Consider the following 67,353-nt stretch of genomic DNA (forward strand, 5'->3'; position numbering starts at 1 on the left):
TCTTTTCACAACCAACTGATTTCCAGTCAACACCCTTCCACCCAATCAATTTGCACATAATCGATCCAATATATTTTTGCCACTATAAACATCATATAATGTTACTATATATCAAAACATATCGAATCCATATATTCTTGCTACTATAAACAACATACAATGTTACTATATATCAAAACATATAACCTAATATGATGATTTGTTAAATGTAACTTTCTTGACATCAAATCCATTAAACCCATTTTAACTGTATCTGATTAGAAGTTCAAGAGAACGATTCATAAATTATAAAAAAAATACCTGTAAACATCATTAGCCATTTTACATGTTCTTCTACTAATAACATTTTTCTAAATATCTCATTTGTGAATAATTTCCAAAAGAAAGAAAAATTTCTTTGAAGATGATAGACCGAAAGAGTTTATTTGAAGATGGCCAGAAAAAATAAAAACTAAATTTTGATTTGGATGTTATGAAACAACTAAATATACAAGATATTTTTCCATAATTCATGGAAAAATATAAATTTTACAGAATAGTCATAAAAATACCATAAGATTAATGTAAGAAAATACAATTCGTAGAACAATAATATTATAAAAATGTTTATTTTTAAAAGAAAAAAATTGTTTTCACAATAGATATTATTTGATGAGACAAAGAAAATACTATAAGAATAATATAAGATAATACAATCCGTTAGACAAAATATTATAAAAAAATTATTTTTAGAAGAAAAAAAGATATTAGAAATATATTCTCAATAATTATTTTTGTAGCCATCATTTTTAAGGATAAAATCAACATTTAATATTAATTAATGATAATCTTTAATAACATTAAAACCTCAGTTCTTAGTCTCATATTAATGACTTGATTTGTTATTATAATATGGATTTTGTGTAATTTACACATAAAATCAACATATCAAACTCAAAAAATATCACACAATCTTTAAAAAAAAAATCCAGATTATTCATCCATTTCAAAAGTGCTTTCTCCTAAACCTAACAATTATTTTGTATAATTTGGTGAAGAACCCATATTTTAGATGTTTTACGGATGATTAAGGTAATGATAACATGATATTGCCATATGGGACTATGGGAGTCCCACTGCAAAGGGAGTCTACTTTTTGCCAGCTATCCTTTTATCTTTGTCATGTAGTCAATTAGCACCCTAATATAACCATTTCCCATTTGTCTTTTCCCCGAACTCTGAAAACATTACCCTACAACCGACCCCATCAATCTTTATGTTGATTGAATATTACCCTACAATCTCTACACAGTCCAATTCTTCTTCTTCTTCTTTTTCTTGATCTTGGTCTTCTTCTTCCCTTCAACAATGGCAGAAGCTTTCCATTAAATGCTTCACCAGTGTCTTCTTCGGTGCTTCCAACCACCCTCCATTATTTGCACCTCCTTCCTTCCTTTCTTTTCTGCCTTTTATTTACAACAGTCACGATCCCATTTTGCATAAAACACGGTGCCTTAATTGCCCACAACCAAACCCTATTGTCTTTGGTTGTCTCCTTTGTACTCTTCCCTTTAACTTCCCCTCTAAAACCAGCTTCCCCAAACATTCTTTTTTTAACTAACTTTATCTTTCTTTTTATCTCGATTCAATCCAAGCATTCATTACACAAATCTCTATCACCCAGTTGGATGTTGATTTGGTTTCTATATTTTATAATGATTTATCTCAGATTCATGCTTTTAATGCTCTGACTACTTCCTTTAAGTAGTTTTGAATGATAAAGTTGGAAACTTTAATCTCATGCCTTGTCTTTATCTCATTTTTTTATGCTAATTTGCTCTATTGTTGAGAATCTTGAATGGGGATCCATTGGTTTCATGTTCAATTCAAGGAGATAGTTTTAGGGTTTCATTAAACAAACTTTTGGAGTCAAATTTCGTTACCAGATGGGGTGCTACTGCTCAAATTTGGTGTTCTTCATGCTGTTTCTTTCATGGGGTTTCTTCATCTCAAGCACCCATCAATTACAATCAACTCAAACTCAGATTCTTCTCCAACTCAGAAAACATTTGGAGTACCCACTGCAATTAAGCAATTGGGAAAATTACAATGGTGATTTTTGTAATTTGGTTTCAAACCCACAAGTGAGCATCAAATGTGAAGGTAATTCAATCTCCGAGCTCAAAATCATGGGAGACAAGCTTAAAAAGGTTAGTGATTTTCATGGGTATGCAGTTCAAAATCAAACTTTATCTGAAACTTTCTCCATTGATTCCTTAGTAGTCACATTAGCAAGATTGAATACCTTAAGGGTGCTTAGCTTAGTGTCGTTAGGAATTTGGGGCCCACTTCCTGAAAAAATCCATCGGCTTTCCTCTCTCGAACTTCTAGACATGAGCTCAAATTTCATATTCGGTTCTATTCCAAATGAGATTTCAAAGCTCGTAAAGCTTCGTACTTTGACATTAGATGGAAATTTCTTCAATGAATCCATCCCCAATTGGTTCGATTCATTATCAAACCTCACCATTCTGAGCCTGAGAAACAACAAATTCAACGGTCAGTTCCCTTCTTCAATTTGCAAAATCACATCTCTCACTGAAATTGCTCTTTCTCACAACAACCTCAACGGTAAATTACCCGATCTGACCCCTTTATCTAGTTTAAACTTATTGGATTTGAGAGACAATCATTTCGATTCTGAACTCCCGTTGTTACCCAAAGGAGTTACTACAGTTCTTTTGAGCAATAGTTCATTCAAGGGCCAAATCCCTGAAGAATTTGGCAAACTTAATCGACTGCAACACCTTGATCTATCATCCAATTCCTTGGTGGGCACGCCACCATCCAATCTATTCTCCTTGCCAAACATAAGTTATCTGAATCTTGGATCCAATATGTTAAGTGGGTCCCTTCATAACATCATAAAATGTGGCGACAATCTAGGGTTTGTTGATATTTCAATCAATAGGTTAACCGGTAATCTTCCTCCTTGTTTGGATACGAATTCTAGCAACAAAAGAGTTGTGAAGTTCAATGGGAATTGCTTGTCTGGGGTTAACAACCAGAAGCATTCAGATTCAATCTGTAAAGAAGATAATGTGAAGAAGAAACAATCTTGGGGTAGTGCAGCCATATGGGTTACAATTGGTGTGATTGGTTTGATGGTGATCTTTTTGGTTATAGTTGCCTTTATTCGGTTATTCTTTCATAAAAGGTATAATCGAAGAGAGACTGTTACACTACAGCACACAGTGCCAAAGTTTATCCAGGAAAGTTTACCTTCAGGGATTTCTTCTGAAGTTCTTGCAAATGCCAGTAAGTTATGTTAACTATTCTTATTTCTGGTTCATATAGAGATCTAGCATATAAACCATACATATGTGGAAAATAAATTGTAGTTTAAAATAATAAAAAAGGGCTAAATGCACACACCATTTTGGTCTCAGGGATCATATCGGAAGCATCTAAGTTAGGGACTCAAGTTGCACCATCATGTCGTGTGTTTTCTATAGAAGAGTTAGCAGAAGCCACAGATAATTTCTCTTCATCAATGTTTCTAGGGGAAGGTTCAATTGGAAAGGTATCATTAGAATAGTTTCTGCTTTTCTTTAAATCGAATGTTTAAATCCAAGTTTTGACTTTTGAGGTCAAATCACCCAAAATTCCAACTTAAATTTGGTTTGCCTTTTCAAAATTTGGAGCAACACTTCACAATCCCATTAATTTTATAATACCATACTTTACTTTAAAAAAGCACACATATGAAATCCATGATCAAATTTGCTTCATTTCGTTTCTTTAAAGTATCAGGTTTGACCTCAAAAGTCAGAATCATGTTAAAAACAACTTAAAAAACTAGTTGCTTGCTTTTTGCAGCTTTACAAGGGAAGATTGGAAAATGGAGGCTATATTGTCATACGATCTCTCTCATTATATAAAAAATATTCAATCAGAAATCTGAAAGTTAGGTTGGATTTGCTCTCAAAGCTTAGACACCCCCATCTTGTTAACTTTTTGGGTTATTGCATTAATGATGTGGGTTTAGAAGATACCACTTCAAGCAGAGTCTTCTTAGTGCATGAATATATATCAAATGGAAATTTCCGGACTCATCTCTCAGGTTATTATTATATTTTTTTTTTGAGACATGACTTAATCTGATAAGCTGTATCTTTAATGCAGAAAGACCGACTTAATACAGAAAGTCAGTCCCTTTAAGTCATAAGTAACTTTTACAAATTTGTTTTCAAATATTTTTTAAACATCATTTATCCAAACAACATTTGCAGAGTGTTCTCCACATCAGATTCTCAAATGGTCTGATCGGTTGGCTGTTCTGATTGGGATTGCTAAGGCTGTTCATTTTCTGCATACTGGTGTAATTCCTGCTTCTTCTAGCAATCGATTAAGAACAAATAATATATTGCTTGATGAGCATCGTATTGCAAAGCTAAGTGACTATGGAATGTCCATCATTACAGAAGAATTAGAACAGTTTGAGGTTTTTCTTTCCCTCTTTCTCTGATTTTTTACTCAAAAATTTGTGTCCTAACATGGAATTATTTTGATGTAGGCAAAGGGAGACGCTCCAAAATCATGGTAACAAACCCTATAATATTAATTCTTCATAAACATTTGATAGGATACTCATGTGTCAATGGGACAAAAGACATGAATGCCCTTCTCATCCCATCCAATCTTGTCCAATGTAACAAAAAAGAATAATTTCTTAACTCAAATGTTTCAGGCATATGAAGAAGTTGGCAGATGACGTGTATGACTTTGGGTTCATTTTGCTCGAAGCACTTGTGGGGCCGATTGTAACAGGAAAAGGCGAAACATTTCTGCTGAATGAAATGGTTTGTGATATCTCATTTTTAAGATTTTCTTGAAAAAGATTTATAAATATCAAATCTTTTTTTTCTTGTGTTATGCAACAGAAATCGTTTGGAAGCCAGGATGGTAGGCAAAGAATTGTGGATCCAGTGGTGTTAACAACATGCTCACAAGAATCGTTATCAATTGTGATATCAATCACCAATAAATGCATATCAATAGAACCAGAAAATCGGCCTTCATTTGAAGATGTGTTGTGGAACTTGCAGTATGCAGCTCAAGTACAGACCACAGCTGATTATGAACAGAAATCAGAGGGTGCACTTTAATGACATGTAGCAGCAGTAGATACAACTTGAATTCAAGATTCATTCATATTTTAGGCTAATAATAATTAGATGTTTAATGCAGCTTTGAGTCTCTCTGATCATCGTGTTTTCTATAAGATTCTTGTATCAAATCTGTAAATTCCAAGTTGTCTACTAATTCTTTGGTATGCTTTAGCAATAACGACAAATTCAGAATGAACACTCATGGATCAAAAGAATACATTATTAACTTGCTATGATTTATTACTTTATAGTTTATAAAATATCAAGCATTATAAAATTTTTAATTGTGAAAACAAATGAAACTACAAGAATTATAACACTCACAAACATCCGTTAATGTAAGTACAAAGAAAAATCAAGATTATCCGGTCTAAAAAACTGAATGAACCCTTGACATATACCTATCAAATATGATTGCACATATGTTATATGTATAATAGAAAATATATAACCAAGTACTATTAACGAGCTGATTATTTACATATTCGTTATTGAAAAGGTGAAGGAGCTGATTATTTGTTAATCGCTAATGTTCTTGATAACAAGAGGTTTACAAGAGCTTTCACTGATGGCGATTTGCTCTTCTTCCTCCCCTAATTCTGGTAAGAACTCCGCCGCAAGTTTAGACAACTTCTGCACAATTTCTCCGGCATTGGGCCTCAACATCGGATCATCCTCTACACACGCTGTAGCAAGATTCACTAACGTGATCGCTGCATCAAACGAATACTTCTCCCCTAACATGTTATCCATAAATTCATTCAGTTCTTCAGAAGAACCAATAGTACTTGATCGTAATATAAACTTGATTTTCTCAGATAGCAAAACAGTAACACCCCCTTCTTCTTCGCTCTCGGATTTATTGCTGCTGACTGGTGGTTTTCCTGATAAAATCTCAAGTAAAACCACCCCAAAAGCATAGATATCAGTGCTCGGAGTCGGATCGATTGCACTTGAACCTAAAAGTTCAGGTGCGATGTACCCTCTATCCCACGAAGAAGATGAAGAAGATTCTACTTCTTTGGGAAAGTGATCGTTTTTAACGCATTCTTCCATGCCAAAATTCCCAATCTTGGCATTGAAGTCTTCATCTAGAAAAATATTCCGACTCTTGATGTCTTTATGAACGTAACTTGGATTCATTATCTGATGCATGTACTGTAACGCAGTGGCGATATCCAAACAGATCCTTAGCCTCTGGTTCCATGTCAAGAAACAGTCGCATGAAGCAATGAAATGACTCTTTATTGCTAATCCACCATGAATCCAGTCTTTTAAAGACCCGTTTTTCGCATACTCGAACACCAAAAACCCACCTCCGGCCACCACACCGCCGCTTTCTTCATCGCCTGTACAACTCCCCAACAGCCTGATCATATTGGGATGGAAATGTGTTGCATCGTGAAGGAGCTCAAAGTTGATCTTGGAGATGGTGAAATGATCTGTGCGCTTGATCGCCAAGTTCTTGCCGTTCAGGCGGCCGTGATACACGCTGCCCTTGATGAGGTTGCTGGAGCAGAAGCCTGCGGTAGCTGCAGTTAGCTCCTCCACCGTGAAGCTTTCCATAACCACCACCACCTTCTGTGAAGAAGATTCAAACGAGACTTTGTTTTCGCTAACCGTGCGTATACTTAAACTCAACTGTTGAAGCTCCAAATCGACGCTCTTGTTGCATAAAGAACCATGATGCAGCTTTGTCTTCTTCCTCCGTAGGATCATGTAAATGGTGAATGCTGCAATGGCTACACATACAGTGAATATTGCAACAACAATTACGGGGATATAAACTTGAGGTTCCCACATTTTTCGACTATGATTACTGTATGCAAGTACTAATATTATAGGTCATATAAAGAAATCCACAGTTCAGTAACATACCCAACAAATGAACAAAATATAGATCTGGTCTTTTAAAAAAGAAACCATGTTAAATACCATCATTTAACGATAATCCCAAGAAGGCCAAAAAAAGGGATCATCATTTTTAAAAAGCTGACTCGATGAACATGTCAATTTGCCCAGGACGACAGAGAACACATGTAGATTTTTTTTTTTTTTATTTTTTTTTTTTTTTAATTTATAAATTTCCTAGCAAAATAGCGTTAATTAATAAAACTTTGCAAAAATAGGGTATTTTGAGATAGTAAAGTCATCATAAAACCATATTTTTCCAGACTTTAAAAAAATAAACACAACTCCTACTGGAGCTCTCATACTCAAATATAGGTCAAAGACCAACATGTTATGGTGCAATGTAGAGGTCATTAGTAAAAGAGCATCTTCCTTAATAAATGAAGGTTTTTTTGCCACGTGTCAGTGTCAATCTCTCGTGAGTTTTGACACTTGTCATTTTGTAGTAATTTTGAAATAAATATTATCCACTTGTCAATTTTTGGTTTGTTTCAATTTTTAAATTAAAGTCATATATTTATATATGTAAAGTATTAAATATCATATATATGATATTAAATTACAATAAATACATTTATTCCTTTCTTATTTTAAAGTTATACATTAAAAAATATTTTATGTTTACATTTTAATGTTTAATTTTTTTTTAAATCAACCCGTATAATATACGGGTCTCACACCTAGTTTTTTATCTTACCAAATATACCTTGCAATCTCTATCACCCTGCTCTCGAGTTCATTAAAGGAAAGAAAAGAAAAGAAAGGAAGAACAAGGAGAGAAAAGAAAATGAAGGGAACGGAAATAATAAAGTATTCAGTGCTCCCAAGTTCGAAAGAAAGGAAAAGAAAGTATTCATTTTAGGTGCTCCCGAGTTCATTAAAGGAAAGAAAAGAAAGTAAAAAAAGATAATTATACCCTTTTATGTTTTTGAGTAAATATTAAGTCTTTACATCCCCACATTCATTCTACCGTACCCCCTACCCCCCACCCCCCAAAAAAACCAACAAACAATAAGTACTTAAGTATGTACAGAAAAAATTAATTTTTAATATTGAATTTAAGACTTATTTGTTAACTGAACTTTTTGAAAAACCAACTTATAGTTTCTTAATTGCTTAAAAAAGGGTATATCTGGGAAAACCACAAAAGATCACAGGAATGAAATGAAAATATATAAAAAGTTTGTTATCATTAGTTCTATATATTTCTGCCCATTTGCTGATATATATTTACTGTGAGCAGAAAGGAAAAACAAATTTGCTATATAGTCATTTGCTGATATCTATTTCCAATTTGATTTTATTTCCAATTTTACCCTTTTTACTTGAAATATGAAAACAGGTTGTTGTTTATAAGAAGAAATTACATACAAAGAAATTATGTACAGAAGAATAACCAAAAACAAAACACAAGGAAGACGATCAAGAATAGAATATCTCCCAAAAAACTAGTTTGAAGCTGTATATATGAAGAAATTGTGCTGTATATAAGAAGCTGTACAAAAAAAAGAAAAAAAAACAGTATATAAGAAGAAATTGTGCGTACCAGTTGGAGAAGGCAGAAGGCTAGATGATGAAGAAGGTAGAATAGAAGACAGGGGCGTATCCTTTTATCATCAGGCTAAGGGTATTTTCGTCATAAGGTAACTTTTTATCTTCCATGCGTTTCTTTCTCTCCAATTCCTCCCGATTTGGGAGGAAAGTTTGGAGCGATACAATTCCTCTATAATCCGTTCTGTTCTTCTCTTCTCTTCTCAAAAAAAACTAGGGAGCAACCAAAATTCTCTGTTTTCCTTCCAAATCCTCTCAATTCCGTTCTGTTCTTTCGTTAAGTGATACTCAGGAGCGGGGCGTATATGACAAATCATCGTTTTGTTCTTTAGAAAATCTAACAAAATTTGTCTACAATGTCAATGGCGGAACCAGAAACATTTAAAAGAGGTAGCACAAAAAAAAAATCCGATAAAAGATAGTAAAGTAAAGTTTTTAATTACGATTTCAATAGAAATAACAAACTAGCGCAAAAGTTTTACATAACATTTCAAAGTTAACCTCTACGATTGCCCATTTTCCGAAAGCGTTCTATCACTCGTTCAATCTTAACATCCATAAGTGCTTCTTTTTCTACACTACAAATCAAAACATCATTCAAAAAATTATCACCGATTTTATTACATAAGTCAGTCTTCAAGAGCTTTATTGCGGAAAAACATCTTTCAACGGTTGCGGTTGCTACGGGCAAAACCAAAGTCAACTTTAATAACCTATAAACCAAAGGAAAAGAACGATGTTTCCCTGTTTCCACCATCAAACGAGAAAGTTCTGCAATTCCCTTCAAATTAGCAAATCTATCATCATCAATCAAAGAGTGATAATATGTTTCAAGTTAACCATCAAGATACACTCTTTCCAAATCATTAAAATCATTTTGGTATAATTCACTTAGCTTCACCAACTTTGATTTTTCAAACATAGAAAATGTATTACAAGGACTCAAAGCCGCCATGTATTCTAGTAAATCGGTGCTCACTTCACTAAAACGGTCACCAAATTCTTGAATTTGCATATCCAAAACCATGTTGAAAATATCAACTTCAAAGTGATGTTGATTAGTAACCTTGGTTCTACGGTTTCTTGGAGTAACATAAAATTCGGACATTTCCACAATTTCAATTTCATGTTTACGACAAAAAGAAAATACCAGTATTGAAGGAAACCCATTATTTCTTAAAGCTTTCAACGTTTTCATCGTTACTTTCACCAAAGAAGCCGCTTCCAAAATATTTTGATCCTTTCTTTGAAGATGTTTTGATAGAGTATTCGTGAAACCAAAAATGTCCAACATCAAGTGTAAATAAAACACAAAATCAAGCGTCTTAAAATACGACACAAAATACCGTACGCTTGATTTTAGTTATTTAAACTAGATCCTAACATTGTATTGAACTTTGTAAAGTTCAATGAAAGATATATTTAAAAATTTAAAAAGATTCATTTTTTTCTTTAAAGAATTCAATAAACATTGAAGAATTAGGAGTTCATTGATTAACGAAATCCATGTTCATTAAATGTCATTATAACACAATTTAATCATTTGAATGTCAATTAGTAGGTGTAACCGAGCCGAGTCAACTCGATTCAAGTTGAGCTCGAGCTCGAGCTCAAGCTACTTGAGTATATTATCGATTCGAGCTCGAGTATTGAAATACTCAGCCCGTGAAAGCTCGTGAGCTTAACCGAGCATAACTATATTTATACTTTTATCCTTTATTTTATTCATATTTTACATAATTGAGCTGAGTTGAGTCGAGCTCACGAGCTTAATCTTATTTTCATTTCAATCTAATGCAGTTATATATTTTTTGTAAATAGTTGAGTCGAGTCGAACCGAACTCGAGATTGTCGATTACTTTATTGAGCTCAAGCCCAAGTTTGAAATTTAGGCTCGAGTCGAGTTTTGATCCCGAGTTTTTTAGTCGATTCGATTTCCAAACTTGACAATACTTGACTCGACTCGACTTGATTACACCCCTATCAATTAGGTATATCACCTTATTCAACTCTTCCAACATGACATCTCATAATAGTAAAGTTTAATCAATTGAATGTTAATTACGCATACCACCACATTCAACTAAATCTCCGACATTATGAATGTAAAGGACAAAAAATAGGTTGTGTATCTTTATATTTGTCCTATTTAATTTAACAAACATACCACTTTATGTAACTATAACATCCATAAAATTTAAACTTTTCCAAACAACCATTTTTCTATGGAAGTGATTACAAAACCCATTGTTTCAATAACATTATTTAAAATCATGATCGTTCTCAACATAGTTTTCAAAACTTTGTCACTATCAGAGTATCCCAGAAATCATAAATCCAAAAACGCGAGGATGTGTACGGTTACGCCTTCACCATGACAATATCTTCTGAAGTACCTGAAACCATAAACCAAAACTGTAAGCACGAAGCTTAATGAGTTCCCCCAAAATACCAACACACAAACATATAACATATACCAAGACCAGCATACATACAGGGCCTTCAGCATGACTGAAATGCCCTACCGGCCTACAATCCATCTGGTACGCTCACAGAGCCTTCAGTCTGACAGGAACGCCCCACCGGCTTGTAGTCTATCTGGTACGCTCACAGAACCTTCAACACGATTAGTACGCCTCACCGTACCTTCAACCTATATGGAACGTTCTCCGGGCCTTCGGCCTGATTGGTACGCCCCATTGGCCTTCAGTATATCCGGAACACCCTGGGTCTGTAGGCCTTTAGCACAAAGCTGGATCGTCTCAACCAAACCACACATAAACCATGTCGAAATATACATAACAAATAAGCATACATATAACATACCGATATAAATATTATCGGGTTTGTTTTTTGGCTGCACAAAGCAGTATAGTCTTAACCCAACCACACTACATAAACACATGCAACAGGTAAACATATAGCCAGAACATATAATAGACAGATCTAACAGATCACTAAGCATAACATCATCCTATCTACCATGATACATATCTAACATATCACTGCAACACTTAATCATATGATAAAACAAGATAACAATCCAAAGGGCCGACCTTCGTGCCTTCGACCCATATGTACAATGAGGAAGACTCACCTCAAATACTGAAGTTCACTGCAAGAACCCTTAGCTGCTGCCCCGACAACACTTTCGATCTATTCGATCAAAATAACACCCAATTAGCAATTGGGTTTCATTCTAAGGCCCACCACCCATACTTAGTGTAAAATGACCATTTTACCCCTGACCCAACATGAACCAAAACTGAGGCCCAATTCCATCAACCAAAAGGTCCAAAACCAAAAGATCCACAAAGGCCCACTAGTGGCCTAATTTTCCAAATTGGGCCCTACCTAATATGAGTCTTATCCTAAGCCCATAATTTCCTTTATTACAATTTAGGTTACATCAAGTACCCCCCTTAGGACAACTTGGTCAAAGACAAAAAGTCAAAAGTCAAGGTCAACGGCCCGAGTTGGCCTAACTCGCCGAGATGTTCCCTCAACTCGCCGTGTTTTTCCATTTAACTGCAAAACCGATCCAACTCGTCGAGTCCGCTCAAAAGCCAACAACTTAATACAATAAGCACAAAAGTCGGGAAAAACTGATCCAACTCGCTGAGTTTTTCAATAAACTCGCCGAGTCCGCTCAAAACCCAACAACATAGTACAATAAGCACTTAATCCGTAAGGACATGGCCCCAAAACCTAGATCTGACGTCCCTGAGTTGGAAAATCACGTAAAGTTGCCAACTTTATGTTCATGCATGTCTAAATGAAGCTCTTAAGCTTAAAATGGACTTAAGAATTGACTTAATGAATGCATGACACCAAAATTCTCATAAAGCTTGCAACTTTAAGCCAAATGAGGTCACAAAATGGCCAGATCTAAAATGACAACCCATTGAAACACTCAAATCCTTGGAGAATCCATCAAAGAAACCAATAATCAAGATAAAACTCCAAAAGAAAAGATCTAATCAACGAAGAAGAAAAGTACAAGCTTTATACCTCAAAGAGACTACAATAAGTGGGGAGGTTCTGGATCTAAAGCCTTTCCACCAAGCTAGACACTTTCACTTCAAGGCTTATTCAAAAGTGTACCAAAAATCAACACTCAAAGCTCTCCACAAGCTCACACACTCTACTATGGAAGATGATACTTGAATTTAAGGTTTATGGACATAGGAGGCTGATAAGGAGGCCAACCAAAGGACTTAAGGCCTTTAAATAGGGTGCAATACCTTAAAAATTAGTGTTTCCTTCCCAGCTGTCAATTTGCCGAGTTGAGGCTCCTCAACTCGCCGAGTGGCTTCATTAAATCCCGCGGCCAAAACATTCCTCAACACGCCGAGTTGAGGCTACCCAACTCGCTGAGTTCGACTGGAAAATCATACAAAAGATAATTCTTGTGCCTAGAAGTCGGGATGTTACAACTCTCCCCCGCTTAAAACCCAAACAGAAACTACCAACCTGAAGAAGAACAACCCATAATCCCATGCAAGTACCCAACCTTATGATGGGTTTTATGCATATGAAACAATCATATATGCTCATACAAACCCTAATGCTTGGATCTAGGTTTCTCTATTGTACATGCTTTGAATCCAAAGCCATAAACCCTAGATCTAACATATAATAAACTGAATTAGGGTTTAGAGAATTACCTTAGATTGTTATATAGCAATAACAATCAATTCCTTGCTTGGATTGGCTTCAAAAGCTTAGTGCCTCAAGTGTTGCACCTCTAATGGAGTCACAAACACCACTAAACAACTTGATGAAGAAGGAGAAGAGAGGAGGCACCCAAAAATGTCTAGAAACCCTAAGGATTCAGTTACCCATGTTTTTGGGGCCTAAGGGGTCCTTTATATACTTGTGTGGGCTGCTAGGGTTTCAGTCAAAACCCTAATGGACAGCTTAAACTTTAAGCAGCCCATGGAACCTTCTGGATAAGGCCATGGACGAAAATATGATGGGCTCCCATCATAATTTCGTTAACCCCTTGTTCCTTTAGCATTCCTTAGCCCAATAACTCAATTATCCAATAATTGCAGTCCAGTCTGTGACATCCCCAAAATCTCGGCCAGAAAAGACTGATTTTCATTTATGCTTTTAAATATTTTCAGAGTAAATCCTTTTGATTTGAAAGAGTTGCGGAATTTGTTCCCAAAAACAAAACATGATAAAACAATGTTTACCGAAACATTTCATAAAAGAAATGTATTTTCATTATAATCAAAACTCGGGGTGTCATGTTCCGATATAGACCAATAAGCATAAACGAATACATTACAAGTCATTTATCAAATATAAACATATGCAAACTTGTAAACAAAACAACTTGATGGATCATCCATCTCATGCCCTTCCGCCACTTCCTGTAATACAATTTAAAACTGAGTGGGTCAGGCTTGGGAGCCTGGTGAGCATATAGGGTTTTCAACCCACAATAAATATCATATTTAATTTTCACCAACCAACAATAACCCAATTACCCATTCCCGTTATTCTCACTTTAATGTCCCTAAAACAACTAACATAAGGGACCTAGTCTAAGAATATTTCATCGGGGCGACAACACATGCTTCGGGGGTACCTCAGCAATATAAGTCAAATAAGGCAACCATGAGGGGGATGGAGTACAGCGAATGAACACCCAAGTTCATTAACACCTACAGGTGGCGAACCTGCTAATGTTTCCACAAGACTGTCTAGAATAGCCAGTGGTCGTCATCTAAACTCCGCTAGATGACTCAATCAAACAACAACGAGGCCTCTCATCTGTTTATTACACACCAACTTTCTACCCGTGTTCTACCCAACATATTAGTAGATAAAAATATACATTTGTATACATAGTTTAAAGAAAACCTGTATAACATGCTTTAATCAACACATATATCACATAACAGATGAGGCACACACACACATAACACATATCTCATAAAGAAATAAGCAGATCTATAAGATAGAAGAGAGTGAATACACGTTCACACGTAACACAACCAAATATATACACATAGCACGTATTTCATATAAAATACTTCGTATTATTGTATTAGAAAGAAAATAACTACACACTCACTTGATCAGAAGATGATCCGACAGCACTACGGCTTATAGAAGTAGTATTCCTCAGCAGATCTGGAAGATCTCCTCGAAAATCGAACTTCTCGCGGGCAGAGCTTCGACTCGGGAACCGCACTTCTCGGGATCTTCGGGGTCTCGGGACTTGCCTCGGGGCTAGAGTATGATACCGGGGCTTCGGGGTGGAATCGGCACGCAAAACGATGCAAAAGACTAGAGAGAAGAGAAGAAATGAACAAGAATTTTGGCTGCCTTCGGATCCCCTTTTATAGTGCTGGACCCTCGCACGAACGCGGGGCGTACGCCTGTACGCAGGGCGTACAGGGCTCCGATGCGTCACTGCATGCGTCATCTGAAATGTCGACACTCTTCGGAGTACGTGGGGCGTACTCGAGTACGCAGCGCGTACCTCGGATCAGATCAATGACTCGCTTCGGATAAGGCTTTCGATTTTTGATTTAAATTTAAATACAAAATGATTAATAAACTTCGGAAATTCATAACTTCTTCATACGAACTCCGTTTTCGACGTTCTTTATATCCACGGAAAGGTGAGACCACGCTCTACGACTTTCGTTTAGACTCCGTCGGCTAATTTTGACTTTATTTTTATTAATTATTTTTAATAGGCCGGGACAGAAACTTTCGTTATAAATTCATAACTTCTTCGTTTGACGTCCGTTCTTGCCTAACTTTTTATCGCTTCGATACCAACAATGAGATCTTCGATTCTCATTTAGATTGCTTCGGCTAAAAAACCGCTCGATCTCAAATCGAGTAAAACAGGCTGTATACCGCTAAGCCGGAACTTCGATAAATCATAACTTCCTCATACGAAGTCAGATTTGGGCGTTCTATATATATTCGGAAACCTCGTTCAATTACTACAACATTAATTAAAGATATTAAGTTTATTTTACACTTAAATTTTGACGCTTATTTTTATTCTTAATTAATCAAACCACATAATTAAGCAATTAAGCACAAAACACATAATACTCAAATAATACAATCTTATTATTTTAAAACGGGTTACAAAGGTTAACCTAGACTATTATATTGCTACAAATGGCAAGCCCGGAAACACAGGCGTTACAATTCTCTCGACCTTAGAATGATTCCGTCCCCGGAATCACACATCAACAAACAAATGCGGATAGCGACTCAACATGTCACTCTCCGTCTCCCAGGTGAGATTCGGCCCATTCGCGTGTTTCCATCGGACAAGCACTAACCCAACCATTTTGCGTCGCAACTTCTTAGTCTTTCGGTCAACAATTGCCTCTGGTTCTTCAATCAACCTTTTGTTCTCATCAATTCTCAATTCAGAAATTGGAATTATATCGGGAACTTCTCCCGTGAACTTCCTCAAATAACACACATGAAAAGTGTTGTGAATTCCATTCAGTTCTTCGGGTAATTCGAGCTTGTAAGCTTGGTTCCCAATCCTCTGAAGGACTTTAAACGGTCCAATAAACCTTGGACTCAACTTTCCCCTTTTACCAAATCTTATAAGCCCCTTCCACGACGAGACTTTAAGCAAAACCGAATCTCTAACCTCAAAAGTCATCGGTCTTCGCTTCTTGTCAGCATAGCTCTTTTGACGATCTTGAGCTGCTAACATTCTTTCCCTAATTATTTTCAACTTTTCAGCAGTTTGATGAAGCGTCTCCGGTCCCATAAACTGCTTTTCCCCAGCCTCAAGCCAACAAGACGGTGTACGACACTTCTTTCCATACAAAGCTTGATAAGGTGCCATCTTAATGCTCGAGTGAAAACTATTATTATAGGAAAATTCTACCAACGGTAAATGTTCATCCCAATTACCTAGGAATTCCAAGGTACATGCTCTCAGCATATCTTCAAGTGTTTGTATTGTTCTTTCACTCTGGCCATCAGTCTGCGGATGGTAAGCTGTGCTTAAACATAACTTGGTACCCATTTCCTCTTGTAGACTTTTCCAAAACCTTGAGGTGAAACGGCTATCACGATCCGATACAATCGTTAACGGAACACCGTGAAGCCTCACAATTTCCTTCACGTAAGAATTCGCAAGCTTTTCCATAGACCATTTCTCCCTGGCCGCTATGAAATGCGCACTCTTAGTGAATCGATCAACGACCACCCAAATCATGTCGTGACCATTCTTTGTTCTGGGCAGTTTAGTGACAAAATCCATAGCAATGTCATCCCACTTACCCATAGGCACAGGCAATGGTTCTAAACTCCCGTACGGTTTCTGATGTTGTGTCTTGACTCTCGCACAAGTCACACACTCGGCCACATACTTTGCAACATCAAGCTTCATCGTCGGCCACCAGTAGTAGGGTTTCAGGTCCCTATACATTTTAGTGCTACCCGGATGAATTGAGTAGATGGTTTTATGAGCTTCTTCCATCAGAAGATCCCTAATTCCTCCTGACTTAGGTACCCAAATACGATCTTGGAATACCTTCAGTCCATGACCGTTAGTACCAAACACCAACGTTTTACCCAAACGTTCCTCCTTTTGGTCATTTTTCTCAGAAGCTTCCTCTTGAGCTTTCTTTATACTTTCCACAATGGTCGAGACAACTTCAATTCTCAACGCTCTTGGCCTCTTCCTTTCAAGATTGACCTTCCGACTGAGAGCATCAGCAACAACATTAGCTTTACCGGGGTGGTAAAGTATCTCGCAGTCGTAGTCTTTAAGTAATTCTAGCCAGCGTCGTTGCCTCATATTCAATTCTTTCTGATTAAAGAGGTATTGGAGACTCTTATGATCAGTGAAAAGTTTGCACTTCGTGCCATAGAGGTAATGCCTCCATATTTTCAGAGCGAAAACTACCGCTGCCAACTCCAAATCATGAGTCGGGTAATTCTTTTCATGCTCTTTCAGCTGTCGAGACACATATGCTATCACCTTTTCTCTTTGGGTCAAAACACAACCCAATCCAACACCAGACGCATCGCTATAAACAGCGAAGTCTTCAACTCCATCGGGTAGAGAAAGTATCGGTGCCTCGCATAGCTTCTTCTTTAACTTCTCGAATGCTTCTTTATGCTTCTCACTCCAAGCATAAGTAGCTCCTTTGTGGGTCAAAGCTGTCAATGGAGTAGCAATCGAAGAAAAGCCTTGGATAAACCTGCGGTAATATCCGGCTAATCCCAAAAAGCTTCGAATCTCCGTAGGACTTTTTGGTTGTTCCCACTTCGTCACAGCTTCGATCTTCGCTGGATCAACCATTATCCCTTCTTGGTTGACCACGTGACCCAAGAATTGGACTTCACGAATCCAAAAATCACATTTGGAGAACTTTGCATAAAGCTTCTCCTTCTTCAAAACTTCTAACATTCCTCGCAAGTGTTTGCCATGCTCCTCCTGGCTTTTCGATTAGATCAGAATGTCGTCTATGAACACTATCACGGATTTATCAAGGAAAGGATTACAAACCCTATTCATCAAATCCATGAACGCTGCTGGAGCATTGGTTAGTCCAAACAACATAACCAAGAACTCGTAGTGTCCATATCTAGTTCTGAATGCAGTCTTCTCGATATCTTGCTCTCTTACTTTCAGCTGATGATATCCTGACCTTAGATCAATCTTCGAGAAATAGCTTGAACCTTGCAATTGATCAAACAGGTCATCAATCCTCGGCAACGGATATCTATTCTTTATTGTTTCCTTGTTCAGCTCTCTGTAATCGATGCACATTCTCATACTTCCATCTTTCTTCTTCACAAATAACACCGGAGCTCCCCAGGGCGATGAACTAGGTCTAATGAAACCTTTGTCCAATAACTCCTGAAGTTGCATCATCAGCTCCTTCATCTCCGTCGGTGCTAATCGATAAGGTGCTTTTGCTATTGGCGTGGTTCCTGGCAACAAGTCAATACGGAATTCCACTTGTCGATCAGGCGGTAATCCAGGAAGGTCTTCGGAAAATACTTCCGGATAATCACACACAACTGGAATATTCTGCATCACCTTCTTTTCCTTCTTAGCATCAATCACAAATGCTAAATATGATGTACATCCCTTGGTCAAACACTTTCTGGCTTTCATTAGAGAAATGATCCCAGAATTCACTCGCCGTTTGTCCCCATACACCATAAACGAATCTTTTCCAGGCGGGTTTACTTTCACTATCTTTTTCTTGCATAAAATTTCGGTATCATTGGCGCTAAGCCAATCCATTCCCAAGACGATGTCGAAACCATTAAGTTCGATAGGCAATAACGCCTCGTGAAACTTATTCCCATTAAGGTCGATCAAGACGTTTTTCATACGATGGCTAACAGGTACAAACTTGCCACTAGCTACTTCGACTAATAAAGCATTATCTAGTCTATCAATAGGCAAAGCTAGCTTTCTACCAAACTCATGCGAAATAAAGGAGTAGTTGGCTCCAGAATCAAACAATATATGAGCAGGTAATTCGTTTACGAGAAAGGTACCTGAAGCAACATCAGCTTCATCCTTCGCAGCTTCCAGTGTCATCTGGAATGCTCTCGCCTTTGGCTTTGGTGGAATGTTGGGCTTTGCTGCCTCCTTCTTCCTCGAACAGTCCTTCAAAATGTGCTCCTCTTCATTACACCCAAAACACATCCTTTTGTTGTTTGGACATTCATTGGCAAAATGTCCAACCTTTCCACACTTGTAGCAGGTCACATCCTCGCTACATTTCCCAAAGTGCTTTTTCTTACACTTATCACACCACTTTGCTTCGCCTCCTTTTCCTCCAAACTTTTTCGAATCAGATTTCGAAAATTTTCCTTTCTTACCGGAACCAGATGTTCCCTCAAACTTTCTTTTCTCACCAACATCAGCCTTGTCGGTGGTTCTCCCATTGATCATGTTTTCAACAGACTTGGCAGCCCAGATAGCTGCCTCTAGAGTAAGTGCCTAACGTACTGGCACCTCGTACTCCCATGGAAGTCCCTTCGCATACCGATCCACCTTTGTCAGCTCGTCTGGAACGATACGCAAGGCAAACTCCATCTTATCGGTGAAGTTATTGGTGTATTCATCAACTGACATGCTACCCTTCGTCAATGTCAAAAACTTATTCTCCAACTCCAACAGATTTTGAGCCGAGCAGAACTTGCGCTTGAACTGCACCAAGAACTCTGCCCATGACAACTGCAGTGGCTCATTAGGGCTCAAAGTCTTCCCTAGAGTGTTCCACCAACGAATGGCTCCACCTCGGAACTGACGCACTGCATAGATAGTTTGCAACTTACCTCTGCAGCCACACGTCATGAAGGCTAGCTCCATTTCGGAGATCCAATCCATAACCCCAATCGGATCCTCCTTTCCATTGAAGGTCGATGGTTTGCAAGTCAAAAAGTCCTTGTACTTGCATCCCATTCCATCATTCCTTCCTTCATGGTTATCTTGCCTTACTATCGGTGGGTTGGCTGGACCAACAGACCCACTGAAGTTTCCACCTTCCGAGTGTCCTTCATTTAATTCAGGCTCTTCCACACGAATCGACAGTTCTTCACGATTTTGTTGAAGCAACCGTCTAGTTTCATCCATCTGACGATCCAACATCGTCTGAATCATCAATTGCACACTAGCCATGGTTATTGGCTCAGGTGCTGCTGCTACGACAGGTATTGGCTCAATCACTAGTGGTTGATTCCTGTTTTCGTCAGCATTTCCAACTCCACTTCTTGTTCTCACCATTTTGATCTACACACCGAATAAGGTGAAATTAGATCCTCAATCATGATAGATATTCAAATCATCCATATCACTCCGAAACGTTTACATGCTAGTTCTAATATCGTAGACGTACGCTTAGAATCCTACACACATAAGGTTTCTAGATCCGATCGGCAACAGACCATAGATCCGAACAAATAATATCATATATATGGCAACATATAACATTTAGCACATAAAAGCATTTTAGGCAACTTTCCTAAAATAAACTAGTGCTCGTGTCTAAATCATAACAGACACACATCTCAAAACTTCACTTAGCATTCTAAGTTTAAGTCTAGAAATCCTACAAATTCCTAGTTCGCTTAAACTAATGCTCTGATACCAACTGTGACATCCCCAAAATCTCGGCCAGAAAAGACCGATTTTCATTTATGCTTTTAAATATTTTCAGAGTAAATCCTTTTGATTTGAAAGAGTTGCGGAATTTGTTCCCAAAAACAAAACATGATAAAACAATGTTTACCGAAACATTTCATAAAAGAAATGTATTTTCATTATAATCAAAACTCGGGGTGTCATGTTCCGATATAGACCAATAAGCATAAACGAATACATTACAAGTCATTTATCAAATATAAACATATGCAAACTTGTAAACAAAACAACTTGATGGATCATCCATCTCATGCCCTTCCGCCACTTCCTGTAATACAATTTAAAACTGAGTGGGTCAGGCTTGGGAGCCTGGTGAGCATATAGGGTTTTCAACCCACAATAAATATCATATTTAATTTTCACCAACCAACAATAACCCAATTACCCATTCCCGTTATTCTCACTTTAATGTCCCTAAAACAACTAACATAAGGGACCTAGTCTAAGAATATTTCATCGGGGCGACAACACATGCTTCGGGGGTACCTCAGCAATATAAGTCAAATAAGGCAACCATGAGGGGGATGGAGTACAGCGAATGAACACCCAAGTTCATTAACACCTACAGGTGGCGAACCTGCTAATGTTTCCACAAGACTGTCTAGAATAGCCAGTGGTCGTCATCTAAACTCCGCTAGATGACTCAATCAAACAACAACGAGGCCTCTCATCTGTTTATTACACACCAACTTTCTACCCGTGTTCTACCCAACATATTAGTAGATAAAAATATACATTTGTATACATAGTTTAAAGAAAACCTGTATAGCATGCTTTAATCAACACATATATCACATAACAGATGAGGCACACACACACATAACACATATCTCATAAAGAAATAAGCAGATCTATAAGATAGAAGAGAGTGAATACACGTTCACACGTAACACAACCAAATATATACACATAGCACGTATTTCATATAAAATACTTCGTATTATTGTATTAGAAAGAAAATAACTACACACTCACTTGATCAGAAGATGATCCGACAGCACTACGGCTTATAGAAGTAGTATTCCTCAGCAGATCTGGAAGATCTCCTCGAAAATCGAACTTCTCGCGGGCAGAGCTTCGACTCGGGAACCGCACTTCTCGGGATCTTCGGGGTCTCGGGACTTGCCTCGGGGCTAGAGTATGATACCGGGGCTTCGGGGTGGAATCGGCACGCAAAACGATGCAAAAGACTAGAGAGAAGAGAAGAAATGAACAAGAATTTTGGCTGCCTTCGGATCCCCTTTTATAGTGCTGGACCCTCGCACGAACGCGGGGCGTACGCCTGTACGCAGGGCGTACAGGGCTCCGATGCGTCACTGCATGCGTCATCCGAAATGTCGACACTCTTCGGAGTACGTGGGGCGTACTCGAGTACGCAGCGCGTACCTCGGATCAGATCAATGACTCGCTTCGGATAAGGCTTTCGATTTTTGATTTAAATTTAAATACAAAATGATTAATAAACTTCGGAAATTCATAACTTCTTCATACGAACTCCGTTTTCGACGTTCTTTATATCCACGGAAAGGTGAGACCACGCTCTACGACTTTCGTTTAGACTCCGTCGGCTAATTTTGACTTTATTTTTATTAATTATTTTTAATAGGCCGGGACAGAAACTTTCGTTATAAATTCATAACTTCTTCGTTTGACGTCCGTTCTTGCCTAACTTTTTATCGCTTCGATACCAACAATGAGATCTTCGATTCTCATTTAGATTGCTTCGGCTAAAAAACCGCTCGATCTCAAATCGAGTAAAACAGGCTGTATACCGCTAAGCCGGAACTTCGATAAATCATAACTTCCTCATACGAAGTCAGATTTGGGCGTTCTATATATATTCGGAAACCTCGTTCAATTACTACAACATTAATTAAAGATATTAAGTTTATTTTACACTTAAATTTTGACGCTTATTTTTATTCTTAATTAATCAAACCACATAATTAAGCAATTAAGCACAAAACACATAATACTCAAATAATACAATCTTATTATTTTAAAACGGGTTACAAAGGTTAACCTAGACTATTATATTGCTACAAATGGCAAGCCCGGAAACACAGGCGTTACAATTCTCTCGACCGCGAACTTTAACCAAAACCATACCATATGATAAACCAAAACCTTAACAATTCTTGGCTCTTTGCTATGTCATTACCAACCACTGCTTTACCAAGCGAAGATGATTAAACCAAGAATTTACTCGCTACTTCTAACTACTTATAGGCTCAAGTGTACCCCCACCTGGACCACCACTCAAGACAAATTTGAAAAACTTTAGGACTTGCGACCTCATAAGAAATTTCCAGCTAGAGAATCAAAACCTTAACAACAGTTTGCCAACAACTGGAAATATAATGCATACATACCACATAGACTTTCTGATACATGATTGATAACACACTGACCTTGTCGACACTCTCACAACGCCAACTGAGCACAACATAGCTGCTACCAAAGCAAAACCTTACGAAAACAAAGTCGCACACGATCTGCAGATAGGATAATAGTTGCACTCTTGATCCAAATCGGAAGTTGAAACCCAAGAGAACCATGCACAAAATTCGAACCAAGAGACCCAACGCCCTATTTCCTAACTCACAAGGAGCACCCCTATACCCATACTTAAGAAACCCATAATCTCCTCCGAAGAGAAAAAACACCATAGATAATTGAAAGGCCACCTTAATCAAAACAAAAAACATCCTCATGATCGGTCAAACAAGACCCCATATTTGGTTGAGACTGGACGGATTCCATCACTACCCCACTAGCTCGAGAAGACCTCCAAGATGATCCTATAAGTTACCAAAAATTGAGTCTGCTATGAATCAGAACTCCACTTCACCATTGAGGGTAAACATACACATGGACCAAGGGAACATAACATACTTCACTGGAGGGTAGGTGACACATTCCTTGATCTTTAACTGTCTCCACTTTCATCCTTTGGAGAATTCCCACTGAATGAAGAACTCAACGACCAATGGTCTAGAACACCTTGATGCATAAACTAGAGGACCACAGACCCACCTAGAGCTAAACATACCCGCTTCTAGAAAGGGTTCACCGATTAACATCTGCCCAACAAATCTAATAGCAGTAATCCGAACAACGAACTGACAATTTCCTCAATAACTGACACTCAACCTAAGAATCCCAATTCTCCCCCACTTAGAACTTGAGCCACCACCTACTGGTGGTGAAACCAAAACATAACCCAACTAGCCCAACCAGGTACAACCATACTTGACCATGGAATGAATATCATCCGCATAATGGTCCTCCTGATACGGATCAAATAAACCCCAAGAAAACCTGAATTCCTGCTGAAAACCTATGAATTTCCAATAATAACCACTTACAACGCATAGGAAACTACCGATTTATGATCAAAACATGCACCCCTTGCTTGCAACCCAAACGACAATCCGAAACCTGGCTTTCTCATCTCACAAGGATACGACCCTTGCTTGCATCAGAAGGTACTCGTGCCACATCAAACCACTTGCACACACCGGCGTTGATATATTGTCGCCAACCACTGCGACCAACATACCTCAGGCTGAGAATCCAACCTAACTCAGGAGGTCACAAGCCTACCCACTCCTTCGAACTTAGAAATCTGAAGAGAAAGATCCTTGCCACGGATAAAGACAATCTACCACTTAAATCCCATATGCAATTTCTAAACTGATCATATCAACTGCTTCCTCCTTGTGCGGCCCAATCCAAAGATCGACAGATACGGAACCACTGCCTCGAACCATGGTATCCAACTATGCTATCTTCCCTGACTAGTCCTTAGAATCCCCGAAACGTCCCTTGATTCGAGTATGGATCATGTGCTTCCAGTAGTACGGGCCCAATACTACCTTCCACACCTATCTATACTTTCCTCACGGATCATCTCGGGTCCTCTAAGAGCTACTCATGATAATACTCCCATTACCCGCTCAACAACAAAACCACCACCCTAAAATACTTCCTAGGCTCTCCTAGGATCCCCCATCTCCCCTGCCATCAGTTGTTGAAGAAATCCTCATAATTTCAGTTAGCTACTTTATGAACACAATCACATGTAATAAAGCTCAAATAATCCCTCAAGTAAAAGACTTATCCCTATAACGGTTGGACTCAGACAAGAGCTGCGACATAGGGTCAAATCCATCACTCTGAGATTATTCAAGCTTAATTACATGTGACATTATATATTCACTTAACAACTAACTCACATCACTTAAGAGTCCCACAAAGCACAAAGCAAGCAACATTCGAGTAGTGGAGTCGACTGGCACTAAAACATAATAAAATCCGACAGATTCCCGCACAAAGTTCCAGTCTCCAACTCCCAGTATCCTGGATACATACTAGCATACTTATGCACTCCATCCTCACTCCCTAGAGGAAGGATAAACATATCATGACTGGTCGGCTGACCCCACATAACTCATCCTACCACCAACTGCCACATGACCCTCCATTGGCGCCAGATGACTATCACATACTACACAACTTAAACAATCTTAGGCTAAAACATTCAATCCTGCAACGGTTGGACTTAGAACAGAGTTGGGCAACAGGACCAAATCCCTTAACCTAAGGCCATTTAACTCATGCAGTATGCAAATTAGCGCATTCACTCAATAGTCAGATCACACACGAAAGAGTCACATAACAGTCAAACGGGGAACTCTATAGGAACAAAGGCATCACATAATTAGGTAATTCTATCATGCAATTCCTGAAGATAACTTGCCTATTACTAGCATGTTGTTCTAACATATCATAACATAATCTCAAATAACTGTGTGGTAATTTAGGGTCTACTTACTGGCTCTGGCTGATCATACACATCGCATCCTCCTTGTTTATTTTGAAAACCATTTGAAAATCATTTTTTTTAATTTTTAATCTTTTTCCTTAGTTTGAGACTGGATTCACACGAGTGTTCCTCCAATTCACTCAAACCAAGGCTCTGATACCAACTTGTAACATCCATAAAATTTCATAAAACTTAAACTTTTCAAAACAACCCTTTTTCTATGGAAATGTTTACAAAACCCATTGTTTCTAAAACATTATTTAAAATCAGAATCGTTCTCAACATATTTTTCAAAACTTTGTCATTATCAGAGTATCCCAGAAATCATAAGTACAAAAACGTGAGGATGTGTACGGTCACCCTAACAATATCCGCTGAAGTACATGAAACCATAAACAAAAACTGTAAGCACGAAGCTTAGTGAGTTCCCCCAAAGTACCAACACACAAACAGATAATATATACCAATAACAACATACATGGCCTACAGCATGATTGGAACGCCCCACCGACCTACAGTCCATCTGGTACGCCCACAAATCCTTCAATCTGACTGGAACACCCCACTGGACTGCAGTCTGTCGGGTACGCTCACAGAACCTTCAGCATGACGAGTACGCCTCACCGAGCCTTCAACCTATCTGGAACGTTCTCCGGGCCTTCAGCCTGACTAGTACGCCCTACTAGCCTTCAGTCCATCCGGGACACCTTGGGTCTTTTTGCCTTCAACACAAAGAAGGACCGCCTCAACCCAACCACACATAAACCATGTCGTCATATACATAACATATAAGCAAACATATAACATATCAATATAAATATTATTGGGTTTGTTGACTGGCAGCATAAAGCAGTACAGTCTCAACCCAGCCACACTACATCAACACATGCAACTGGTAAACATATAACCAAAACAGATAACAGACAAATCTAACAGATCACTAAGCATAACATCATCCTATCTACCAGGATACAAATCTAACATATCACTACAACACTCAATCATATGATAAAATAGGATCACAATCCAAATGGTCGACCATGGTGCCTTTGACCCATAAGTACAATGATGAAGACTCACCTCGAATACTGAAGTTCACTGCAAGAATCCTTAGTTGGTGCCCCGACGACACCTCCAATCTATTAGATCAAAATAACACCCAATTAGCAAGTGGGTGTCATTTTATGGCCCACCATCCATACTTGGGATAAAATGACCGTTTTACCCCTAACCCAACATGAACCAAAAATGAAGCCCAATTCCATTAACCAAAAGGTCCAAAACCAAAAGATAAACAAAGGCCCACTAGTGGCCCAAATTTCCAAATTGGGCCCAATCTCATATGAATCTTATCCTAAGACTATATTTTCCTTTATTATAATTTAGGTTGTCTCAAGTACTGTAACGCCCGTAGATCTGGGCTAGTCAACTTAAGGACAATGAGCGTCAAAAATGATTTTTTGGGAAATATTATCTAGAAGGAGTAATCTTAAATAAGATGGAGTTTATGTTATGAGGTTTCCGAATATATAAAGAATGTCGAAATCCGAGTTATAACGAAGAAGTTATGACTTGTCGAAGTTTCGCGATAGAACCAACACGACACGACGCGACGTAAATAGTGAATTAACGTTAGAGCGATATTTATCCAAAACAATCTAAATGAGAATTGAAGATATCATCGATAGTAGTGCAACGACAGAAAGACGGACAAAAACGAACGTCAGACGAAGGAGTTATGAGTTTATAACGGAGTTTTCCTGTCCCAACCTACTAAAAATAATATATAGGTAATATAATTATAATATATCAAAAATAAATTCAAAATTAGCCAATGGAGTCTAAACGAGAGTTGCGGAGCATAATCTCACCTTCGCGTCGATATAAAGAACGTCGAAAACGGAGTTCGTATGCGAAAGTTATGAATTTCTGAAGTTCGGGGTGCGAAACCCCCAAACTGTCAGATACCACAACGTGGCCAGTCTTCTGACACCTCCGGGAGTCCCCCTGATGCAACTTGCGATGACGCATGCAGTGATGACCAAGCCCACGACGTGGAAAAAGGTGCCACGACGTGGCAAAGGCAGATTTTGCCCTATAAATAGATTTGAAGGGTCAGCCGAGTTTGGTTGCTCATTCTCTCATCTCTCACCTGTACTACATCAATTTACATGCAAAGAAATACCCCCGAGGCCCCGGTATCAACCCCGAGACCCGAAGCAAGTACCGAACCCGAAGATCCTGAGAAGAAAAGAGTTTCCGAGCCAAAGCTTTGTCCGCAAAAAACCCGGTGTGTGAAGTGATACCGGTTTCACCGAAGAATATCTACTTGAAGAGCCGTAGTACTGTCCGGTCATCTTCTGATCAAGTGAGTGTCTGGTCACTTTCTTCTAACACATAAATATTAAGTATTTGCTATGAAATACGTGCTATGTGTATAATATAATGCTGTTTATACGTGTAGGTGTATAGTCCCTTTCATAAACACGAGTATAATACAAGTATTGTTTGAATGTATTAAGTATATGTTTGGGTGAGTGTGTAGTTACTTTCTTCTAACACATAAATATGAAGTATTTTCTATGAAATACATGCTATGTGTTTATATATTATTTGTCTATTTGAGATGGGCATGGAATTGAAGTTTTATATAGGTTTTAAATGAGTTAAACTGTATATGTATTTATCTCTACAAATATGTTGGGTAGACGAAATAGTTGGTGTGTAATGAAGGATGAGTTTGAGGATGAGACGAAAGATAAACCTCGGTAGCTATGGATTTAGTACTGTAAAGATAAGCCTCGGTAGCTATGGATTTAGTACTGTATATAGATGAACCTTGGTAGCTATGGATTTAGTACCGTATAGACGAACGTTGGTAGCTATGGATTTAGTACCATATAGACGAACGTTGGTAGCTATGGATTTAGTAATGTTAGATAGACGATGATAGCTATGGACTTAGTACCTGTTAGATAAACGTTGGTAGTTATGGACTTAGTACCTAGTACCCGATGAATGAACCTAGGAATGGCAATGGGGCGGGTTCAGGGCGGGGCATGGATTCCCAAACCCGCCCCGATAACTTTCGGGTATCTTATCGGGGCGCCCCATTGGGTTTCGGGTTTCCCCGTCGGGTTTCGGGTATCTTATCGGGTTTACAACAATTGATAACGAAATCTTTATTCTCTTTTAGGGTACCCCAATGTCTTATAAAATATACATGTTCTAGCAACTATTTTAAATTAAAAACATGATGCATCACTTTAATAAAATAAACTGGACGTTATATTAAAAATTATTTGATTTAAGTTTTGTTTAATACGTCAAAACACATAAAAATGATCATTAACACTAGATTGTTAATAACTAAAAAAATTGTCCACAATAAGTATTTTATATTTGAACGCGTACAATTAACAACAAAAATTTTTGAACATTATATATATATATATATATATATATATATATATATATATATATATATATATATATATATATATATATACACATATATACATATATAATCGGGGCGGGGCGGGTCGGGGCGAGGATAACCCACTCCCTACCCCGAACCCGATAAAAAACCCAATAACGACCCGTTACCCGACCCGAAATGATCGGGTTTCGGGTTTCCCCATCGGGTTCGGGCTTTTTTGCCATCCCTAAATGAACCATAGCAGCTATGGAATTAGTGCTTTACGAAAGAACCCTGGCAACTATTATCTTAGTGCCTAATAAAGAATCCTGGCAGCTATTGTCTTAGTGTCTATTACGGAGTGAACGAATAGATGACTCTTAGGGTAGACCGTTAAGAGTAAGGAAGATAATGGGGATGGGTAATTGGAATGATCGTTTGATGATTGAATATATATATATATATATATATATATATATATATATATATATATATATATATATATATATATATATATAAGATATAATATTATGGGTTGAAAACCCTATATGCTCACCAGGCTCCTAAGCCTGTCCCACTCAGTTTTCTTTGCATTACAGGTAATGACACAAGGGTATAAGTTGGTGGACTTGACGAGAGATTTTGGATTATAGATCAGTAGTTATAAATAACTGTTGTAAGGTCTATTTTATATTGTTTATGCTTTTGGTCTGTTTCGGAACATGACATCCCGAGATTTTGTTATTTAATGAAAATACATTCTCTTTGAGAAATGTTTTGATAAATGGTTATCATATTTTGTTTTTGGAACAATTTTCGCAAATGTTTTCCTTAAAAATGATTACTTTGATTTTAAAACAAAGCATAAACAAATCAGTCTTTTTTGGCCGTGAAATTAGGGATGTCACAAGTACCCCCCTTAGGACAACTTGGTCAAAGACAAAAGTCAAAAAGTCAAGGTCAACGGCCCGAGTTGCCCCAACTCGCCGAGTTGTTCCCTCAACTCGGCGTGTTTTTCCATTTAACTGCAAAGTCGGGAAAAACTGATCCAACTCGCCGAGTTTATCAATAAACTCGTCGAGTCCGCTCGAAACCCAACAACTTAATACAATAAACACTTAATCCATAAGGACATGACCCCAAAACCTAGATCTGACTTCCTTGAGCTGGAAAACCACGTAAAATTGCTAACTTTACATCCATGCATGTCTAAATGAAGCTCTTAAGATTAAAATGGACTTAAGAATTTACTTAATGCATGCATGACACCAAAATTCTCATAAAGCTTGCAACTTTAAGCTAAATGAGGCCACAAAATGGCCAGATCTAAAATGACAACCCATTGAAACACTAAAATCCTTGGAAAATCCATCAAAGAATCCAATAGTCAAGATAAAACTCCAAAAGAAAAGATCTAATCAATGAAGAAGCAAGGCACAAGCTTTATACCTCAAAGAGACTGCAATAAGTGGGGAAGTTCTGGATCTAAAGCCTTTCCACCAAGCTAGACACTTTCACTTCAAAGTTGATTCAAAAGAGTACCAAAATCAACACTCAAAGCTCTCCACAAGCTCACATACTCTACTATGGAAGACGATACTTGAATTTAGGGTTTCTGGACAGAGGAGACTAGTAAGGAGGCCAGCCAAAGGACTTAAGGCCTATAAATAGGATGCAATACCTTAAAAATTAGTGTTTCCTTCCCAGCTGTCAATTCGCCGAGTTGCTTCATTAAATCACGCAACCAAAACATTCCTCAACACGCCGAGTCGAGGCTATTAAACTCGCCGAGTTCGACTGGAAAATCATACAAAAGATAATTCTTATACTTGGATGTCGGGATGTTACAATAACATATTTACAAAACATGATAAGTCTACTTATGTTTAATGGTTTAATGAAGTATATAACTTGGAATTATAAATTAAAAAAAATGTTCGGCGTAGTTAACCTAAATAGAGGATTTTGTGGCGAATGATTAGACGAACCACAAAAGGTGTTTGCCATAAACCAATAAAAGTATTGTCTTTCAAGACCTAATTTTTGTGACAACATGTTATTTAATAACCTCCAAACGAATTAAACGTTATGTATTTTTATAATTGAGTCTATAAATCTTACATATTCTCTGCATGCATGCCCAGTATTTCATGCATGAATCAACATTCAGCTTCATTTCTCTTTTTCTTATTAAAAACACCAATATTAGGTCAACCACAAAAACTCAACTCAATAAAGTCCATTTAAAATTAAAATTAAATTTATTTGTCCCATAAGTTATACAAGTGGGTACACAATTGTTTTTCACACATCTACAGATTTATACCATCTCAAGAATGAAATTGTCCCCTTCAAGGAAACCTATGTACTAAGGGTGCTTTGTTATGTGGGATTGGATTAGATGCAACTAGACAACAATAAGGATAAAATTTTCATTTTGAATGTCTTACATAACAAATGAGGGCTACATTACCATTTGCATTTACCATAAATCATAAATATGACTGTTAAATAATTGTTCATAGTTGTAAAGATAAACACCACCTTTAAAAATTAAACATGAATTTATCTCCTTCAAACTTCAGACTTACGATCAAAGCATCAATTTTTTTTCGTATTCATCTCTTTTTGGGTTATCAAAAAAAAAAAAAAAAAAAAACTTTGGATCTATACAAAGAATAGTAGAGTTCATGGACAGGTTTATTGGGGTTACAAAATTACACACTTTGAACACTTTATGTCATTGCAACCACAAATCCAAGGGTTCAATTGCCAATGTTCCTTGGTTAGACAAAATCCTAAAGCTTTACTATGCATGTACATAACGCAATCGGAGCTGTGCATTGGTAATAAGTACATGAAGACAATACAGGCTACAAATGTCAATTTAAAATGTCCATTTAGAAAGTTTAAGCGGAAATAGTGATGAGATTCTTGTCATAGGTTAAGAGATTGGTGACATACTTGCCATGTTTTTTATCATGTTACTACATTTGTGCCTGACACACCATTTTATATATATTACGAGAGACAAACGCAAAAATTTAGAAAATAAAAAGTGAAATTGATATAACAAAGTACAAAATGAAAGGGTTAATATGACATTTTAAAAAAGGGATAATGACTTGAAAGGGTAATGAACTTTCGATTTTGTTCACATTTAGTCACTAAACTTTTTTTCATTATCTATTTGCCATTGAACTATTGAAATTGTTCACATTCTACCCTTATGACCGGCTGTTACCGGTCATAAGGGTAAAATGTGAACAGTTTCAATAGTTTAGTTGCAAATAGATAACGAAAAAAAGTTTAGTGACTAAATGTGAACAAAATAGAAAGTTCGTTTCCCTTTAAAAAGTTCAATGGCTAAATGTGAACAAACTTCCTATTGTATTATGTTTTAGCAAATTATTTATTTTTGCTTAATTGTAGCAACATTTGTTGGTGGAGAAATCTATGAAATAAAAAAACAAAATGTAACATCCGGATTTCCAGGTATCATAATTTAAATATTTTTCTTTTGAGTTAAGAAGAGAAACTCGACGAGTTGACGCCTCAACTCATTGAGTAAGGCCGCGACTGATGACTCAGATTAATGATTGGACTCGACGAGTCAGTGAGGCGACTTGACGAGTCCGCGCTGCTGGCAGTAACCCTAAATATTTGGGCCCGAGCCATATTTAAAGGTACTTATGGCCTTCAATCGCGACTACCTTTCCCATAAATGAGAACCCCAGCGAGCTTGAGTGTGTAGAGTGAGAGGAAGAGCTATCTTGAGCTTTTTTTTTGTGTAGATTCCATTTTAGGGTTAGGGCTTGAATCACTTCATCTTTGGGGTTTTGAATGCCTCAAACCCCTCTTGCAAGTTTGTGTTATAGATCTGGACCCTTCTAGGTCCAGAGAGCCGAGAATATGAAGCTTTAGTAGAGTAAACCTTGGGGTTTGAAGTTAGGAATCTGGACCCTTCTAGGTCCAGAGAGCCAAGAATATGAAGCTTTAGTAGAGTAAACCTTGGGGTTTGAAGTTAGGAAGCATTTATGGGATTTTTATGGTATATATAGTTATTTTCATCTTACACATAGATATGAAGTATTTTATATAAATTACGTGTTATGTGTGCATATTATTTGAATACTTGCTGTCTATGCTGGATGAACGATTTTATACATGTTTTAAAAGATTTAAATGGTATATTTATTTGATATCTACAAATATGTTGCGGATGAAACATGGGTAGATGAAATAGTTGGTGTGTGATGAAATAAAACGATGAGAGATAGGTGATGATAATTAGGTAAATAGATGATGATGAATAGGTGATGTAGGATGAAAGGAGATATCATAACCTTAACCGGCAATGTGGTGATGTAGTCATCTACCAGAGTATAGATGGCGACCACGGACTATTCAAAACACCCCAGTGGAAACACCAGCAGGCTCATAACTTGTAGGTGATGAATTACGAGTTCAGACGATGTTGTAACTACGTATTCATGCAATGATACTCTAACCCCTTACTATGAATTACGAGTTCAGACGATGTTGTAACTACGTATTCATGGGATGTCACAAATTCCGCATGCCAAACCAATGGTCATAATTCACATCAGTGAGAATGGTTCATTTTTTTTTTGTAAAACCAAAATCATATTGGAAATTTTGATTTTTTATTTTGGAAAATGTCAAACCATTGGTTTTTTATTTTGGTTTCGGTTTTTTGTTTTTTTTAAAATATATTTTCAGGGTTTTTTTTTTATTTCATAGATTTCTTCATCAACAAATGTTGCTACAATTTAACAAAAATAAATAATTTGCTAAAACATAATACAAGAGAAGTTTGTTCACATTTAGTCATTGAACTTTTTAGAGGGAAACGAACTTTCGATTTTGTTCATATTTAGTCACTAAACTTTTTTTCGTTATCTATTTGCCACTAAACTATTGAAACTGTTCACATTTTACCCTTATGACCGGTAACAGCCGGTCATAAGGGTAAAATGTGAACAGTTTCAATAATTCAATGGTAAATAGATAACCAAAAAAAAGTTCAGTGACTAAATTTGAAAAAAGTCGAAAGTTCGTTACCCTTTTAAGTCAATATCCCTTTAAAAAATAAAGGGTAAAGCTATCATTACACAACAAATTTTAAAAAATATAAGTGTACAAATTGTCATTTAAAAAGTTAAAGGTGCAAATCGACGGTGGAATCCATTAACGTTGCCTTTTAATATATAATATAACTAATTTATAACCCGTGGGAACCACGGGTGCGAAATTAATTATATTTTCATACTAAAATATCGTAATTATTAATCAAATCATATAATTAAATTATTAATGAATACTTATTTTATGTAGTTATGTAAAATTAAAATCGTTGATTCAAATAAGTATGTGAAATTAATTTTCAATATATATTATATAGTTTTTATTTGTGAAAAAAAAACATTACGATATAATATAATGATATATTAAATTTATTGTAAAAATAAAACAACCCCAATAAGTGAAGTAAATTAAAATTGATAAATAAATCAAAATTTTAAGTTGTTAAAATAAACGTATATTATAAAAAATAAGAAATAATAAAAGAAAAATTAACAAAATCTTATTAATAATAAGAAGAAAACATGTTATGAGGAATAAAATTTTACAAACAACTTACAAAATTTCTAAAAACTTCTTTATAAACAACATTAGAAGTTTTATTTGTAAGTTTACCATCCTTATCTAAAATTAACAATTTTAATCCTTCTCTACTTTGAACTCTAGATAGCGCAACATATAATGACCATGTGTAAAAACCGGATCTTTCAAAAACAAACCAACCTTAGATAAGAATTGTCCTTGGCTCTTGTTAATTGTCATTGCAAAACAAACAGCTAATGGAAATTGTCTTTTTTGGAATTTGAATGAGATTTTTTTTTTCAGATGGTGTTAAGGTCATTCTTGGGATAAATGTCCGATTTCCAATATTACTTCCAGTTATGATAACTGCCTCAATAACACGTTTGCCCAAAGATATCATCTGTAGTCTAGAGCCATTACATAAGCCATTTTTTTTATCAATGTTTCTCAGTAACATAACTGGAACCCCGACTTTCAAAACTAACTTATGATTAGGCATACCTGAGACTTTAAGACCATTTAAAACATCAGGTGAGTATAAATTGGCATCAAAGTGATCATGGACAAACTCATATTCACATAGTTTATCTGAACTTAGATATTCAACTTCATCTCCTGGAAATAATGCAAGCAAACAATCATTTATTTTTCCGACAACTTCATTTTTTGGAACAAGTATTGCTCTTTCTTGAAAATATTCTGGATTGCTAGAAGCTTCAAGAATTGAAGGATATACAAACTCGATTAACGAACCTATAGGATCATAAGGATCATTAATCAGAAGATCATCCGGAATATCAATAATCGCTTCTCCATCATTAAAACCACCAAGTTTCCCTTCTCCTATATCCAAAAGCCATTTTGCAAAATCCATTGTCTGTTGAAAAGCAGATGTATCACTTCCAACAGTTAGCCTCATATTCTTGGTTAGTTGATAGACTTTGCATTGTTGCCATAAATGTGATGAACTTAATGAAGCATTAACAATGTCTTGTCTACTACCACCTGGAATAACAGACATAATTTGTCTAAAATCTCCTCCAAAAACAATTACTTTCCCTCCAAATGGCAAAGTTTCGTTTCTAGGATTATGACACTTGAATATATCTTTCAAAGTTTGATCTAAAGCTTCAAATGCATGCTTGTGAATCATGGGTGCTTCATCCCAAATGATTAATGAGGTTTTTCGTAATAAACTGGCGAGTTCACTATCTGGTGATATGGAACAAATAGAAGCTTAAAAATATTCTAGATTGCATGCAAGTATTCTAGATTGCTAGAAGCTTCAAGAATTGAAGGATATACAAACTCGATTAAGGAACCTATAGGATCATAAGGATCATTAATCAGAAGATCATCCGGAATATCAATAATCGCTTCTCCATCATTAAAACCACCAAGTTTCCCTTCTCCTATATCCAAAAGCCATTTTGCAAAATCCATTGTCTGTTGAAAAGCAGATGTATCACTTCCAACAGTTAGCCTCATATTCTTGGTTAGTTGATAGACTTTGCATTGTTGCCATAAATATGATGAACTTAATGAAGCATTAACAATGTCTTGTCTACTACCACCTGGAATAACAAGCAGAATTTGTCTAAAATCTCCTCCAAAAACAATTACTTTCCCTCCAAATGGCAAAGTTTCGTTTCTAGGATTATGACACTTGAATATATCTTTCAAAGTTTGATCTAAAGCTTCAAATGCATGCTTGTGAATCATGGGTGCTTCATCCCAAATGATTAATGAGGTTTTTCGTAATAAACTGGCGAGTTCACTATCTGGTGATATGGAACAAATAGAAACCTCAGTAAGAACCAAAGGAATTATAAACCTTGAATGTGCTGTCCTGCCACCGGTTAATAATAAAGAAACGATTCCACTTGAAGCAACATTTAAAACAATTTTAGCATTACATCTAACTACGGTCGATAATGTCTTCCAAACGCAAAAATTTAGAAAATAAAAAGTGATTGATATAACAAAGTACAAAATGAAAGGGTTAACATGACATTTTAAAAAATAAAGGGTAAAGCTGTTATTACACAACAAATTTTAAAAAATATAAGTGTAAAAACTGTCATTTAAAAAGTTAAGGGTGCAAATCGACAGTGGAATCCATTAACATTGCCTTTTAATATATAATATAATTATGATTTAGAGACATTAATATTTGGAAAGAGTAAATTTTATTTCTAGTTATATTAGTATTCATAGTCAAAGAGTTGTTTTTGAAAAAAAAACAACTTTATATAAATTGTAACAAAACTAAAAAAGTGACCGGCAATTGACATTTTGACAAAATATATGATGACATATCGTAGTAAATAGCTACCTTACTCTCAATACTAATATAATCAAAGTATTTTAGTGATTTTCCTACGGTAACAATGTTGTTACATTTTTAACTCATAATATTTATATTAATATATTTTTTTTATCAGTAATAAGATAATAACTAAGATAATAACAATATGTAACCCCAAACTCATAAATTTTACTATGTTGATGGTCTATAATAAGAACTAGTAAAATGTCCGGGTTTCGCCCCGGATCGATTATTTTTTTCTTTTTAAGTTTTTAAGTTCTTTTTTGTTTGGTGTGTTCTTTTTTGATTAGTAACTGTGGGTGTCGGATTATCAGGATTGTAATAAATTTGTTCGGCAAATGGTGCACAACTTATATCTTTTGAAGCGAATCAAAATACTCTATACTAGTTACACAAAATTATCAATTATATGTCTTGTTATTACAATCAATGGTTATATCAGTGGGGGGTACTTTCTCCACCAAATTGATCCACATATCACTTTCTGTTACAACCTACAAAATAATACTTAGAGCAAATCAATCCACCCTATTTTCAATACTTTCTCCACCAAATTGATCCAAATCACTTTCTGTTACAACCTATAAAATAATATCGAGAGCAAATCAATCCACCCTACTTTCAATGTTGTTAACAACATGTCGTCATCCATCCAGCTTATTCTTGCATAACATCACATGCCCAAAAGCACCATGGCCTAACACATCACAAGTTCACAACAAAAGGAATCAGAATTGAATAATAATTCTAGATGGAAGTAGACTCATAAAGTTTTGGGCAAAATAGACATTTCCACATTAGGAGTGAATATTTATTTAAATAAAAAAAATGAGAAAGTATCTTTTTCTTTATACTTCGCAGATTTGAAGTGAATATATACACACTAAAATATATTTTGTATTGCATAATATATAATAGTATTTAGCGAGTTGATATGGCTTTGTAAATTAGGGAATGAACTTATGTGAACCCCACCATTATCATCCTCTCCAGATAAGCTTGTAACATTAAGCTTTTCTATAATACATCATTCCTCGCAGTGTATATGGTTAAGCAAATAAGATTATCTTCTTCATTCTCGATAAGTACCGATTTAGGGGTATTTTTGTAACATTTCAAAAATATTGATGAAAATTTTTTATTTTTAAAATCATCAAATCCATACATAATTTGATACATCATGTGTTTCAAAACTAATCATAATACAAATGTATCAAAATCATTAGAGTGAAATAATCATGATGCGGAAATCATAATGGATGTTGTACAGTTAAGTCGGGTCATTCTCTTTGAAACTAGAAGTATGTGAAATATGTTTAAACCGCAAACCATAACCATAAAACTTAGTGAGTTTCCAAAATACCACATACCATACAAATAGACCCGACCCAACATGTAAATGGGTCTTGCCCAACGTACATACAACTGGCCCAGCCCAATCATGCAAATGGGCCCAAACAAACATACATATAAATGGACCAACCCAACATATAATAAATAGGTCCAACCTAACATACAAATAAATGAGTCCAACCCAACATATAGTAAATGTGCCCAACCCAACATATAGTAAATGCGCTCAACCCAACATATATATATATATATATATATATATATATATATATATATATATATATATATATATATATATATATAGTGAGAATACTCACTTGTCTCACGGGATTAACTAAAACACAACTCACTGCCACGTGAACGACACTACAACACATATATCGAATCAAATAAGGTCCCACCATAGTCTAACTACCAAAACTAGCCATTTTGACCAAAAGTCAAACCAAGTCAACAATCAAGGTCAAAGTTAACGGTTAGCACTTCCAACAACTGACCCTCATGTTGTGACCAACTCATCAGGCAGATCCAACTGGTACGCCATCTTGCCCTTCCAAGCAATAATCTTGAAGGGACCAATATACATAGGGGCCAACTTGCCCCGCTTCCTGAACCGGATGACACCTTTCCAAGGTGACACCTTCAAAAGCACAAAATCTCTAACCTGAAACTCGAGGTTTGAACGTCGCCGGTCAACATAACTCTTCTAGCGACTTTGCACAGTCCGCAGCCGATCGTGTACATGCCATATCGGCTCGGTATTCTTGATTACTACCTTAGTACTCTCCATAACCCAATTTCCAACCTTACCCCAACAAACTGGGGTCCGACACTTCCTCCCGTACATCATCTCGAAATGTGGCCGATCAATTATCATGATAACTGTTGTTGTAGGAGAACTCGACCAAATGAAGGTAAGTATCCTAACTCCGGCCAACATACACGCCCCGAGCATATCCTCGAGCGTCTGAATAGCCCGCTCACTCTCTCCATTGGTATGGGGTGGTATGCTATGCTGAAATGAAGCTGAGTATCCAAATCCTCATGAAACTACCTCCAAAACCTGGAGGTGAAACAGACATCACAGTTAGAGACAACAGAAACTGGAACCCCGTAATGAACAACCACCTCCCTGATGTAGATGTCAACAAACTTTTTGGAAGAAATACTCTCAGAAATAGGTATAAAATGAGTACTCTTGGTCAATCTGTCAACAATCACCCATATAGAATCCACCCCTCGCGCCGTCCTAGGCAACTTCATAATAAAATCCATGGTAATCTCCTCCTATTTCCACATGGGGATGGGTAATGGTTGCATATTCTCATGGGGTCTCTTCATGCAGGGGCACCAGTAACTCAACATCAGGTCTGGTACATCTTTGTGACTCCCGGATGAATCAAAAACTTCTACTTATGAGCCTCCTCCGATAATGTCTGCCTAACCTCACCAGCAACCGAAACCCAAACCTTACCACACTGAGTCAATAACCCACGAGTATCCATGACAAATAATGGAATATGACCCCTGATCCTCTCTTTATTCCAATTTTCTTCTTCAAACCTTCTACTTGAGCCTTCTTGATCAACTCTAACAATGATGAGACAATAACAATCCTCAATAATAATCTCTAGTAGGTGCACTTGTTGCCTTATGACTCAAGGCATCGGCCACAACATTGGCCTTCCTAGGGTGATACAAGATCTCGCAGCCATAATCTTTCCCCACGTCTAACCATCTCTATTGTCTAATGTTTAAGTTCGGCTGATCCATCAGGTGCCTCAGGCTCTTTTCATATGTATAAATACTAAATAGTGTACCTGGCCCTCTATAAATAATGTATCTAAATATTGAGGTCAAAAACCATAGCCCCCAGCTCCAAATCGTGCGTAGGGTAGTTAGCTTTGTGAGGCTTCAACTGCCTCGAAGCGTATGGAATCACATAACCCCTCTGCATTAACACTGCTCCCAAACCCAAAATCGATGCATTGTAATAAACCAAAATATCGTCCATACCCTTGGGAAGAGTTAGAATCAGAACCTCACACAACCTCTGCCTCAAAGTCTCGAAAGTTGCTTGTTGATCAAGCTTCCACCGGAAAGTAACATTCTTATTCATCAATCGGGTCAAGGGAACAACAATCTTGGAGAAATATTGAATAAGTCTCCGATAATAACATGCTAAACCAAGGAAGCTCCTGATCTCATATGGTGTCTTCGGAACCTCCCGCTGCATCACTGCCTCTATATTGGCCGGTTCAACCAATATGTCATTCTGGTTGACGACGTGCCCCAAGAACTGCACCTCGTGCAACCAAAACTCACATTTGGAGAACATGGCATAAAGCTTCTCCCCCCTCAACGACTCCAAGACCTCCTATAAATTCTCTTCATGTTGCTCCTTGGTTTTAGAATAGACCAAAATATCACCAATGAACACTATCACAGGCTGATCCAACATTGACCTACACACCCTGTTCATGAGATCCATGAACATTGTCGGTGCGTTAGTAAGCCCAAATGACATCACCACAAACTCGTAATGAACATAGCGAGTCCTAAAGGTCATCTTTTGTATATCCTCATATGGTGATATCTCGACCTCAAGTTAATTTTAGAAAACCAAGATGCTCCTTGAAGTTGGTAAAGAAATCGTAGATCCTAAGAAGTGGGTAACGGTTCTTCACTTTCAACTTGTTTAATTATCGGTTGTCAATGCACATCCTATGTGAGCCATCCTTGTTTTTCAAAAAACAGGATCGGAGCTCCCCACGGGGAATTGCTCGGTCTAATGAATCCCTTGTCTAATATCTCTTATAGTTGTATAGAAAACTCTTGCATCTCCAGAGGTGTTAAACGATAGGGTGCCTTGGTTATCGGTGCCACACCCGGAATCAGATCAATGCGGAACTTAACTTGCCTTTCAGGAGGCACTCCCAGCAAGTCCTCGAGAAATACATCGGGGAAATCCCAAATAATGGGCACGTCGTCCACCGCCCTCTTACCCTCATTTCGCATATCTACCACGTAAATAAGGAACCCGTAACATCCCTGCTGAATATACCTCTTAGATCTCGCAATTGAATAGACTGATGGCCTATGTTAAGCACCCTCACCATGAATAACCAGTTCTCCCCCACTTGAGCTTCGAACTCCCACTAAATGATGCTCATAATCAATCATAGCCCTATTAGGATTCAGGATTGTCGAAATTTAGGATCCTCGATTGCAGGATTAAAGGTGTCGCTTCTTGAGGTTTGTGGATTTTTGCCCTTATCCTATCCACTTCCTTGAGTAGTGTTCTAATGTCTTCCTGTTATTGAGCAAATTGTTGTGTCAACGCCTTCATCATGGAGAAGAGTTCGTTATTGGAGACCGAGGCAGGAGGATCTTGGGATCCCAGGGATCCTAGAGCAACCGGATGAGTATTCTTCTTTGGCACACTTAAATTTTTCCTCTAGCCAAGTAGCCCGCTTGGAGGAGGTGGAAATTTTTTCGGAAGAACATAGGGAACAGAGGATGAGGAAAGGATTGGTTGTGTAGACATGATTTTTGGGGATTACGAACACCACAAACCCACGGTGGGCGTCAAGTCGTTTTGGTAGAAAATTAATCAATTAAAAATCAACCAAATTGTATGAAAGGTTGTGATGTTGTAATCAAATCAAGTGAGCAAATTAAGAGTAAGTGACACAAATGGTTTACAAGGAAAGTCCTTGATCCTTGCTAGGATCTCCAGCACAAAACCTTGGGAGGTGATAACCATCACCTGCCATGTTAATTTGTATTAATTTAAAGATGAGTTACAGATGAAATGATGAATGTACAGGTACAATTGTTGTAGTAAGTCTATATGTGTGTAATGTGTGTAAAATACATGTGTACTTATACTCTAGTCCAAGTAACAATATGTCTGATATTCACATGATCCTCTTGAATAAAAATGAAAGCGTTGGTTTGACTTAGTATTCCCGGGTTTTTTGTCTGGTTGAAGTATTTCTTCGTTGAGAATGAGTCTTATATTGACTAATTATGTACATGTGAGAAAAATATCAGAAATATATCATTTAGAAGTATTAGGAAATTATAATATTACTTGTCAAGATCCTGAGATAGGTTTAGGATCCTAAAAGATCTTGAAGATCCAGGATCCTTAATAGGGTTGATGATCTTGGCCCTAACAATGATTACTTTGCATTATGAATAATTTTTCGAAACCCTTTGGGAAAAAAAAAAGCAAATATAATTGTTACTATTTTAATCTACTACCTAGAATACTTGATCAGGAAGTGTCTAAAATGCCCCTCATGGGAGGGCACGTGAAGAGCATTAGCGGAGCCATCTAATCGGTAACGGAGGGAGGAATTAGAGGGAAGAACTGAATGTGTTATTCAAACCTACAATAGGGACATTTTTTGAAAAATCCAAAAGATTACAACTAAAACGCAAAATCATGCCAACCACATGGATCATATTTGTAATTTAGTATAACCCGATACTTTGGTTATCATTTATGACTCCAACTACTGTTTGTTACAAATATTTATGGAGATTATTAATCAGCTGTCAATAATATTATTGAAATATTATTAAATCAGCTGTTAATAGTGATAATTGGTTATTACTTATGATCCCAGCTATTATTTGTTATTATTTAACGGTATTCATAAAAACAGAAACATTATTGGACTTTATAATATTATTGAAATATTAATGACAGAAATATTACTGGACTTTATACTATTATAAAAATATGAATGAGTTTTATAAAATATTTATGTTTCTAAAATTAATAATTTAAAATAAACACTTTTGAAACGGTAGTAATTTGTTATTATAATACAATTAATAATAATAATGATAAAATTACACTTGCACTTCTAACGAATATATTTGTTTGACACATCTTTTTGTTTGATTAAAATAAAATTAGATATAAATATATTAGATTTAATGTTAACAAAAATAAAAAAGTAAATTAAGTTAAATATATTTATATTATTGTGAATAATAATAATAATAATAATAATAATAATAATAATAATAGGTTTGAAAGTTAAATAATAATAAAATAATGATAATAATAAGAATAAAATATAAAAAAAACATTAATAGTTGTATTTCACATCTATCGTGGCCCTCTAGATGATGTTGGGGTTAGCCGAAGGAAGTGGTGTCATAAAAATTACAATCCATTCACTGCCAAATTGACGATATGTCAGCGACTACCACAAAAATGTGGTTTCATGCCACATACAAGGAGTGGTGTCACACTCCTTTAATTATTTTTATTTTTAAATAAATAAATTTTTTAGTTTTAATTAAAAAAACAAAAGATTTCATTAATTAAAATAAAAATCATTACATTACTTAAAAAAACATGACATTAAAAAAAAACCTAGAAAATTAAAAATAAAAAACTAAAAAGCTTAATCCTACAACTTAAAAAAACAAAAAACAAAAAACAAAAAAAAAAAAAAAAAAAAAAAAAAACAAACAAACAAACACACATCAAATGATTAAAAACTTGGAAAACAACTAGAAATTAACCATGATCAGTGTAACGTTTTTCACGTCTTCCTTCATCGCCAAAACAACTTGAAGCGCATCCTCTGTCATATTCGACGTGTCCTTCGCTAGCACTTTCAGGTTGTTGAGATCGAAACCAAAACGGGCATCCAATGAAGTGTGTTCGGATTCGGAAGTTCTTACCATTTTGATCCACTATTGATGTGTTCGTCGCTTGTTTTTAAATTTTGCCATTTTTGTGACACTTGAACGGGCTCATCCTCATTGAGGTCAAAACCAACACGGACATCCGATGAAGTGTGTTCGGATTCAGAAGTTCTTGACTGTTTTGATCCACTATTGATGTGCTCATCACTTGTTTTTAGATTTTTTCCATTTTTTTGTTGCCTTTGTGTAGATTCCAAACTTCAAAAAACTTGAAAGTCTTCTTTTGCTCTTTTTGGTAAATATTAAAAGTCTTCTCCAAAATCACATCGTCACTTTCGCCGCTTTTCCATTGTCGTTTCGTTTTTTATACAAATCGTTAAACAACATGGCGTCTTTGTTCATCTTTCCCCATTTTGAGTAGACTTGATGTTTAGAATGATATGGTTGTAGGTCCATTCCTTTGTGGAACCTAGCTCTAACGCGCATCCAAAAACGATCATGTTTTTGTCCCTTCCCGTCTTCGCGTCCTATGAAACGTCAATCTATGATCGTGCAAATACTAACACTTCCTGACCTTCCCACATTTTAGATTTTGCCTAATCTTTTCTTTTATTTCCTGATTGAGAGGGTTGAGTTTGTGGAACAAATTCTGGTTCGGATTCGGAAATGGGTGTTTATGGTTGTGATTGTGTTTGTGGAACAAACTCTAGTTAAGAATTAAAATCAAAAGGATCAAATATGGCTCAAATTATGGTTGTGTTTGTGGAAATGGTTGTGTAGGGCATTGTAGTTGTTGGATATGTTGCGGAAAATAAGGAAGCATACCCCCGTAGTGATAGAAAAGAGGCGAATAAACCGGTTGATCGAGTAAAGGTATTGGAGTTGTGGTTTTTCTAATGGATGTTTTTTGGTTGGTGAGATTTTTGGAGGATGACATTTTTGTGGGTTTTTAAATAAAGAAGATGGTAAAAAAAATAAAGTATTTGTGAGTGATTTTGGTTAATATGATAAGGTATTTATAGTGTTAGTTTTTTTTTTTTTTTTTTTGAATTTTGACCGTTTACAAATGGTAGGAATATTGACTAATCAAAGAAATCCGAGAAACGCTCCCTCCGAAAGTCGTAGTGCGGCCTCAGTTGCACCTGTACCGCACCCAGGGGGTGGTGTTTGTGCTTACGTGTCAAAAGGATTGCGGCCCCAGCCCCAGCCACTCTGCCTGGTCTTATACGCTTATACTTAAGAGTTAAGAGTGAGAGGATGTTAAGATCATTTAAAAACAGATAAAAATACATAGATAGTTATTTAACACTTTAAAATTAAACATTACCATTTCAAAGGCATATCCACAAAAATATCTGAAACATCTATATCATACTATATTATAAAGGAAACATTTTTTCTTTCACTATATTCATTTGAAACTCCCATGCATTTTTCCTTTTACCAAACTCCCATGACGTTTCAGTTTCTTTATAATAATGACTATAAGTTGGTTAATAAAATTAAATAAATATCAAACATAAAGTGTAATCTTATATAAACTAAATTTTAAAATTAAAAGAATATCTTTACTTCTAGTTATAAAGTTATGTTTTTTTTTTAAACTTTTTACATATTATACTTAATTTATTAGTTTTAATATATTGTTGGATGTAAACCATTATCATTTTAAAGCTACAACTTTTGAACAATTTGTATAAAATATTTAAATTATAAACTTAAATATAACATTATAGGACAAATTTAAATATAAATTTTAGTTTAACCTAAATAACCCAAATAATATTTTGTAAATAGTCAAAAGTGATAAATTATAGTGTCTTTCTAATAATGATTATAATTTGGTTAATAATGTTAAATAAATATCAACCCTAAAGTGTAATCATAAATAAACTAAATTTCAATATTAAAATAATATATCTACTTCTACTTATAGTGTTATGTTTGGAGAACGATAGAAATTTCAATAATTATAATGATAGAAATTAAAACGTTAAGAAAATAAATTTAAAAAAAATTAATTAACAATAACAAAAACTATAAATAACATTAAGTCATATATTATATTTAATTTTATTCATGAGTAACTCGCTGGTAGAAGTCATTCAAACGGTTGATATTATACAATACATATTATCATAACTGGACCACCTGCAGAGATTATAACCTAGACCACAAGTATTTGTTTGTTTGTGTCTAGATTATAATCTTCGCAGGTGGGGGACAACATTCCCTGTATGGGAATTATTGTCTATCCTTGTGGTCCATTGTTAGGAGTATTAGTAGCTAGTTTTTCTTATCATTTCGGTAGCTAAGAATTAAATTGTAAGAGAACTTTGTTTTTCTTTTGGAGAGACTCTCACCTCTAGAATTGTGAGAAAACTATCTTTATGAATATTATCAAGAGTTTCTGTTAGTGTGAGTGTTACAATGTCTAGCATATACGATAGATTCAACAAGGGTCTATCAATGATGTTTTAAATCACCATAAACAATAATGTGATAGTCAGATTCAGACATAGAAACATAACCATTCAAATCTTCAAAATTTGAGAAATATTAGGTGAAACATTCATTAAATCGAACTAAAAATACAAAGGAGTAAAATGTTATCAAGACGAAATGTCAATGAAATGGGTTCCAGTTTTACAGTTAATTAGCTGCAATTAGCAAGCTAGAAGATGTAATTACCATCTTAAAATTTCCACACATATGAATCCATTTACGGTACACACTCATTCTGTTTCATTAGCCAACTGTTGCAGCACCCATTTTCTTAAATTTCGATAATAGCAGTCAAGGCAACTTTGCACCCCATTTTGTTCAATTTGCAACCCCCACTTCCATAAAACCTATCGAATTCCTGAAAAAGAAAAGGTCAAATAAATGTCACATTGTATCGTTAATAAAAAAAGCCCACCTTCTTGATTCGGGTTTCAGGCTTCCATAAGCCTTCATATTTCCCAATTGTGTGTTTCTCTGTATCTCCTTCGGTTTTTCTCAGATCTAGAAGTTGACAACAAACAATACCAAGTTTGATGGTGGTGATGAAGTTTGTGGTGAATGAGGAAAAGAGTGGCGATGGATGGTTCCTATGGAGCACGGTGTTGAAGGGTTTTAGAAAGAAAGAAAGTGGCAGCGATGAGGCTAGGATTTTTGTTGGTGTAGTAGCGATGAAGTGGGTGGGTGGTTGGAAGATATTTTCCTGGTGATAGTGGTGGTAAAAGGTAGTGCTATGGTTCAGTTATGGTTCTATAGGTTAACTGAACCATTATTAAACGAACCGTTAACTTTATATTTTAATATATAAAAAATGTAGATTATATATAATATAATATAGTCAAACTTATTTAAGACCCATTAAAATTTCAAAATATAATTCATTAATCCTTACTTATCAAGAGACGAACGAGCAATCAAACCATCAAAGGCTGATCATGCACCTTTGATCACGCAGACACACACAATCTTACAATCATGTATTGAGTTAGATTATTGATTACTGTTGTATTTCCTAATAGGAGAATTCTACAATTTATAAACATTATTCACAATTAGTTTAATCTTCACACGCATAATCCTAATCAGAGGCTTCTCACACTGTTAATCCTAATCAAATATTGTTTTGGCTTTATAATCCTATTCGATGAATTTTTTGACTTTATAATCAAGACTTCTAGATAAGTTAAGTTTTTTGTTCTTCTTGAATTTGTGATATATTAAGAATATATTTCTTTTGATTTTTTTTGGATTTTTTTATTTACTATTTTTGACTTAATCATATAAGTGATTGAACTTTTTTTATCCAGATAACACATAATAAGAATGTTTGACTATTTTATTTTATAGTTTTTTGATTTAATCGTATTGAACATGTATGAATGTTTGACTTTATTTTAATGTTAATATCAATTATCAATATATGAAATTATTAATGTCAATTTTTTTAATGTTTTATATTTTTTTGATTACTTTTATTTTGAATGTGATTGTGTGATATCTCACTCCAAGTATCAAAGGTACATATTTTATTTTATTACTATAAGCTAGGTTGCAAACATCGGCGCCAATGACTTTTTTGTTTTCTCTTTTCATTTTTTATGTCAATATACTTTTGCCATTTATATTATTTTAAACATTATGGTTAACCAATTTTAACCATTAACCAAAACTGTTAATCGACAAAAACCATTAACCATAATCAATATTAACCATACCCAATGGCTACCAAAATGCATTAACCAATCATATTTGTTATGGTTCGGTTTTGACTACCATTAATCATAATCAATATTAACCATACCCAATAACTACCAAAATGCATTAACCAATCATATTTGTTATGGTTCGGTTTTGACTAATAACCGAATCAAACCGCCCCATACACACTCTAAACCATATCGTTTGTAAGGCATAACTTAAGACGACAATTTTATATATAATTAATAATTGTATATATATTTTCTGCTATTATTTATTTTTATATACATATATCAATTAAAGTAACATTTCATTAAAGTTTGACGACAAATAAAAGTTTTGAAGTCATGACGAGCTTTTTAGAATCTTGTTTTTAGTTGAAAAATAATAATATTATATATATTTAAAATGACATCAATATAGAAATTTTAAATAATATATATGATACAAAGAAAATACTTATTAGATATCAATGAAATGCCTGAAAACCATAATAAGTGTAATTATTATAAATATTAAAAAAATTAAGTTATTTCTTTACATACCTCAAAATTATATGGTCATTTTTATAAGGGTAAATTACACGATCGGTCCCTATGGTTTTAGGTAGTTTATATGATTGGTCTCTATAAATAATTTTTAACTCAGATCGTCCCTAATGTTTGTATTTATAGCGATTTCGGTCCCTAACCAACATAAAAAGACCAATATACCTTTATGGATTATTTTAAATTATTGTTTTTATTGACTTAATTATTATAGCATTTTATATCATTAGTTAAATAGTATGGGCCCCACCCATTATCATACCCCTTTCTATGCCCTCGTTCTCTGTTCTTCCCATGTATGCTCGACCTCTCGATTGTCCGCTACCTCCTTCTCGACCTTAAACCTGAATCATCGTCCCTACCACCAATCATCTCCACATTAGATTCCACCATTCAAGTTTGCTTTATGCATCCTTACAAGAAATTGCAGCTTTATGCATCCTTATGTTTCTGTCTTTTGATCCCACACTAGTTCTCACCGGAGAAGATAGAAGACAAAGTTCTTAGAAAATCCATGTAACAACGTAAATTTTCAAAATAATTTTTCATTTTTTAAAAAACATTCATTCATTCATAAATAATGTCAAACACATTGTATTAAATGTTATTATCACAAAACATTTCCCCATAATCTCTACAAAAACTCCAATACGTGTGTGTACGAATCATGCCGGCGCCTTCCCGCGCTCATCACTAGTACCTGAAACACATAACACAACAACTGTAAGCATAAATGCTTAGTAAGTTCCCCAAAATACCACATACATCACATACGCCACTCAAGGCTATAATACGACCCTCCGGTCAATGTGTCTCAGCGGGACCCTCCAGTCCCGTAGCTCGTTGGACCCTTAGGTCCGGTCATAGCTCGTTGGACCCTCCGGTCCAGTCTATATCATCATACAACATACAAATATCACATAGCACATAATCTCATACATAACACATAAGACCCTCTGGTCATCACATAGTACCACTCTAGGTAACGTATAGTGAGAAGACCCACCTCGATGTCTCGGAAAATATTTGACTCGGAAGAAGTATGATCTAGCCTTCGGCTAATCACATAAAATAATACTCTCATAAATACAACTATACTCAACCCTAAAAGTCAACAAGGTCAATGGTCAAACTTGACCCGACTCGGCGAGTGCACAAGGGCGACTCGGCGAGTCTACACATGTCCACTGACTCTCTTAGACCCTCTCTTGGCACGTCGAGCACTTCTCTGGAATCGACGAGTTCCACCTGGCATGAATCGTGGGGCTACCCCGACTCAACTCACCGAGTCCCAAGAACAACTCGGCGAGTTCCAACGTGAACTCAGACCCTTGACTCTCCCTGACTCACCGAGTCATTCCCCCAACTCGGCAAGTCCACTCACTGAGTGATTAACATGCAACCTTCATACTACTCGCGGAGTCTGTTCTTGGGACTCGGTGAGTTCATGCCATGCACAAACTCAAAACGACTTCTGAGGTCAGATCTGTTCCATACAATCATAGATATGGCCTCCCCAAGCATGATAATCACGTAAAGTTCGGACCTTGACACACAAATAACATAGAAATGGTCCAAAATGGTGATTTAGCCCCAAAAATGACATTCCAAGCTCATGAATTCCAAAATGACTCATAAAGCTTCAAGGGTTAAGATCTCTGGACCTCTTTCGGTCCAGATCCAGAACACAAACTCGAGAAGGGACCAAATACACCACTTAATCAATCTCTAAAAGGGTTAGGAAAACCCTAACACTAAGAATCAATACCAAAACTAAAGAAGGTCCGAGAATAATACCTCAATGCAATCTCTATGAGCTCAAAACCACCAAAAATCGCACCTCCTTCAGCCTCCTCTTGCCTTAAACAATTCCTTCTAGCAAAAACACCCACCAAAGGTCAAGATTAGCCTCTCCTTCCTCACAAACGCTCTAGATCTCTTTAGGGTTTCTCTCTAGGGTTGGTGGCCGCAAATGACGGCCATAAGGCCCTTTAAATAGGTCTCAAACCCTGGAAATTAGGGTTTCATTAAACAGCGTGGACTCGCCGAGTCCACTCATGAACTCGCCGAGTCCAGCTGTGAACTCGCGTACAAATCCGCTACCATACTCGGCGAGTCTAGACGCCAACTCGCCGAGTTCCCCCATAAAACCCAAAAATAAAGGAACAAAATATCATATATGGGAATCCGGGTGTTACAATTCTCCCCCACTAGAATCATACTTCGCCCTCGAAGTCTCACTCTGCAAACAACTCTGGATGTTGCTCCCGCATCTCATGCTCCGATTCCCAAGTCAACTCTAACCCTTTCCGATGTTGCCACTGGACCTGCACCAACGGCACTTCCTTGTTTCTCAAAACCTTGATCTTCCGATCCCTGATCGCCACCGGTCTCTCGGAATAATTCAAGCTCGCATCCACCTGAATATCTTCTAATGGCACCACTGCCGACTCATCGGCTATACACTTTCGCAACTGCGACACGTGGAAAGTGTCATGAATCTGACCCACCTCGGCTGGTAACTCCAAACGATAGGCTACCCTGCCTACCCTCGCGATCACCCTGAAAGGACCAATATATCGGGGCCCCAACTTGCCCCTCTTCATGAATCGGATCACTCCTTTCCAAGGAGAGACCTTCAGGAGCACGAAGTCGCCGACCTGAAACTCGAGCTCGGACTGGTGTCTGTCCGCATAACTCTTCTGATGACTCTGAGCGGTCAACAACCTCTGTCTGACCTACTGGATCTGCTCTGTCATCTGAAGCACAATCTCGGTGCTACCCATCACACGCTGCCCTACTTCTCCCCAGCAAATAGGGGTTTGACACCTCCTCCCATACAACAACTCAAAGGGTGGCATGTCAATGCTCGAATGATGGTTGTTGTTATAAGAAAACTCCGCCAAGGGTAAATACGTGTCCCAACTCCTGCCGAAATCCAACACACATGCCCGGAGCATGTCCTCGAGCGTCTGAATCGTCCGCTCACTCTGTCCGTCAGTTTGTGGGTGGTATGCGGTACTAAAATGCAGTTTCGTACCCAATTCCTCATGAAACTTCTTCCAGAATAATCTCGATCTGAGACAATCGAGATCGGCACTCCATGCCGCGATACCACCTCTCTCACGTACATCTCTACCAACTTCTCCGCGGAAGAGCTCTTAATGATGGCCAGGAAGTGAGCACTCTTCGTCAATCTGTCCACAATCACCCAAATTGCATCGACACCCATCGCGGTTATTGGCAATTTGGTGATGAAATCCATGGTAATCTGTTCCCATTTCCATTCAGGAATCTCTAATGGCTGTAACTTACCATGTGGACGCTGGTGCTCGGCCTTCACCATGCGACGAGTCAAGCACCTCTCTACAAAACATGCGGCATCCCTCTTCATACAGGGCCACCAATAATCCTTCTTCAGGTCTAAAAACATCTTAGTAGCCCCGGGATGGATCGAGAATTTCGATCGATGAGCCTCTTCCAACAAAATGGTACGCGTCCCACCCACAGACGATACCCAAATCCGGCCCTGAAATGTCATAAGACCCCGGCTGTCGGTAACAAATTCTGATACCAGCCCAACAACTCGCTCCCTCTTTTGACTCTCTAGCTTCACAGCCTCAGCCTGGGCCCCACAAATAGCATCCAACACCGGGGTCATCACTGACAATCTCAAACAAATGTCTCGAATTGGGGTGCCCTCCGCCCTACGGCTCAATGCATCGGCTACCACATTAGCCTTGCCCGGGTGGTACAGGATCTCACAATCATATTCCTTGACCACATCCAACCACCTGCTCTAGCGCATATTCAGGTTGGGCTGATCCATCAAATACTTCAAGCTCTTGTGGTCCGTGTATATCGTACACCGGACCCCATACAGATAATGTCGCCAGATCTTGAGAGCGAACACTACCGCTCCCAACTCCAAATCATGAGTGGGATATCTCGACTCATGAGGCTTAAGCTGCCTCGATGCATAAGCAATCACATGCCCCCTCTGCATAAGCACCGCTCCCAATCTGGATATCGATGCATCACAATAAACCACAAAACCTTCCATCCCTTCCGGAAGAGCTAACACTGGTGCTTCGCATAATTTCTGGCGAAGTGTCTCGAACGAGGTCTGCTGCTCCGGACCCCAAGAAAACGCAACACCCTTCCGGGTCAACTTGGTGAGTGGCACGACGATCTTGGAGAAATCCTTTATAAATCTCTGATAATAGCCGGCCAAACCCATAAAACTCCTAATCTCGGTGGGTGACCTCGGTACCTCCCATCTCATGACCGCCTCAATCTTGGCCGGATCGACCAATATCCCATTCTGGTTAACGAGGTGTCCCAGAAACTGAACCTCTCGTAACCAGAACTCACATTTGGAGAACTTGGCATAAAGCCTCTCCGATCTCAGAACTCTGAGGATCTCCCTCAAATGCTCCTCATGTTGCTCTCTGGATCTCGAATACACCAAAATGTCATCGATGAACACGATCACTGAGCGATCCAACATCGGTCTGCACACCCTATTCATGAGATCCATGAACACCGCCGGTGCGTTGGTGAGTCTGAAAGGCATCACCACGAACTAGTAATGCCCATAACGAGTCCGGAATTCCGTCTTCTGGACGCCCTCCTCCTGCACCCTCACCTGATGATACCAGACCTCAAATCGATCTTGGAGAACCAAGATGCTTCCTACAACTGATTAAACAAATCATCGATCCTCAGCAATGGGTAATGGTTCTTGACCGTTAGCTTATTCAGCTCACGATAATCAATGCATATCCGAAGCGAGCCATCCTTCTTCTTGACAAAAAGGATCGGCGCCCCCCATGGCGAACTGCTCGGCCTGATAAACGCCTTCCCCAGTAGCTCCTGAAGCTGTGAGGATAACTCCTGCATCTCCGGAGGCGTAAGGCGATACGACGCCTTAGCGATAGGCGCAACTCCTGGAACTAACTCAATACCGAACTCTACCTGCCTCTCCATAGGCACACCCGACAATTCCTCTGGAAACACATCCGGAAACTCGCGTACTATCGGAACCTCATCCACCAACTTCGGTCTCTCTGAAACAACCCTCGCATCCATCATATATGCCACAAATCCTCTACAGCCCTGTTGTAGACTCTGTCTCGCTCTGGCGGCTGAACAAAATGTTGACCCCGCACGTGTACCCTCGCCGTACACTGTAAGAACTCCCCCACTAGGGTCTCGAATCGTCACTAACTGACGCTCGCAGTCTATCACAGCTCCACATCGGCTCAACCAATCCATACCCACTATAACACACACGTCCCCCATCGCAATCGGAACCAGATCTATCGGGAACTCCACACCGAAGATTTCAAGGACACATCCTCGAATCACATCTAAAGCATACACTGCTCGCTCATCAGCTATGGAAACTCGTAGAGGCCGATCCAACGCCTCTCGATGGACACTAATATGCTGACTAAATGTTTTGGAAACAAACGACCGACTCGCACCCGAGTCAAATAATACCAACGCAGGCACAGAATTCACAAGAAAAGTACCTACGCATATCATCATATAAGCATAAAAACTCAACTCAAATAAAAGATGAAAAAAAGAATACATACCAGCCATAACATCGGGCGCCGTGCGGACCTCCTCTGCGGTCAACTGAAATGCCCTCCCATGAGCCTTCGGGGCCTCGACCTTCACCGGCCGAACCTCGGTAGTCCTAGCAGCAGGCACAGATCCCTGTGCTGATCCCTGAAGAAGCTGCAGACATTCGGCCTTCCGATGGTCGGTCTGGTTGCAATGAAAGGAAACCAAGAATCCCTTAGGGCAATCCCTCGCGATATGCCCCTCCTTCCCACACTTGTAGCATACCCCAGCCCTGCACGACCCCTTGTGACTCTTACTGCACTTCCCACAAATGCGGCCCTTCGCGCCTCCGGACCTCGAATTAGCGGGGTTAGCCCGCTTGGCTGCTGGCTGAGACTGAGCCGGCCGCCGATCCATCCTCTGAGACTCGGCCTCTTCCCTAGCTTGAGTCTCCAACTCGATCTCCCTCTTCCGGGCATTTGCCTGGAGCTCAGCAAATGTACGGTAAGTCGAGTTCGCCACGAACTCCCGAATATCTCTCCTTAACACACTCAGATAACGGCTAATACGACCTGTTCAGACGACACCTGCTCAGGGCAAAACATCGCCCTCTCATGAAACTTCCTGGTGATGACTGCCACAACATCAGTACCCTGCTTGAGGGTCAAGAACTCCTGAATCAACCGTTCCCTCTCCACCGGGGGAACATATTCCTCTCTGAACATATCGGTGAACCTCTCCCAGGTCACCTCGGAAATCTCAGCCAAAGTGAAGTTCGCCGTCACGAACTTCCACCAATCATTCGCTCCCAGGCGGAGCTGGTTCAAGGCGAACCGAACCCTCAAGTGTGACATCCCCAAAATCACGGCCAGAAAAGACCGATTTTCATTTATGCTTTTAAATAATTTCAGATAAATCCTTTTGATTTGAAAGAGTTGCGGAATTTGTTCCCAAAACAAAACATGATAAAATAATATTTATCAAAGCATTTCATCAAGAGATGCATTTTCATTATATAATCAAAACTCGGGATGTCATGTTCCGATACAGACCATAAAGCATAAACGATAACATTATAAGTCATTCAACAAATATATACATATACAGACTTGTAAACAAAACAACTTGATGATTCAACCATCTTATGCCCTCGCGCCACTACCTATAATACAAATAAAACTGAGTGGGTCAGGCTTGGGAGCCTGGTGAGCATATAGGGTTTTCAACCCACAATAAATAGATTATATTTAATTTCTCCAACCAATCACTATCCCGATTACCCATTCCCGTTATCCTCACTTTACGTCCCTAAAACAACATCTATCTCAAGGGACCTAATCTAGGATTTTCATCGGGGCGGACATCATTGCTAAGGGGTTTCCTCAACAATAGATATCCTAAAGGCAACCATGAGGGGGATAGAGTACACCAGTGAACACATTGTTCACAACACCTACAGGTTATGAACCTGCTAGCGTTCCACTGGACTGTCTAGAAAGAGTCCGTGGTCGTTATCCATACTCCGCTGAATAACTAGATCAACAACAACAACAACATCGAGGCCTCTCATCTGTTTATTACACACCAACTATCTACCCATGTTCTAACCAACATATTAGTAGATATAAATATATATTTTCATACATAGTTTAAAACCTGTATAGCATTTTCATTCAATATATATTCCACATTACAGATGAGGCATACCCACATAACATGTATTTCATAGAAAGCAATTCAGATCTATGAGATGGATAAAGTGAATATACATTCACACATATAACAACAAAACATACACATAACAAGTATATCGTATAAAATACTTCATAGTTATGCGTTAGAAGAAAGTAACTACACACTCATACGTATAAACCACAATTTACTTAATACACCCAAACCATACTTGTATTATTATTGTGTTTATGAAAGGTAGTATACACTCACTTGATCAGAAGATGATCGGACAGCACTACGGCTTGTAAAAGTAGTAATCCTCAGCAGATCTGGAAAATCTCTTCAAAAATCGAACTTCTCGCGGGCAAAGCTTCGACTCGGGAACCGCACTTCTCGGGATCTCGGGACTTGCCTCGGGGCTCGAGAATGATACCGGGGCTTCGGGGTATTTCTGGCATGCAAAACGATGCAAAACGGGAGAGAGAAGAGAGAAAATGAACAAAAGAACCGACTACCCTCGCATCCTATTTATAGGAGGCTGGAGCCTCGGAGTACGCGGGGCGTACTGCTTCCGAAACGTCACTGCATGCGTCATCCGAAGACTCGAGTGCGAATGTCGACATCTTTGGTGTACGCGGGGCGTACTTCGGATCAGATCGCTGACTCCCCTTCGGATGATGCCGGATTTTCCATTTAAAATTAAATACAAAATATTTAATAAACTTCGGAAATTCATATCTTCCTCATACGAACTCCGTTTTCGATGTTCTTTATATCCACGCGTAGGTGAGATTACGTTTTACAACTTTCGTTTAGACTCTGTCGGCTAATTTTGAGTTTATTTTTATTATTTATTTTTAATAGGCCGGGATATAAACTTTCGTTATAAATTCATAACTTCTTCGTTTGACGTCCATTCTCGCCTAACTTTTTATCGCTTCGATACCAACAACGAGACCTTCGATCCTGGTTTAGATTGCTTTGGCTAAAAAACGCTCGATCTCAAATCGAGTATTTCAGGTTGGATACCACTAAGTCAAAACTTCGATAAATCATAACTTCCTCATACGAAGTCAGATTTGGGCGTTCTATATATATTCGGAAACCCCGTTTCAACTACTACAACATTAACCAAAGATATTAAGTTTATTTTACACTTAAATTTTGATGCTTATATTTATTCTTAATTAATCAAACCACATAATTAAGCAATTAAGCACAAAACACATAATACTCAAATAATACACCCTTATTATTTCAAAACGGGTTACAAAGGTTAACCTAGACTATTACATTGCTAAAAATGGCAAGCCCGGAAACACAGGCGTTACAATTCTCTCCACCTTAGAATGATTCCGTCCCCGGAATCACACATCAACAAAAAAATGCGGATAGGGACCCATCATGTCACTCTCCGTCTCCCAGGTGAGATTCGGCCCATTCGTGTGTTTCCATCGGACAAGCACTAACCCAACCATCTTGCGTTGCAATTTCTTAGTCTTTCGGTCAACAATTGTCTCTGGTTCCTCAATCAACCTTTTGTTCTCATCGATTCTCAACTCCGAAAGTGGAATCATGTCGGGAACATCCCCCGTGAAATTCCTCAAATAACACACATGAAAAGTGTTATGAATTCCCTTCAGTTCTTCTGGTAGTTCGAGCTTGTAAGCTTGGTTCCCAATCCTCTGAAGAACTTTAAACGGTCCAATAAACCTTGGACTCAACTTTCCCCTTTTACCAAATCTTATAAGTCCCTTCCACGGCGAGACTTTAAGCAAAACCGAATCCCCAACCTCAAAAGTCATCGGTCTTCGCTTCTTGTCAGCATAGCTCTTTTGACGATCCCGAGCTGCTAACATTCTTTCCCTAATTATTTTCAACTTTTTAGCAGTTTGATGAACCATCTCTGGTCCCATAAACTGCTTTTCCCCAGCCTCAAGCCAACAAGACGGCGTACGACACTTCTGTCCATACAAAGCTTGGTAAGGTGCCATCTTAATGCTCGAGTGGAAACTATTATTATAGGAAAATTCTACCAATGGTAAATGTTCACCCCAATTACCTAGGAATTCCAAGGTGCATGCTCTCAGCATATCTTATAGTGTTTGTATCGTTCTTTCACTCTGACCATCAGTTTGCGGATGGTAAGCTGTACTTAAACACAACTTAGTACCCAATTCCTCTTGTAGACTTTTCCAAAACCTCGAGGTGAAACGGCTATCACGATCCGACACAATCGTTAACGGAACACCGTGAAGCCTCACAATTTCCTTCACGTAAGAATTCGCAAGCTTTTCCATAGACCATTTCTCCTTGGCCGCAATGAAATACGCACTCTTAGTGAATCGATCAACGACCACCCAAATCATGCCGTGACCATTCTTTGTTCTGGGCAGTTTAGTGACAAAATCCATAGCAATGTCTTCCCACTTACCCATAGGCACAAGCAATGGTTCTAAACTCCCGTACGGTTTCTGATGTTGTGTCTTTACTCTTGCGCAAGTCACACACTCAGCCACATACTTTGCAACATCAAGCTTCATCGTCGGCCACCAGTAGTAGGGTTTCAGGTCCTATACATTTTAGTGCTACCCGAATGAATCGAGTACATGCTCTTGTGAGCTTCTTCCATCAAAAGATCTCTAATTCCTCCGGACTTAGGTACCCAAATCCGATCTTGCAACACCTTCAGTCCATGACTGTTTACACCAAATACCAACGTTTTGCCCAAACGTTCCTCCTTTCGGTCATTCTTTTCAGAAGCTTCCTCTTGAGCTTTCTTTATACTTTCCACAATGGTCGAGACAACTTCAATTCTCAACGCTCTTGGCCTTTTCCTTTCAAGATTGACTTTCCGACTGAGAGCATCAGCAACAACATTAGCTTTACCGGGGTGGTAAAGTATCTCGCAGTGGTAGTCCTTAAGTAATTCTAGCCAGCGTCGTTGCCTCATATTCAATTCTAAAACGACCCAAAAATTTCATTTTCAATATAACCAAAAACCATAAATCTGAGTATTATATCATAAAACCACACACTATGTATCTCAACCATAGTAAAAATACTGTGAGGAAATTTGTATCATAACTATAACATATCAAAATCAAGAAACTGAATCAACTCCCAGGATGAAAACTGAAGCTGTGGTGTGTGCGATGCCATCATCCCGAGCTCTTCCCTTTGCTTGCGGAAGTACCTGAAACCAAAACTGAAACTGTAAGCATGAAGCTTAGTGAGCTCCCCCAAACTACCACATACCATACAATACATATAAAACACATACTGGGCCTTGCCCACTGCATCGGACCGAAGTCCGGAACTAGCTGCATCGGACCAAAGTCCGGAACTGACTGCATCGGACCGAAGTCCGGAACTGACTGCATCGGACCTAAGTCCGGAACTAACTGCATCGGACCGAAGTCCGGAACTGACTGCATCGGACCGAAGTCCGGAACTACTCATCATAGCATGGCATAACACATAGCAACTAACATAAACACACATATTGCATTCTGCATCGGACCATAGTCTGGAACATATAACACACAACGTGCTTGAATCACGGAGACATCAAGCATACTGAACTACTACTTCGGACTGAAGTCCGGAACTGCTACTAACTAAATGGGCCGGCATTGTGGCCGTAGACCCGTTCCTACTGGAAGGAAACTCACCTCGTGAACTGGCTGCTGTGTGTATGGCTCTGAAAGCTATCTGCTGCTGCTCTGGTATCTCCCCAACTACAAGTCCATAAACACACTCAATCAATGCTAATCACTGCACTGGGGTAAAATGACTTTTTACCCTTGGTCAAAGTCAACTCTCCTGGTCAAAGTCAACCCACAGTTGACCTGACTCGCCGAGTTGGGCCGCCAACTCGCCGAGTCCCTATTCTCACTTCTCGACCCTACTCGCTGCTACTCGTCGAGTATGGCATCAACTCGACGATTTCCCTTTCGAATCAAAAACTTAGGCAATCTGCATCCGACTCGCCGAGTCATATGAACAACTCGACGAGTTGTTCTTCGAGCTAAGAAGATTGCCTTGGACTCGCCGAGTTGTATGAACAACTTGCCGAGTCCCTCCATTACTGAGTCTGACCTCAAACTCGCTGAGTCCACTCTATCACTCACTAGTCCTACTCGGCATCACTCGAAAAGGGAAAATCGGGGACTCTCGACTCGACTCGCCGAGTCGTTCTTCCGACTCGCCGAGTCTCTTGCATGCAACAACTCAAAACTCGATTCTGCTTGAATCCAGTGTATAGAACTTATAGATCTGGACTCCCTTAACTCGATTGGTACGTAGAGGTTCTATCTTTACGTGCCCATATGCATCCATGAAGATAAAATAGCTTAAAAAGCATAATAAAGGCTAGATCTAGGGTTTTCATGCAAAGTATCTTCAAAAGGCAATAGATCCAGACTCTACAACTCCTAAATGGACAGATCTAAGGATATCTCGATCTACTAAGGCATCCATACAATCATAAGGCTTGAGAAAAGCATCAAACTAGATCTAGAAGAGTTCTAATGGGGTTTTAAAGCATAAAAGGGGAGGAAATCCGAAGAATACCTCAAGGAACTCTGATTTGCCCTTGGATCTTTCCTCCACACCTCTTCTCCTTGCTCATTTCTTCTTCTTCTTCTTCAAGCCTTCACAATTTCACACAAGAACACTTAGATCACTCAAGGATGAATAAGGGTTTTCTCACAGCTCTCTGAGGGTGAAGGAGGCGAGATTGGGGGCTATAAGATTGTTTAAATAGTGGGCAACCCGGGGATTTAGGGTTTCTTCCAGACAGGCAGACTCGCCGAGTCCCGAATATGGACTCGCCGAGTCGCCGACTAACACTTGCTCGAAATCCCGTCCCTACTCGGCGAGTCAGGCTATGAACTCGCCGAGTCCCTCTTGCAAACTTCAAAATAAATACCATGGAATCATCATACCGGAGACGGGTCGTTACAAATTCTTTCTGATTAAAGAGATATTGGAGACTCTTATGATCAGTGAAAAGTTTGCACTTCGTGCCATAAAGGTAATGCCTCCATATTTTCAGAGCGAAAACTACCGCTGCCAACTCCAAATCATGAGTCGGGTAGTTCTTTTCATGCTCTTTCAGCTGTCGAGACGCATATGCTATCACCTTTTCTCTTTGGGTCAAAACACAATCCAATCCAACCCCAGACGCATCGCTATAAACAGCGAAGTCTTCAACTCCATCGGGTAGAGAAAGTATCGGTGCCTCGCATAGTTTCTTCTTTAGTTTCTCGAATGCTTCATTATGCTTATCATCCCAAGCATAAGTAGCTCCTTTGTGGGTCAAAGCTGTCAACGGAGTAGCGATCGAAGAAAAGCCTTTGATAAACCTTCAGTAATATCCGGCTAATCCTAAAAAGCTTCGAATCTCCGTGGGACTTTTTGGTTGTTCCCACTTCGTCACAGCTTCAATCTTAGCTGGATCAACCATTATCCCTTCTTGGTTGACCACGTGACCCAAGAATTGGACTTCATGAATCCAAAAATCGCATTTGGAGAACTTAGCATACAACTTCTCCTTTTTCAAAACTTCCAACACTTCTCGCAAGTGTCTTCCATGCTCCTCTTGGTTTTTCGAATAAATCAGAATGTCGTCTATGAACACTATCATGGATTTATCAAGGAAAGGATTACAAACCCTATTCATTAAATCCATGAATGCTGCCAGAGCATTGGTTAGTCCAAACGACATAACCAAGAACTCGTAGTGTCCATATCTAGTTCTGAATGCAGTCTTCTCGATATCTTGCTCTCTTACTTTTAACTGAGGATATCCTGACCTTAGATCGATCTTCGAGAAATAGCTCGAACCTTGCAATTGATCAAACATGTCATCAATCCTTGGCAACAGATATCTATTCTTTATTGTTGCCTTGTTCAGCTCTCTATAATCAATGCACATTCTCATACTTCCATCTTTCTTCTTTACAAATAACACCGGAGCTCCCAGGGTGATGAACTAGGTCTAATGAAACCTTTGTCCAATAACTCCTGAAGTTGCATCATTAGCTCCTTCATCTCTGTCGGTGCTAATCGATAAGGTGCTTTCGCAATTGGCGTTGTTCCTGGCAACAAGTCAATACGGAATTCCACTTGTCGATCAGGCGGTAATCCAGGAAGGTCTTCGGAAAATACTTCCGGATAATCACACACAACTGGAATATTCTGCATCACCTTCTTTTCCTTCTTAGCATCAATCACAAATGCTAAATATGATGTACATCCCTTGGTCAAACATTTTCTGGCTTTCATCAATGAAATGATTCCAGAATTCACTCTGCGTTTGTCCCCATACACCATAAACGAATCTTTCCCAGGCGGGTTTACTTTGACTATTTTCTTCTTGCATAAAATTTCGGCGTCATTGGCGCTAAGCCAATCCATTCCCAAAACGATGTCGAAACCATTTAGTTCGATAGGCAATAATTCCTCGAGAAACTTATTCCCATTAAGGTCAATTAAGATGTTTTTCATACGATGGCTAACAGGTACAAACTTGCCACTAGCAACTTCGACTAATAAGGCATTATCTAGTCTAACAACAGGCAAAGCTAGCTTTCTACCAAATTCATGCGATATAAAGGAGTAGTTGGCTCCAGAATCAAATAAAATTTGGGCAGGCAATTCGTTAACGAGAAAGGTACCTGAAGCGACATCAGCTTCATCTTTAGCAGCTTCCAGTGTCATATGGAATGCTCTCGCCTTTGGCTTTGGCGGAATGTTGGGTCTAGCTGCCTCCTTCTTCTTCGGGCAGTCCCTCGACATGTGTCCCTCCTCACCACAACCATAGCAAACTTTCTTAGTGAGGGTACATTCATTGGCATAGTGCCCTGGCTTTCCACGTTTGTAGCATGTGTTCGCCACCTCACATTTTCCATGATGCTTCTTCTTACATTTGTCGCACCATTTCGCTTCACCTCCACTTCCCCTCGAACCAGACTGCGAGAACTTGTTTTTCTTGTTGGACCCTGAAGTTCCATCGAACTTCCTCTTTTCACCAACATCTATCCTTTCTAGACCCTTTTCCTTTTGCTGGGCCTCCGCATTCTTAGCTGCACGAACAGCCGTTTTTAGAGTGGTTGCCATCTTGACTGTCGGACCAAAGTCGGCAGGCAGTCCATTAGCAAACCTCTCAATCTTGGAGAGTTCCGTTAGCACTAGGTACGGAAACAACTTCATTTTCTCAGTAAATGCAGTAGCATAGTCGTCTATGCTCATCTTCCCCTTCTTCAAGTTTTGAAACTCATTGTTCAGATCAATCAGATCTATCTCTGAACAATACTGCACCCTTAGTTGTTCCAAGAACTCCTCCCATGACATTTTCAGGGCTTCTCCTCGTGGCATAGTATCCGCCAACAACTTCCACCAACTCAAGACTCCAGTCTTCAGTTGTCTAACCGCAAAGACGGTCTTCTGTTTGTTGCTACAGTCGCAACTTTCAAATACCATCTCCATTTCGGAGATCCAATCCATTATCTCAACAGGCTTTGGGCTTCCAGAAAGACTTGGCGGCTTGGCGCCCAAGAAGTTCTTGTACATTCGCCCATCCTTGTTGTTTCTCCTTTCCGGATCGTTCCTTCGTTCTCCTTGAGTCCCAACTTGACTCAAAATGCGACTATTGTTCCCTTCCTCCGATTTCTCGGGAATCAATTCGGGTTCCTCAATAGGTATAATAGGTTCATCCCTATTATCATGCAACATCTGTCGCATCTCCTCCCTTTGTTCGGCTAGCATAGCCCGAATCATGGCTTGCACCGCAACCATTGTTATTGGTTATGGTGCTGCTGCTACAACAGGTATTTGCTCAATCACTGGCGGTTGATTCCTGTTTTCATCCGCGTTTCCAACGCCACTCCTTGTTCTCACCATTTTTTATCTACACACCGAATAAGGTGAAATTAGATCCTCATTCACGATAGATATTCAAATCATCCTTATTACTCCGAAACGTTTACATGCTAGTTCTAATAACGTAGGCATACACTTAGAATCCTACACACATAAGGTTTCCAGATCCGGTCGGCAACAGACCGTAGATCCGAACAATTAATATCATATATGGCAACATATAACATTTAGCACATAAAAGCATTTTAGGCAACTTTCCTAAAATAACTAGTGCTCGTGTCTAAAATCCAACAGACACACATCTCAAAATTCCACTTAGCATTCTAAGTTTAAGTCTAGAAATCCTACAAATTCCTAGTTTGCTTAAACTAATGCTCTGATACCAACTGTGACATCCCCAAAATCACGGCCAGAAAAGATCGATTTTCATTTATGCTTTTAAATCATTTCAGAGTAAATCTTTTTGATTTGAAAGAGTTGCGGAATTTGTTCCCAAAACAAAACATGATAAAATAATATTTATCAAAGCATTTCATCAAGAGATGCATTTTCATTATATAATCAAAACTCGGGATGTCATGTTCCGATATAGACCATAAAGCATAAACGATAACATTACAAGTCATTCAAAAAATATATACATATACAGACTTGTAAACAAAACAACTTGATGATTCAACCATCTTATGCCCTTGCGCCACTACCTGTAATACAAATAAAACTGAGTAGGTCAGGCTTGGGAGCCCGGTGAGCATATAGGGTTTTCAACCCACAATAAATAGATTATATTTAATTTCACCAACCAATCACTATCCCGATTACCCATTCCCGTTATCCTCACTTTACGTCCCTAAAACAACATCTATCTCAAGGGACCTAATCTAGGATTTTCATCGGGACGGACATCACTGCTAAGGGGTTTCCTCAACAATAGATATCCTAAAGGCAACCATGAGGGGGATAGAGTACACCGGTGAACACATCGTTCACAACACCTACAGGTTATGAACCTGCTAGCGTTCCACTGGACTGTCTAGAAAGAGTCCGTGGTCGTTATCCATACTCCACTGAATAACTAGATCAACAACAACAACATCAAGGCCTCTCATCTGTTTATTACACACCAACTATCTACCCATGTTCTAACCAACATATTAGTAGATATAAATATATATTTTCATACATAGTTTAAAACCTGTATAGCATTTTCATTCAATATATATTCCACATTACAGATGAGGCATACCCACATAACACGTATTTCATAGAAAGCAATTCAGATCTATGAGATGGATAAAGTGAATATACATTCACACATATAACAACAAAACATACACATAACAAGTATATCGTATAAAATACTTCATAGTTATGCGTTAGAAGAAAGTAACTACACACTCATACGTATAAACCACAATTTACTTAATACACCCAAACCATACTTGTATTATTATTGTGTTTATGAAAGGTAGTATACACTCACTTGATCAGAAGATGATCGGACAGCACTACGACTTGCAGAAGTAGTAATCCTCAGCAGATCTCTACAAAAATCGAACTTCTCGCAGGCAGAGCTTCGACTCGGGAACTGCACTTCTCGGGATCTTCGGGATCTCGGGACTTGCCTCGGGGTTCGAGAATGATACCGGGGCTTCGGGGTATTTCTGGCACGCAAAACGATGCAAAACGGGAGAGAGAAGAGAGAAAATGAACAAAAGAATCGGCTGCCCTCGCATCCTATTTATAGGAGGCTGGAGCCTCGAAGTACGCGGGACGTACTGCTTCCGAAACGTCACTGCATGCGTCATCCGAAGACTCGAGTGCGAATGTCGACATCTTTGGTGTACGCGGGGCGTACTTCGGATCGGATCGCTGACTCCCCTTCGGATAATGCCGGATTTTCCATTTAAAATTAAATACAAAATATTTAATAAACTTCGGAAATTCATATCTTCCTCATACGAACTCCGTTTTCGACGTTCTTTATATCCACGCGTAGGTGAGACTACGCTCTACAACTTTCGTTTAGACTCCGTCGGCTAGTTTTGACTTTATTTTTATTATTTATTTTTAATAGGCCGGGACAGAAACTTTCGTTATAAATTCATAACTTCTTCGTTTGACGTCCGTTCTAGCCTAACTTTTTATCGCTTCGACACCAACAAAGAGACCTTCGATCCTCGTTTAGATTGCTTCGGCTAAAAACCGCTCGATCTCAAATCGAGTATTTCAGGTTGCATACCACTAAGTCGAAACTTCGATAAATCATAACTTCCTCATACGAAGTCAGATTTGGGCGTTCTATATATATTCGGAAACCTCGTTTCAACTACTACAACATTAACCAATGATATTAAGTTTATTTTACACTTAAATTTTGACGCTTATTTTTATTCTTAATTAATCAAACCACATAATTAAGCAATTAAGCACAAAACACATAATACTCAAATAATACACCCTTATTATTTCAAAACGGGTTACAAAGGTTAACCTAGACTATTACATTGCTAAAAATGGCAAGCCCGGAAACACAGGCGTTACATCAAGTTATATGGACAAGAGCACGTATAGAAACATCCCTCGATGTCAGAGATCGACCTCATAGCGGCAATCGGGTCCTGCGTCCCGTCGAACTCTGGTGGCTTCGTGTTGCTGAACTCCCGGAACAACAACGAGTCACCTCCCTGAGGTCTGGCAGCAGCAACAGCAGCAGTAGCTGCAGCTGCAGCAGCCTCAGTCAATGCTGCGTACCACTCATCAAAAGTCTCAATCAACATGGTCTTGATGTCCCTAAACATCTCGGGAATCTCAGCCCGAATGGCAGCAGCAACCTCCTCATGAATCCATCGACGGATCTCCTCGTCGCTGACACCACTGCTCTCAGGTGTGTGTCGAGTCCCAACCATGATGCTTCTGAAATACAACAAAAATTATCAGAGACTTGATCGAGCATACACATACTCGATGACGCAACCCTACTTGTCCTCCGTTGTCCAAAAGATTCTTACTTGGAATGCCCACTGATCCGGTGTCTTCAGTAGTACGGGCCCAATACTACTGACCACACTGCATCAATATTTACTCCAAGTCTTCCTCCTTGGATCTTGGATTACAAGTACTCTACTCTCAAAGCATCTCAGCAGCATAAATCTCCTAGGCTAAGGCATCACAAATCAGGCCACTCTAGTCCTAATATGTATACCTAGCCTACTCTAGCATGCATAACATAACATATCTCATAACACATAACGTAAGGGTATTTTTGGGGATTCACCGTTCGGGCGCTGGCTGATCGTACACACGGCTCTGCTCTGTTTGTCTCAAAACTCTTTTTACTCTTTTCAAAAATTTTACTTCATTAACAAAATTTTCTCAATTCCTCAGTTTGAGTTCAGATACGCCCGAAGATGCATCCGAATCCCTCAAACCAAGGCTCTGATAC

General features: G+C 38.2%; 4 protein-coding genes across 4 annotated transcripts; 1 reads left to right on the forward strand and 3 right to left on the reverse strand.

The window, feature by feature from the left end:
- Positions 1–1,231: 1,231 nt before the first annotated feature.
- On the forward strand, positions 1,232–5,390 carry LOC145087802 (putative inactive leucine-rich repeat receptor-like protein kinase At3g03770). Its single transcript, XM_079025878.1, has 7 exons — positions 1,232–3,297; positions 3,429–3,562; positions 3,859–4,102; positions 4,272–4,483; positions 4,556–4,581; positions 4,730–4,841; positions 4,923–5,390. Exons 1-7 carry the CDS (start codon positions 1,926–1,928, stop codon positions 5,145–5,147), a joined length of 2,325 nt encoding a protein of 774 aa, XP_078882004.1. The 5' UTR covers positions 1,232–1,925; the 3' UTR covers positions 5,148–5,390.
- Positions 5,391–5,519: 129 nt separating this feature from the next.
- LYK2 (Protein kinase superfamily protein) lies at positions 5,520–7,218 on the reverse strand. Its single transcript, XM_079028788.1, has one exon. The coding sequence runs from the start codon at positions 6,951–6,953 to the stop codon at positions 5,670–5,672; it is 1,284 nt and encodes a 427-aa protein (XP_078884914.1). The 5' UTR covers positions 6,954–7,218; the 3' UTR covers positions 5,520–5,669.
- Positions 7,219–8,509: 1,291 nt separating this feature from the next.
- On the reverse strand, positions 8,510–9,810 carry LOC145089869 (uncharacterized). The gene is made up of 4 exons (XM_079028259.1): positions 9,464–9,810; positions 9,326–9,409; positions 9,114–9,190; positions 8,510–8,556 (listed from the first exon to the last, which is right to left on the reverse strand). The coding sequence occupies exons 1-4, from the start codon at positions 9,808–9,810 to the stop codon at positions 8,510–8,512; spliced, it is 555 nt and encodes a 184-aa protein (XP_078884385.1).
- Positions 9,811–34,896: 25,086 nt separating this feature from the next.
- On the reverse strand, positions 34,897–35,820 carry LOC145089870 (uncharacterized). Its single transcript, XM_079028260.1, has one exon. It carries the CDS (start codon positions 35,818–35,820, stop codon positions 34,897–34,899), a length of 924 nt encoding a protein of 307 aa, XP_078884386.1.
- Between the last annotated feature and the right edge of the window lie 31,533 nt (positions 35,821–67,353).

The sequence above is a fragment of the Lactuca serriola genome, chromosome 2, assembly GCF_051521515.1.
Source record: "Lactuca serriola cultivar US96UC23 chromosome 2, Lser_US96UC23_V15, whole genome shotgun sequence".
NCBI lineage: Eukaryota > Viridiplantae > Streptophyta > Magnoliopsida > Asterales > Asteraceae > Lactuca > Lactuca serriola.

Bases quoted from the DNA above. Each gene is read 5' to 3' on its own strand.
- LOC145087802 (XM_079025878.1), top strand. From the start codon at position 1,926: ATGGGGTGCTACTGCTCAAATTTGGTGTTCTTCATGCTGTTTCTTTCA. The intron at 4,103-4,271 runs GTTATTATTATA...CAACATTTGCAG, and splicing joins TTTCCGGACTCATCTCTCAG to AGTGTTCTCCACATCAGATT. The intron at 4,842-4,922 runs GTTTGTGATATC...GTTATGCAACAG, and splicing joins CATTTCTGCTGAATGAAATG to AAATCGTTTGGAAGCCAGGA.
- LYK2 (XM_079028788.1), bottom strand. From the start codon at position 6,953: ATGTGGGAACCTCAAGTTTATATCCCCGTAATTGTTGTTGCAATATTC.
- LOC145089869 (XM_079028259.1), bottom strand. From the start codon at position 9,810: ATGAAAACGTTGAAAGCTTTAAGAAATAATGGGTTTCCTTCAATACTG. The intron at 9,410-9,463 runs GTATCTTGATGG...TGATGATGATAG, and splicing joins TTTAATGATTTGGAAAGAGT to ATTTGCTAATTTGAAGGGAA. The intron at 8,557-9,113 runs GTTAACTTTGAA...TTTTTTGTACAG, and splicing joins GAAAATGGGCAATCGTAGAG to CTTCTTATATACAGCACAAT.
- LOC145089870 (XM_079028260.1), bottom strand. From the start codon at position 35,820: ATGATTCACAAGCATGCATTTGAAGCTTTAGATCAAACTTTGAAAGAT.